General features: G+C 34.2%; 4 protein-coding genes and 2 non-coding genes across 7 annotated transcripts; 2 read left to right on the top strand and 4 right to left on the bottom strand.

Annotated features, from left to right (window-relative positions):
• Positions 1 to 16375: 16375 nt before the first annotated feature.
• Positions 16376 to 16446, top strand: Trnag-gcc. Its single transcript has one exon. It is a non-coding gene; the product is annotated as a tRNA-Gly (tRNA).
• A 1937-nt stretch (positions 16447 to 18383) lies between these two features.
• LOC113504637 lies at positions 18384 to 19711 on the bottom strand. The gene is made up of 2 exons (XM_026887047.1): positions 19336 to 19711; positions 18384 to 18845 (listed from the first exon to the last, which is right to left on the bottom strand). The coding sequence occupies exons 1-2, from the start codon at positions 19460 to 19462 to the stop codon at positions 18439 to 18441; spliced, it is 534 nt and encodes a 177-aa protein (XP_026742848.1). The 5' UTR covers positions 19463 to 19711; the 3' UTR covers positions 18384 to 18438.
• Positions 19712 to 20350: 639 nt separating this feature from the next.
• Trnag-gcc lies at positions 20351 to 20421 on the bottom strand. The gene has a single exon. It is a non-coding gene; the product is annotated as a tRNA-Gly (tRNA).
• A 376-nt stretch (positions 20422 to 20797) lies between these two features.
• On the bottom strand, positions 20798 to 35458 carry LOC113504585 (23 kDa integral membrane protein-like). 2 transcript variants are annotated; one of them, XM_026886959.1, is made up of 7 exons: positions 35304 to 35458; positions 27658 to 27726; positions 26227 to 26363; positions 25605 to 25790; positions 23613 to 23786; positions 21803 to 22060; positions 20798 to 21507 (listed from the first exon to the last, which is right to left on the bottom strand). In XM_026886959.1, exons 2-7 carry the CDS (start codon positions 27671 to 27673, stop codon positions 21436 to 21438), a joined length of 843 nt encoding a protein of 280 aa, XP_026742760.1. In that variant the 5' UTR covers positions 27674 to 27726; positions 35304 to 35458; the 3' UTR covers positions 20798 to 21435. The 2 variants fall into 2 exon arrangements, with proteins under 2 accessions (XP_026742760.1, XP_026742761.1); XM_026886960.1 differs by lacking the exon at positions 35304 to 35458 and adding an exon at positions 29069 to 29490.
• On the bottom strand, positions 34202 to 35137 carry LOC113504672. Its single transcript, XM_026887089.1, has one exon. It carries the CDS (start codon positions 35135 to 35137, stop codon positions 34202 to 34204), a length of 936 nt encoding a protein of 311 aa, XP_026742890.1.
• Positions 35459 to 40782: 5324 nt separating the features above from the next.
• Positions 40783 to 60628, top strand: LOC113504630 (23 kDa integral membrane protein-like). The gene is made up of 5 exons (XM_026887038.1): positions 40783 to 41266; positions 56354 to 56539; positions 58125 to 58307; positions 58703 to 58939; positions 60433 to 60628. Exons 1-5 carry the CDS (start codon positions 41204 to 41206, stop codon positions 60505 to 60507), a joined length of 744 nt encoding a protein of 247 aa, XP_026742839.1. The 5' UTR covers positions 40783 to 41203; the 3' UTR covers positions 60508 to 60628.
• The last annotated feature ends 8599 nt before the right edge of the window (positions 60629 to 69227 follow it).

Below are 69227 nucleotides of genomic sequence, written 5' to 3' on the forward strand. Positions count from 1 at the left end.
ATCATGTCAGCGCTAAATTGAGACAATATTTTCTTAAGTTATTTATGGCTTGCGTATTTCCAGGGTTCCGTACTTAAAGGGTCAAACGGAATCCTATTACTGAGGCTCCTTTGTCCGTTTGTCCGTCAACAGACTGCATCTCATGAAGCGTGATTACGAGACATGATTTTTTTGTAGATGACGAATTCCTGCTGAAAAAAAAATCGAGAGAGCTAGTGTTGTTACCGTCGCTAATTTCTCACCCAACCAATTTGTTTGTCAAAAGCCTATTTGTACGGCACCCTCAGTATGGCGAGGCCAACACGCACTTGACCGGTTTTTTGGTGTGACCTCTTAAGATGGTTGTACACTTGTCACACTTGCTTTTATTGTATCAACTAGCTGTTGCCCGCGACTTCGTCTGCGTGGTTAGAAGATATAAGTTATGACTTTTTCTTCGCTCCTATTGGTCGCAGCGTGATGATATATAGCTTAAAACCTCTCTCGATGAATGGTCTATTCAACACAAAAATATTTTTTCAATTTGAACCAGTAGTTCCGGAGATTAGCGCGTTCAAACAAACAAACAAACAAACTCTTCAGCTTTATATATTAGTATAAGTATATTAGTATATAGATGCCAACGATATCTTCGCTACGTTTCATCGATTTTTAATTTCTCGCGCGGAGATTTTAATATTACGATAACTCATTACCTATTCACTTTTTTGGTGTAGTGTAAAAGGCAATTTTGTTCTATATTACATGTATAATATATCTAACTTATTTATTTGGATAAGGATTAATACTGTATTGTTAAAAATAGGTTCGTAAATAACCCATAATTTTACTGTATTAAGAAAACACATAAAAATGGTTATTGTGGGTTATCCTTGGAAGATAGACATATACCACCGCGGACTTTTTTGTAGATTTATTAAAGAGGTACAAACCCGCCATACATAGTTTTGTTGTAACTCAAAAGGTTTTGGCAGCGTTCTCGAGGAAAGCTCTCGAATGGCTTAATTTTTTCCGACATGTTTAACTAATATCGTTGTAATATTGTCAGTTTACACAAAACCTAAACTTATTATACACTAAAACCTTCCTCAAGAATTGCTCTATCTATTGTTGAAAACCGCATCAAAATCCGTTGCGTAGTTTTAAAGATTTAAGCGTTCATAGGGACATACAACATGACACATGACAGAAAAAGCGACTTTGTTTTATACTATGTAGTGATGAGATTCGGCAAGCTGGTATTAAGTGATTTATGAACTTCTATATACACGAAAAAGTCTCAGTGAAAATTCTAGTCATAGTTTAATGACCCCATATGAAACGTCTTTCTAGATTTTTATGAAAAGAAAACTGTAAACATTACGTTCAAAAATAAATCTTTGCTCTTTTTCTGTCTAACCTTTTTGCAAATAATTCTGCATGGAGGAGCTGCCTATCTGTTTAAAAAAAACGACTTCCCCAGTAAGGATATTAAACCTTGCGTCGCGGGGTATTTTAAACACATACAAATCACATGCGCTATGATTCGTAGATCACACAAATGCTTGTCCTACTCTCGAACCCGCGACAGGTCGCGCACAGTGGGTTTGCTATGGTGACCTCAACCACTCGGCTATCCGTGCAGTCCAAAACAAGTCATGACATTGACACAGCGCAATACCACTTTGACATGGAATTCGACACAAACACATCAAGAACAGTAAGTCAAATAAGCACAACATAATTTGACGAGTTCTTCAAATTCCTCAAACGTTTTGTCCGTCAGAAGCGGTTGAAGGCTGTGTGGGAAAATTGTATGGAAATATTTGCGAGTCCCTGGAGATAACAAGGGTATGATCTCGCAGATGAGATAAGGAAGCATCATTTGTAACAGTCCTTAGGGGTTAAGACCGTATTTACTCTCATTGTTGTTCTTTGTGGATGGTAAATCTCAGTTTCAAATTTTATGACTGAGTATAGGGTACCTATAATCTCGTCTTCAAGTAAGGGTATGGGAATAGCTTGAACTCCAAAAAGGGCATTAGCCACATTTTTCCTCAGTTCCCAATAACTATCGAGAAAAGAAGTCAAAAGCTGACCTTAAATAAATTGCCCCCTCATTCATACCATTCTTCGGACGCCAGAAACCAAAAGTGAATTACTAAGCTTAGACTCCAAGCGACTATCACTCATATTCAAAAAAACTAAGAATATTTCTTTAGACTCAAATCACCAGGTACCAAAGACCTCGTCGAAAAAGCCTAAAAATCATCAACAGAGACCAATTTATTCGTCACCCAAGCAAAAACGTTACTTAGTTCACATCGACCAGCTAACAAACGTATCTGATATATCGATAGGCTGACCAGGTATCTATTAGCATACGGCAGGTGGTTCTTACACAGGAAACTTTAATTAGGCACTACAATTACCGAGACCAGCCCCTGTACCACGACATCTCAAGGTACTGAAAGTGAAACTGTTATCGTTGTAGAAGCGAGAGGGCAAATTAAACCACGTAGAGATATCTCGCTTGCTCATAAGTAACAGAATGACTTTAAGTGTTAATAGTTCGGGTGATCCATTCGCTATAGGATATATCCTGAACCAAATTGTCTGGTTAAATGAATAGCTGTAATATATATTTTAATTTATGTTTTATAGCTTTTTGTAATTGATTTATTGATGAGAACGTGTCTTGTATGAGAGAATGAAAATCTATTTGAAACGCTTGTCGTGTCGGTTTTTGAGCTATGGTTATTAAACTTTTAGATTTTAGTGTTGCAATAATGTAATGCCTTCTTGTACGTTTATACTTACTAATATTATTAAAAGTTACGTTTGTATGTTTGTGTGGTTGTAGAAGGTAAACTCGGGTTTTAAAGTATTTTGAAAATACTTTTCTAATAAAAAGCCACGATATTTTTAGTGTCATAGACTATACATGTCTGTACCTATTAGCCTGAAAAATTACGATCAAGTTCTGAAGTACAAAAATACAGTGTCTTTCCATCGAGATTAATCTCTAAATTACTTTGAAATAAACTAATAAATAATCACTACGATAAAGAACTAATGATGATAGACCCATCCTTTTTTGTGAAGACACCACACTTAAACAAAGAAAAAAAGGTCTAGAAAAACCAGACGTAATAATTGTAATGACTTTATCGAGCTAGCATATAAATTCATTTGTTCCATATGAGGAGCCCTGGCAATACAGAATGATTTTATTATCAGCACTTCTGCCTATCATTTCATTAGAGCTGTTTTATTAGACCCGGTTTCAAGTAGTCCGATCATTCGGATAACATCTGAATAAGGTGGATATGGGCAGTTCTGTTACAATGTTGTGCAGGTACAATACTGGATGTCCTTATTCTATTAAGTTGTAAAGTCGCAATATAAAAGCATCCCGTATTATCCCGCATACATAGTTTTTAAAGGGCTTAAGTGATGATGTTTTTAAGCTGGTCTTCTGTTTCTTCTTCTTTAGTTTAAAGATAGGTCTTTTTTTCGTGATATTTCAAACAGACAGACATTATTAAGGTCTTTAAACTTTAATAATTTCGCATTTCATCCTACAAAAGTCCATTGGTTTGGTTTTCTTTCTGCCAGAGAATTCCACAAGTTACCCGACAAAACATTGTATTATTTCTTCTTGAAATAACTAGACAGCAAAGTAGCAAACCAATTACTAATAGAAATAAGGAAAGAGGAAGAAAACGCAAGTGGTCGACCTCAACCGTGTACCACGTGGCTATGGGTACAATCGACCACACAACAACAAAATTTTAATCTTAACATAACCTCTACGATAAAGGAAATAAGGTTGGTTATTGCTCGTTTAGCATGGTTTACTTCTCGGTTCTCTGTATCACGAGATAAAGCCTGCCTTATCGGTCAATTCCTGATTGACGTTGCTACACGGCGACCTCATAAATTATTTATGGAAGCTGAGACGTGGGCAAAGTTCCTAATGTGGAAGTATTGTGATGGTTATAGTTGCAGCTTTGTATAACTTCTTTGAATGTCACATTCGTCTAGAAAATAGGAGGTATGTAGGTAAGCTGTTGTGTTTGGAATCCTGAAAGGTGATCGGAATTGTGAGGTACCTACTTGAAGCATTTTCTTTGCTCATATTTTTTATTTCTTGCTCCTTCCTTTAATAAGGAGGAGGTTCTGAATTCGTCTGTATCTCTTTATTTGTTACCGATTGTTTCTTTTTTCGTTTAAAGTGAGATACATGTCATTTGGACCCATACAAATTTCCTTAAGTTTTGCTCAGCAGTTTTTATTTGAAATCGATGGTTCAGTATAAAGTGATGTGTAAAGATTTTAAGAGAGAGGTAGATAAAGTTTCTAAGATATTCTTAAGTGGACACTGCTTTTGGTATAATAACACTTCAGTAGAATACAGCAACGTTTACTAATAAAGCCTCTATTTCCCACCACTTAAGAATTAATAGCACTCATCAATAATTCCCTTTTGGAAGCAGCAAAGCGATGGCCGATGTTACCATAAAAATATTCGCTTAACTAGTTGCTAAGCCAAACCCAACACAGAATTTGGTTTAAAGCAAATTCATCCAAAATTAGTCAACCTACGTGCCGGTCCACCAAGCACAGCAGAATGCCTAATCATGGTCCAATACTGATTAAAATTGAAACTTACGTCATGTTAATTGTTACACTGTATCCATTTTATGTACAACTAGCTGTTGCCCGCGACTTCGTCCCCGTGGGTAGAAGATATAAGTTATGATTTATACCTGCGCTGTTTTTTTCACATTTTCCATTGTATCTTTGCTCCTATTAGTCGCAGCGTGATGGTTTATAGCCTAAAGCCTTCCTCGATGAATGGTCTATTGAACACAAAAAGATTTTTTCAATTTGGACCAGTAGTGCCTGAGATTAGCGCGTTCAAACAAACAAACTCTTCAGCTTTATATGTTGGTATATAGAGTATAGATTGTTTTAATTCACTTAGGAGTATAACCTTGAACGGTTGTCTGCAAATTACATACAAAGTGCCTATTTCTGGCTTTTGAATAAAAGGATTGTCGAACAATTTTGGAGATGTATTGGTGTTCGGGACTGCCTTTGATTCAATTCCAGGCTTATTTTGCTCCTTTGTTTGATCAAATCCTGAATCCTTGTCGTAAGAATTTGTATTTCTCTCTGTGTATTTCCAATATAAGTAATCGAATTGAATTCTGTCTAGCTGAGCTCAGTTATTTGAATATTTATTTCGATTATTTATGTAACTATGTGTTCGGGAAAAATTGGCGAAATCGAATCGAATTTCTATAGTTGACCTCCCATCGGATGATTTAACGATGTCATGGCATGCATAGTCTGGTTTTTGTAATTGAAACTGACAAGAAAAGTAATCCATTGGAACACACAATAGCCATCAGAATCTACGGTGGGAAAGAATCTATAGGGCAGTTTTGTAAACGCAGAAAACATGTGATTGGAGTCTATTGCAAGCAGTGCCACGGTGTCAACAACCTAATAAACTGTAGGCTCTACAGTATCAGCAAAACACATAGATTATGCAAACAATAATGAGAAAACAAAGAGTGCATCGACCCCTCTTTGTCAGTCTTTTCAAATCTCTCGTCTATTATTTACCAGAAAACATAAATTACACTTCATATCTGTATTCTTCAGTGGTTGACGGAAACGCGTTGCTATGGGGTTTGTCGGCATTGGCCTGGCAACCTGTCATTATGCCATACATTATAGGTCTTTAACCCATGTTGCATGAGTACCAGTTATTGTACGTTATGACGATGCATGTAGCTTTAAATGACGCGCGATTGAAGGGGAATTATTGAAAGCTAAAGATCATGGACTATCATCACGATCTTTGTGAAGATTCACTTAGTTTTGCGAGATTTATCGTGAGGTTTGTCTGCGGTTTCATCAAGCGTGGGTTTCGTGTAATGATGGAGTAATTTTGAGTATACCTAGCTGAAGATATTGGATATCTGAAGCCTGAACATAACCAAGAATTCTATAGTTCAATCGCAGTGAATTTGATATGGATTTTAACCTGTTTAGTCATCTAGACATGTGCAAACATATTATGTGCAAACATATTTGAGAGATTCTCATCTTGAAGGCTTGTCCACTGTAGCTGATCTTTGTAACTAAATTGGTATTCAAATGAAAACAAATACAAGACATTGAATTTGATTAACAATGTAGTTAAATTTACAATGTATTTGCTAAAGTTATTAACAAAAGGTTTGTCTAAATGCCATGCGAAATGACATCACCTTTGAGTTGAATCGAAAACAAATTTTAATGAGCATATTGTAATAGGCTTTGACCATAACGATGACATAATGTTTAAACAGTTAATATAACATTAATTCTGGGGGGCCCTGGTGTTAGTAATAAATCGATGTTTTTATCTATTTGAAACGTCTGTTTGAATGAATGCCGGTAAAACTCCTTTAATTGTGGCATTAGTTTTGATTCTTATTTGTATGTAAATTAATGTATTTTTATATACATATATTGCACTATTAGAATTGAAATAGAAATATAAATATCAAACAAAATAATAACGAAGTGTTACATCTCAATCTGCAACCCTTAACTGTAATGTGATCACACACAGACGTCTCCGACACTTATTCTCACACATACATATACAAATTCTTTCTCGATAATAGTTCTGCCAATAGTAATTCTCAATCACTCCAAGCGAAGGGCTGTAAACGAACCATTTATTAAATTGTATGAGCAAATGCAATTTGTGTAAAGAGAATATCCATGCCTTACCCTAGGGCATGAGCAGCAATCATGGCACACAACTAAAAAGGCCACGATCCACTCGCCTCCAGCCAGATATATTAATAAAGATAAACACGATTTTAAATCTCTTTAATATAAATTCAACAGTTTTCTTGAATAATAATTTAAGAACTCCCTCTTATAATACTTTAATAAAGTGCGAATACGCGGTACTGCAGTCGTAAAACAGATATTAAAAAAGTATTTGCATGTAAAAGGTTTTATGTCGCTTTATTAAAAAAAAAACTGCTACCTTTTTTAATACACCGGCGAATATCTGTGCATCCAATGTATATTTATTATAATTATCTGCAATTTATTTTTATCTTGTGATTTACGGACGCACGACCATGGAACACCATTTATTTTGCTGTAGCTCATAAACAAATGAGACACGTTGCATATAACACATGGGTGAGTTCAAGTTGGGAGTACTTCGCAGGCAAGGGCTTGGAGGGTGGCCACCCACCGTGGAACTATAAGCTGTGAGCATTACAAATATAGAGGGCCAATTTCCAATTAAAATCTCAGCAGGTGGTCCCGCTAGAGGGCAGCACTAGAAAAATAGATTGCGCCGGTCTTTGGGACCGCTGCCCGCAGTGTCGGGTTGACAAAATAAAAGAATAAAGTTAATAACGTTGTCAAATTAAAAATATTCGTGTAATTAGATGTTTTTTTGTCGTTTTTTGGGTTCGGGTTTGTAAGCGGTAAAAAATGTTTGATAGATTATTATTATGGTCATTCATCTCATGTTGGTAATTTATGAATATTTTATGTTTAAATGAACTTTGCTCATACATCTACAGAAATATTAAACCTCATTAGTGAACCTTATACCGCTGAGGAAAATGAGAATAAGCGGTAAAGAGTGAGCGAATCTGAGTGCTGTCTAATGTAATTTGACATTCGGATAGTGCTATTTAGTAGCGTTATTTGAATAACTGACTTTTTTGTAAATAATTGAACAGATGACTGATGTTATTAAATACTCTTTTAACCATTAAAATGCGTTCTCGAGGTGACGAAGGCATTCGCTTTATGCAAAATATTGTCGTTAGTATTTAACTCGATTCGGGTAGAAAGGAAGCTAACCTCAAAATAGCTTGGGAAAGGTAACATAAAAAAATAGACAATATAATTTTACCCGCTCAATAATAGTCTAAGCATCCTTCAATGAGAAGATTCCTGACATCCTTATGAGAAAGACATAAGGTTGACAATCCCGAAGCAAAACAAATGACGCGATCACGTACATTAGTATTGACAGTTCACGCCATCGCTGGCGCCGTGTTTACAATCTAGAGTAGTTTGATAACAGCTGATAACAGACAGGTCTGATCTTCACATGTTGTGACCCACATACCTGCCTACCAATAGAAATTATTTGAAGTATGATTAGATAAGCAAATATCGCACTGGGTACTGTCGGTCACAAAAGTTTTATACTGCACCAAGAGACAAATGATCGGTATCCTACTAGCTTGTTGGTTTACTTGCTACCCTATACCTATATACGAGGTCGTGGGTTCGATTCCCAACCAAATGTTTGGGTAATGAGCACAAGCTTTGCTTACTTTGAGACTTTGTGTTTATAGTCGTGGAGTTTTATATTATGATTTGAGTCCAGAAATGCCTGTTTATAGAGTTTTTTTTTTGTAAATATGTGTTGAATATTTTTGAGACCCTTTCGACATAGGGAAAATCCTTTCATACGAGAAATATTACACAAAAATATGTTAACTAAAGTTATCAGATTAACAAAACGCTGCATTCGAGATAAGGTTATTTATTTTTTTATCTATTTAATTTTATTGTTCCAGTATTTTTTATTAGTTGTGTTGATTAGCTTTTGCTGCTAACTGTACTATTTAGCTAGTGTGCGAATTTGATGACGTGTTAGAAAAATATTTTGGCGTATTTTTGTATTAGATATTATATCCGTTTGAAGATATTTTCAATAGAGGATAAAAGTGCTGAGATAATAATTCGTCTCGCACACAAAAAAAGTTTAAAAGAACGTTAAATTACAGATCTACTGAATCCAGTTGCACGGTTCTAAAATGAAGATCATTCCTATGGAGAGAAAACGGCAAAAAACTCTATAAGTTAAATGTTTACAAATAAAAATTAGTTAAACAAGTTATTGATAATACCACATAAAAACATAACGTAACTCAAAACTTGTCTAATAAAAGACTCAAGGCCAAGAATTAACGTAATACTTTTAAATGCTTACCAAAATCCATAGACACCGACATTCTACAAACCCACTTTGTAACAATAGGTCACAAATCAATACCATAAATAATAGAGCTATCAGTTTGTCGTTGGGGTATCTAGAATGTATGTTCTAATTGAGACGATATGCGGGTAACCGATTTATTACAAAACTTAAAGATATGTTCACAGTGCATTCTAAGCTATGTTTTATACATTTCGGTTTGTTTAAGCTATCTACTCTGGCTTAGTGTGGCTACAGTTTATGCCGTGTACAGAGGTATAAGACATACACAAATATACATACGTACTGAACACATACTTGCACATCCCTATCCCTACTAATATTATAAATGCGAAAGTAACTCTGTCTGTCTGTCTGTTACGCTTTCACGTCTAAACCACTGAACGGATTTTAATGAAATTTGGTACAGAGATAGAGTTGACCATGAGAAAGAACATAGGATAGTTTTTATCATCGACTTTTGAAAAGTTCTCTTGGAAACGCGATATAACCGACCTCGACGCGGGGGAAGCCGCGGGCGAAAAGCTGGTTCACTATATTAATGTGTAAGTTTGATTTTTTCATTTATTTATAGTTACATACTGTTGGTAGTTTTGCTTGTGGCGGAGTAAGTGTACTGTTACCAAAAAAAAAATATATTAAAAAACGGAAATCTCTTTAAACGTTGAGTTTCTGAAAATAGCTTTGAATTTTATTGTCACTTTTCAGATGCCAGCTTGTAAGTCTATATCTCGCTTAACTTTGACTGGATCACAAAAGAAGATGTACTATGCTCTCCGCGGTTAACGATAATAAGCTATGATATCACAACATTAAACTTTCTCCATGCTTTAATATTTATATAACGACTTTATTGGGTATAAACGAACACCAATCAAGGAACCAGAGTTAGGAAACTCGTAAACTGATGACTTTATGAGCTTAATACTAAAATGTCGAAGTTTTGACAACGTAACCGTCATATCAGCGCAGTGGCTTTATTAACAGTATGTCGGAGTATAATTGACTATGTTAAACTATTAAAAAAGGAAAGGAATAGCAAACTTACCCTTTTTAAAACTCTTTAGTTAGTGACCAGTATTGTGACTTTGTTTTGACAGTTAAATACCTTAAAACGATTCAATTAGCACTTGGAGAAATGTAGCATGTAGACAAGGAATTAGATAAGTCATAATAGCATTTGTGTGATCCACAAATGCTTGTCCTGAGTCTGGTTTCCTGTGCATGTGAATGTTTGTGAAACCCTCACGAAACAAGGATTAATTTAATTAGTGCAGTAGAGCCTTATAAAATACTAGCAGTTGCCCGCGACTTCGTCCGCGTGGTAACCCGTCATTTTGTTCTATTGTCTATAGTATTAGCAGCGTACGCAGAAATAAGTTTCCGATTTGACACCTTTGGTTACATTATCACAATTTTCTTACGGAACCCTAATATTTTTCAAAATAAATTATAGCCTATGTTCGGCGGGGATAATGTAGCTTCTCAACAGTGAAAGAATTTTTCAAATCGGTCCAGTAGTTTCGAAGCCTATTCGTGTCAAACAAACAATCAAATATTTCCTCTTTATAATATTAGTATAGATTTGGTTAATGCCCGTTCGAATTAAGAATTACACTTTCCTAACTGATCGTTTGTTTTCAAAAGTGTGTCAATAGATGTCGCTTACCTTTACTTTGTATACCAACCTTTCATTGTTAACGGCCTGTCCTGTTCGGTAAAAATAAATATTTTCAAAGCGGAACGCGTGTTGTCATCCAAATATTTGTATGGCAGCTCTGATATGACAGCGTTTTAATGTTGAAGCGGCTGGACAGGATAACACAGGCTGGTTTCATGAATGTTGTCATCAGTCATTTGAGCGTTATGTAAACAAAATCGAAAAAGAAAAATGTAAGCTGTTATTATTATGTGGAAAAAATAATGTTACGCCACGGACAAATAAATATCACGATCGGAGGCATTGGGGAGGATCATCAGCATCATCATCAGCCTTTAGTAGTCCACTTCTGGACATAGGACTCCCCCAATTTGCGCCATAGCGCCCTGTCTTCGGCTAGCCGCATCCAGCATGCTTGCAGTCTTGGCTAGGATACAATCTAAAAAAAAATGTAAATAGATTTGTTTTTTGGTTGGGTTTGGCGGTTCCGGATTCTACGTAATATTTCCAGGTTCTATCCAGGTTTCCTAACTATGTTTTTCTTCACTGCCTTAGAATAAATATGAAATAACATAATATAGAAAAAGACGCATTGGTACATGCCTGCTTTGGGTTTGAACCTGCACTTAGACCATACACAGCCAAAATAGTAGATACGGCCGCCATGATGAATTTAATTCATTGAAAATGTTAAAAGTTACATAATACTTATGCGACACTTTATCCAATACATTTTAGCATAAAATAAATCTACTTTTAATCTGAGATCGCAAGACTTAAACGCTCCTTTCAACGCGTCGGCAAAGATCAAAGCTAATAAATTATAGATGCAACTAACAACTGATTTATAGGAGACTACCATAATTATCTAACTATTAAGATAGACATTCTTAATAGTTAGATAATTATGGAAGTTCTATCATAATCAAAATCATAATTATGGAAGAAAAAATTGTCTGTGTTGCAGGTTTCAATTAATCAATTTGCTTAAACTAAAATTATGTTATTAGTCAGTTATTAGTATGAATTTTGAGCCGATTCAGCAATGTATTGTTAAGCGTATAAAATTCATCGCCTCGTCCAAATGAGAAGAATAGCTTTAATATTATTAATGCGAATGTGTGTGAGTGTGCTTGTATGTGTGGAGGTAGTTAACGCCGTTGATTAAAACATAGTGTACTTTTATCCGACTGGGTCTAAGGCTGGTAATGATTTTGCAGCTTTAATCAATCCATGCGAGCAAAGCAGCGAGAAATAGCTACTCATTCAAAAATTTGAAAAAACTCAAGACCGCAGAGATCAACGCACAAAAACAAATGAAGACTCACAAAAACAATAATGACTTGCTCCCGTTTAATTAAATGACTTCCTTAATACAGAAGTAATTAAGTTGTTTTATTAGCGTGTGTTAATTAAAAAACAACATATTTAGGGAGCGGCCTTAATTGAAACATGAAAGTCATTGTATAGATATTATTCAACTCAACATATATGGAAATTAGTGAAATTAACTCGAACCTATGGATGTAGTTCAAGCAATTGTCACGATAGTAATCAATTGTGGATGACAAAACTTAATTGTGATCGCATAGTTTATTTAAATGAACAGCTAATTTGTTTTGGTATTTAGTGTCTTAATATTAACAAGTCACTGCACAAATCTTTTCCTTGGTCTATCCTGACCATATTAAGAACGATTTGTTCATTGTCAATAAATGACATGTGGACATGTCATGTTACATTTCTTCGAAGACTAGCTCTGTATGAAATGATCATGACATGTTTTGAATTGCCAAATCAAAATCACATCACTTGTCGAAGCAATGTTATTTTCATACACCTAATGTTTTTAATGCGTTGTAGTTACATTTCTCCGAAGACTAGCTCTGTATGAAATGATCATGACATTCAATAACATTTCGAACTTAATTCCAATCTACTCTTTTACAAGTTAGTTCCCAACACATGCATGTTAATATCATGTATTAAATATTTAAATATCATATTCCCTTTGGATATGCTGACACGTCACTACCAGTACAATGGGCACGTCATACGCATTTCATACACGTTGACACGCGAGAAAACATGCTGTATAAAATCTGAATGATGATGTGAAGGCGTCAGTTAATGGAAAATACATTACTGTCAAAATTACAACTAGTAATTTGTTATAATTAAACTGGTTTCGATTTTCTTTGATTAACTTTCGTTTTATAATTATCAGAATATTAGATATTTTTCATTTGTTTTAAATGATTTAGTCAACAAAACAGAGTCCTCAATTATGAGCTGTTATCAACCGAACGTCGTCCAACTGTTTCTTAATTTTATAAAGGTATATAAACATACACATTGAGAGGAATATATTTCATAGAAATATATTGCCATATTAACATAAAAATGTGCAAGTAAATTAATTGTTTTTGGAATACAATGGACCTAATAGTGTGCCCTTAAGAACGCTTGCTATTTTCCACGGCAAAAATAAACAAAAGCGCATGAAATAAGAGATATTTTAATCTTTTCACTCGTTTTCTTTAAGCTTTAACAAAATTTCATTTGCAATTTCTTTTACTTTCACCCTACTCTTACTTCGTTTGTTGCAGCTAACAGTCTCAAACGTTTGTGATAAAATCAGCATTTTAATTTTAAAAGATGAATGATGAGACAGTCATGAATACAGTATACTATCTGAATACCCATATATGTAAGACCAGAAATCTTGGAGAGCTACATTCAACAGCATTTTAACGGGTTCTGTTCTCGTTAAATACATATTTTCTTCGACATCATTAAATGATAATTCATTATCATTATTTAAAGTATTCGCTGATCTTATTCTCTTTTCGTCGGTTGCATATGTAATTCGATACGTACCTAATTTGCTTGTATGACTTGCATTAATGTTTTTTGCTTGTCGAACCCGATACTTGCACATTAGCTGAGTCAGAGGAATCTGCACTCAGTAAAGTGAACTTGTGTGGTATTGTTTGCACACATCTGCTGTTTCAGCATGGATTTGTGTGATGTAGAAACACCTACATACATTCCACAAGAAAAAATTGGTTGGTTAAAAGATAGGAGGGACTTTTTTTTAAGCTTCTTTTTAAGTATCTTAGAATAGAACTTGGCTAATTTACGAAAAAAGTGCATCCAGAATATTTGCTTAGTTAAGTACATTAAAATAGGCAATTATTTTGTCCCCTTTTACTTGAATTTTCCTTCTTGCAGCTATTCTTTCATACAACAGGAACATCTCATTTTAATATTAAGTATTATTTGAATGCCTTCTTCTTTTTTTAGAACCTCTCTAACTCTTAACATCGCTGCATGACATTTAGAACTCATATTAGCGGTACATTTTTAAATACCGTCATTAATTTTTGAAAACATAGATTTACTGTAATAAATATTTATTAGCATTGTATGTAACGAATAACAAAAACTTGTATTGCCGTCGTTTTGATGTAACACAAAACCACAATAAGCCGTTAGATATTATTCAATAACCATACGTCCTCGTAATACTTATGTCATATGGATTCACATCTATATTAAGTTATATATTCTCAATATCCTACTAATATTGTAAATGCGAAAGTTTGTTTGTATGCTTATTCCTTTTTAATCCAAAAACCACTGAACGATTTAAGTAAGACGTAATTTGCTGCACAGGTTATATAACCAGAATTAACACATAGGATAGTTTTTATCCCGATTTCAGTTCCCGGGGGATCATTTTCGATTAGTAGTGGGCGGGTTCGCGGGCAAAATCTAGTTCGTTTTGTAACCTGATAGTTATTTTTCATAATGTTTCTGCCGTTTAATGGCTTTATCAGCTTCGCTAGATGCTTCTATATTATGAAGTCTTCTGATATGAATTATCGATGTTATTTCATGGCAGATTGTTATGTTAAGATTAGCTTCAAGTCTAGACCATTATTTTGATTGATTGGTATCAGAAATGACGACAATTTACACTTCTCCAGATGATAGAAACAAATAGGCTTAATAATAGGTACGTCATGTTCATTCTTATTCGGATTTATACGGTAAGCTTAAGAATCTCACTAGTTTATTACAGTTTCAAGGTATACCGTGGTAACTACTGATTTAATTAAATTATTTTATAGATTCAATAATTATTTTATTGAATTAATGTTATTATCACCTCTATCAAACCTATTTAACGGGTTCTTGAAACTCGACTTTGATATTCTCCTCTTATCTAAACAAGTGTAGATATGCGTAGGTAAGTATCTGTTAATTATTTGCTATTACTTCATCTATATAAACTGTCAACAGTCTCACATGTAATACTCATAAGAAACATCTGTCGACGTGCCAAACTAGTCCAAATTTAGCTGCAAAAAATCAAGAGAATTAGACGCTTTCATTCCTAGCTATCGTACATAGTTTAGTCTATATGAATGTATTTAAAATGTCAACCTTTACCGTCATACAGTCATGAAAATAACCCATCCTATGCCTTTCGCTACAATATTTTTCTTCTTTTGTCTCTACCGTTTATGCCTCTAAGACTCACCTTTTAGGTTTCCACCGCTTCATAAATACTCCGAACATTGTCTTATCCTCGACACAAATCAAAACAAAACAACAACAATCACTTCACACAGAAGCTACTGATAACAAGTCAACAACTTCCGTACAACAATCACACGCAAATAATTGCACCTTACGATAAGATAAACATTGGATCTAAGTACCGAAATCGTCTGACCTAGACACACTGACTGAGAACTGGCCTATATCGAGAGCATGTTAAATCGATACCTACAGCTATAGCTGCTCTACACATATTATTCCGTTACGCAATAGTACTTAGGAGCTCACATCATTTGTTTTTTCCGTGAATGAAACATCGATATCGTTGGTTGTACGTGCGGTTTTTAATTCCGCAGTACGCGCGTCGTCCGCGGCGCTAAGTCTTGGCGCAACTGAGTCATTCGTTTGTGCTCGCTGGCTGTCGCGGTTCGGCCGGTGCGCGTCAGGTGTGGTCGATCAGCTGCTCGGTCACCGCCATCTTGTTTAGCATGTTGGCGCCATCTCGCGGTGACCTTTCAACTTCCGAACGCGAATTTGTGACGTTTATTTGTAAACAAATAGCTTTCTGTGAATGGATTCGCATTCAAATTATGATTATTATTACATTGATATGGACATTACATTCGGACAATATTACCTAGTTCTGTTACCTAGCATTTCCTTACTAAAATCTGATTGGAACAAACACTTAAACGAAAGCGAAACTAATTATTAAATGATCATTTCTTTACTCAAACAATTAAGAAAATATAGTTTTGTATCTACATAATTTTAATAGCAACTCACACCTCTGAACATACAAATTATTGATTTCAAAAACTAGTCACAGGTAAATGTGCCTTCATCAGTCAATAAATACGTCATTGTTAAGTATTTGAATTAACTTGCATACTCCCTATAAAATCCAAAATTACAGTTTATGTGTAGGTATAGCTGGTCGGTGAAATGGTGAATATTTCTGATATTGACACTCTAAATACCGAAAGCCACCTGTACAAACTGTGGTAGGAATTCTTTACGTGTGACGCAATTATATGGATTTATATGATAACTTGTAGTCATTACTCAATTTTTTTTTATTGTTTAGTTTGCCTATTTCAACACTTTGCACATGAGCATCGGTGGTTCAGTGGTAGAATGCTCGCCTGCCACGCGGGCGGCCCGGGTTCGATTCCCGGCCGATGCATCTTCTTTTTGAAAACAGATATGGTATTTTTTAGTGTATCCTTACTTTTTAAGTATGGGAGAATTGAGAGTTTTCTGCTTTTTGAAGTCGTTTGATAAAGAAAGGAAAAAAATCTGACCAAAATATGTTTTAGTACCTACCTAAGTATAATTCCAATATGACTCTTGATTAAAAACTCCCTTCGTTTGCGAGAGTCACCGTTAATAAATGCACCCCTGAAAACGGGGGTTATTTTTGGTCCCCTTTTAAAGGGCTGTGTGACCTTGAACTTCGTTCCGCCTTCATAGCAGGGGTGGTGTGACCTTCATATTATAATACTGGTATTCTATCGGTTGCTAAAGAAAAATACTTAGACGTAAATATCAAACTACATGAAGCTACGTATAAGCTGGATTGGGGACTAATGACAATTGCAAGATTAAATTTCTGTTTGTTTATTTAAAAATAATATAGGTAATTATGTTTTCAAAATTGTTATTGATTAAAACAGCTATGTTCTGATGGGTCCGTTCATCTAGTTTTTATTAATGGAACATTAAAGATAAGGTATTAAAATAATACTTTTTAAAAAACTTAGAGCCAAACTTGATGATTTTTTAGGGGGTCAAATGACAACAATTTCACGTTAAATGAAAAGTTTCGTTTCTTTCAAGTTTTCATCCAATCCTAAATTCTGAATTAACAAACTAAAAAAAAAACAAAATATGGAGGAATTTAGAACTTAATAGAATAAACAAGAATGTTTTTTATTGCGGCGCACTCTAGGGCCCCGATTCTTATTTACAATGGCCGATGAATGACTGGCAACTGGATTAAAGTTGAAATTATTCATATTCTCTTAAGCGTTATGCCAACACAATAATTGGAAATGAATTGTATTGACCTTGAGTGCTTAAATAATGCTTAAATAATATGAAAATTGTAGTTTTAAGCCCATTTCCTTTCATTAAATTGGTCAATAGCAAAACCGGAGCCCAGAGAACGAACTCGATTCGAACGAATTTGATTGAAATGAAACTCGTACAATTTTTAAGCCATTATAAAATAGGTGAGCACTTATTTAAAGTTAAAAAAAGAATTTCCAGATCATCGTTATAACTGCCATTTATATCAACTAGCAAAGTGATAATCAAAAGGAATAAACATGTCGACTTGTGGACCATTATCACGTCAATTACCAAGTTGAATCGATTGAAATCTCGATTTTATCTGTATTCGATCATTTATCGATATCGGCCATTGCTATTGAGCAAAGGGGATTGACTTACTAGAGCAAGAGAAGTTATATAATGGCTGCATTGTTATAAATTGAAGGGCTCGTTATATGCTTATCGTGAAGGTTAAGTTACTAGCGTCCATGTCTTCAACTGGAGTGGAAAGCTATTTTGTTCTAGTCGTTCTTTTGAAGGCTGATTGGCAGAAAATCAGTTGTGAGTCTTGTCATCCAATCTTAGTCAAGATCTGACAGCTGATAAAATTGGTCAACCTTGCCTTAGACTTGCCTTAGTACGTAATGGTAGACATGAAACAATATAGTAAAGTTCGGGGTGATAGTACGAATTAGAGATTAAGGTTACTTGGATAGATAAATCACAAGTTTCGAAGTATTGATGTTTTTGAATTCATGGATGGGTTGAAGTTTAATATAAGGTGCTAACGTCAGGAATATTATGTAAATAATTTTGGACTCTGTTATCGCCCCTCCAGTATCAATTTAAAGCCCAATAAGTAGTAAAAACTATTATTTTTTAATATGTTAGCAATAAAAAGCATATTACATTGATTCTGATGACGTTAGGATGTTACAGGTGCAACTGAAACTTATCCAGATACAGGTTATGAAATAAGTTTCACTAAATTATTTTTATTTGATAACACAATAATAAATGTCACTAACGAATTTATATTGATCTGGGGGCTTAGCGCAACAACTTAAGGTTATATTTCAGTAGAGGAAGAATGTGTTTCCTCAAGAACTACAAAAATATTACTTTAAGTATTGACAACTTCCTCGAAATCAAGATTAGTGGTCGTTTCTGCAGTGGTTTCCACTTCAGGAGAATCAGTCTCTGTTTGTGCTTCTGTTTCAGCTTCCGTTTCTGTCAGCGGTTCTGATTCTCGTGTCGCCGTTGTTGGTAGATCAGTGGTGATTTCCTCCTCAATGACGTGTAATATCTCGTTAAACGTTTCTAGGGCTTCTTGGCTTAAATTATTTAGTTCTTTTTCTAGTTCAAGTTGCTGATGTGTCTCGCACGTGACGTCACATTGGTATTTTGTCTCGAATTTATTTCTGGTTTCGCATCCTCCCCAACCTGCCTCTATGCATTTTCCCGACACGTGAGTGAAGACTGTTACTGTTTCATTTCTACATTGACCAGTGTTCATAGGTACTTGGCATTCTAAAACATGAAAACCATCAAAAGTCAAAGAGGTGTCCAGAGTGTCAATTTAAGTAAGCCGCTCTTGGTATTCATTCTATTTTATTTGGGACTCGATAATTTTGTAACAAATAGCTTGAAATTCTAACTAATAAGCAGTGATTTATTTCAAAGTAGACTTTAGTAGACATATCAATAGACTTCCAAATAAAAACCCTAAAACTGGCTGAGACTTGTACTAAATATGGATGATTCGTCTCCATTTCAGATAAGAAATACGTGTACTAAAGCAATTGTGTTGCGAAATACTATAACCAAGTTATTTTTACATGGATGTGACCCTGGTTCAGTCAGCGAGACAAGTAGTTCAACAGAACAAGACCTATATATTCCTGGAAATTTGAAGACATCGATTCTGGCTTTAGTTTTCGTCAACTTTGCTAGATACCGAAAATCAAGTCTTAAAAATCTAAGGTTTATAGCCCTTTTTTTGAAGTTAAAGCTGACTTACCAGGCGGTTCCGGAGTGGTTTTGAGTGTGGTTATTTCTGGCGTTGGTGGAACCATCCTAAATATACAATTCAAGGTGCAAAGAAATTCATTTTGGAATTTGTTCTGCGTGGGGCATCCCCTCCACATGCTGACCTCGCATCGGGAGCCAGGCTTGTAGTACGAGAACACTGGAGTAGGCTTGAGCTTGCAGTCGCTTGCGTTGAAATTCGCCAAGCAGTATTCTGGAGGCACTGTGGTTAAGAGGTTAAGAAAAATGCAGGTACAGGGAGCTGGTAAAGAGATTTTTTGGAAAGTCCAGTGTAGGGGATATTTGCTTGTGCAAAAAAATAATAACCAGTAGTTTCTTATGACCCAATGATGAGGCAGTAAATTCACTGTATTAATTGTATCACACTAATTATATAAATATGAGTGTCTATATGTTGGTGTGGACGTAAAGGTTTAACGGCTCAGTCCCAAGTGCCTCGACCGATTTGGATGAGATTTGATATAGTGGTAGCTATCACCTTAGATAAACACTAAGGCTACTTTTATCAGACTAATTAAAAGGAGTACGTAATGTATCAAGTCATGTGTTTGCAAAGAAAACAAAAAAAAAATGTCTTTTAGAATCTAAATTTTTTTTTTATAAATGTCTTATTTTAGTTTTGTTCAATTCTTTATCAAAATCATTCATCATTACCTATTGCCCTTTAAACCTTCAGTTGGATATAAGTCACTGGAATAATCTTTTACTTGCAAAAAATGCATACGGCTACCAAATTAAATGTTACATAAAAGAAAAGATCTTACCTGTAAGAACTGCACTAAAGTAATACACAATTAAGAAATATAATAATGTATGGGAGTAATATAAGCTCATTGCGAACGTATCTTACGGGCTAAGGCGCAATCCGTGGAGTAATTCCATATTAATCTCGTAATAGTAAATTAACTGCATGATTTATAGCTTAATTAAAATACCATGTATTTTTAATTGCGCCGATAAAAGGTTGCGTAACGCAAAAAGAACGATGCATCGGCCGGGAATCGAACCCGGGCCGCCCGCGTGGCAGGCGAGCATTCTACCACTGAACCACCGATGCTTATAGAAAATAGGTAAAAATTACACGTTATATTTAATTGATCAAAGAAGTGTAAAGATAACCAAAATAAATACATTATTATTATCAAAGCTGAATTCACAATACAGGTAAGTGAATTTTTTTTCAAAATAATTATTAAACATTTTATTTACTCTGTCGTTGAACTGGTTTTTAGATTTTTTTATCTATTCTATCAACAATCATGAATAATAAATAGCCTTCAGTAAATAAACTGAAAAGTGAAGCAATAAAAAACAAGGCCTTTTTCCTGCCATCTAGTATGCATTTCTGATACTAAAGTTTTACGCCATCTAATCCAGTGAGTTGTCATCAGTCGTCGTTAACAGATGGCGGTCATTTCAAAATAAAACTCTCATTACCATGGTGTTCTCGTCGTTTATTATTAAATAATTTCTTTAAAATGTAAACTATAAACAACAATTCAATTATAGCTATAATTGAAAACAGGCCAGTAAAAATTACATTCACTCTCGAAATTACAAGAATATAATAAAATTACTTATAAACTATATAATTAGTCGCATAATTTATATAAATTTGTTATTTATTATTATTTACATATCAATATATTAATAAGAGCGATCAAAAATTATAGGAGTCGCGTGTAACGCCATCTAGTAACTAGTTTATTCAACTTCTCAGTTAGTGCTAGTTGAGATCGCTCTGGTGTATACTTGATTTCGATGCATTGTTCTCTCTCACCGCTAGATGTCACTATTACTCATATCACATTTTGAAGGATGTATTTTTAGTTCTTTTATTTCTTATCCATATAAAACACATTTTCGAGCGGTTTTAGTTTGTTATTTTGGCAGTTTTGTTGCAGCTGACTTATCAGACTTGACAGCAAATGTACAATGCGATTTAATAGTTGCTCTGTTCCCCGTTCAGCCTCAATTTCATAAAAAAAACTATCTAAATTATAAAGAGTATTTAACAAGCTGCTTCTTGCTGGCAAGTGTGATTAGCCTTACTGTAAGGAGGTTGTTCCTATCACTTCGATGGTTCGACTTTGTGTATCCATTGTTTGCTGCATAAGATCGCACCGACTATCATCAAGATAATCTGAAAAAAAAACAAGATTTGTTTTAGCAAGGTATACGTGTCAATGTTCATAATTAAATAATTAAGCAATGATAAAAAAGGGATTTTTTAAGGTTTTTTACCAAAAAAAATTGGCCGTTATCACTCGCAGTGAATTAATAATTATGCCATATGGCGTTAAAAAAAAAATCGATGCTTTTGTTTAATAAAGAAACTCATCAAGAACACAGAAATTCCACTCAATCAGTGCATTCTTCGAACTCACAAGAAACCTATGGACACATATGAAGAGCTAACCAAACATCTTCTCACTCACCTCCACAACCATCAATATGATATCGACAGTGAGCACCATCGAGGAAGTCTCCTTAAACACTAGCAGCACCAGATCCTTGCACCCTCCATTATAATACGTCTTCTTGACCTTGCAGAGCTCCCGGTCTCGCTCCTGGACGAGGTCAGACCTGGAGGGGTCATAGGAGGGGCAGCACGCGATGGGCACGTCCGGCGGGAAGTAGTAGGGGAGCTTCGAGCTTCTGTAGTCTTCAGGACCGTACACCCCGCAGCAGTCCAGCTGATGGCAAAAAATAGCAGTGTGGAAAGTACGGTCAAGAATTTAGATCGAAGTGAGATTGCGTTTGAAAATGGGATCGTATGTTCTTAGTTCTTGTTTTTTCGTTCGTTCGAATGGCTTTGTTTATCATAGCTCTTGGTTTAACTAAATTTTATCAAAGGATTTGGAAAAACAACGTCACCTGGCCAGGCAAATAATATTATATATTATGTCAATCATTATAAAGGAAAATCCCCTTAGCGTATTTTCGCCTTGCTCGGCCCCCTCTAAAACTGTCACGTGCTCAAAAACTTGTGAATTGAACAAAAATGATCCTAATAAATAAAACTTGTGGTTATACTTGGTACTACATACCTACACATTAATGAAAATATATTTTGATAAAATCTTATCAAAAGGTATTCCGAGCTTGTTACTTTATCCCTTTTCCTATGCTAATGTTCCAATTCGTGATTAAAAAAACCTCTTTCGTTTCGTCTCATTAATTAATTTAATTCTCATTGATTCATGTAATTAACTTTAGTTTGATTGCTTTACTGTTTTAATCGTCAAGTGCGAATAGTGAACAACACCAGCAAATCCCGAGCTAAGCCCAAGAAGTCACGGAATTAATCTGTTTGTTAGTCCTAAAGTGTGGTAGTTTCTAGGACCATGCTTCGGAGTAGGTTAAGCACTTTCAACAACCACTTCTTCCGTTGCAAATATTTCTCATTGAGTGTTTTCTATAAAAAATAGCGTTTATACAAATTTGTCTTGGCTAGAGGTACTAATCTTTGTCCGTTTGTGGTTTTAATGGACACGAAACATAGTGACACAGGACTATGTTGGTGAAGTAAGGAGTAAAAGAAAGCAAAAAGAGATGTTTAATCGAAAATGTTCAATGAATCTACCTTTTGGGCTCTAGAAATAGTAGTCTGCCATCGAAAAAAAGAAGTTTTTGAAATCGTCGTTAGGTAATAATAGACGTGCTATACACACGTCAAAGTTTAGGTATTCGTGTAATCCAATACGGAAAATATCGATTACTAAATTGAATCACAGTTTTGCTTTGCGTGAGAACGGATGGAGAGACAAAAAATTAAGTAACTTAATATCTAATAATAAATAGCTGAACAGTAGTTCAGATTATAAAGTTTAACTGAATTAAAAAGAAACAAGATACAACTCATTATAATTTTCTTGTTTTAAAAAGAAGCAGAAAAATCTTCACCAGAGATTACAGACTTTACTTTAATGTAAGCATGCCCAATGCAAGTTGTTAATGAAATGAGAAAACAAATAAAATGTTTTGCAGGATCTGGGATTTTCCGTCCTATATGAGAATAAGATCTTTTTTTGCTGTGTGTGGGTTCGATTCCCACCCAAGAAAAATGTTTGTGTGACGAGCAGTCATCATCATTTGTTTTGTGTCTGGATGTAATTTATTTATAATACCTATGTATTTGAGAGAACTGTATAAGTATGTTTATGCCTAGTACTCATAATGCAAGTTTTGCTTAGTGTCAGGCAAGATGGCGTTGTGTGAAAGTTGGGCAATATTATATTAACTTACATCAGACTGCGTCATGGACCACATCTTGGAGTGGCGCGGATTCCCGTCCTTCGCCAGCTTGAAGGATTCCGCGAGAGACTTCTGCAGCTTGGCCTCGTCAGACGGCTCTACGTTCACTGATATACCAGCTATCAAGGCTTGGACGATGATTAGGATGGCCAGGACTACTGCTGCCTGGAAATCAATGTTTTTGTTTTCATCATCATCATCAGCCCATATTCGTCAACTGCTGGACATAGGCCTCCCCACTTGCACGCCATCGAAATCTATCTTCGTTACTAGTGGTATGGAGGAAGTTTCTGGGGCCTTACTTATTTGAAAGACACTGACTGACATCTAACCTATAACTAGAAGTAAACCTGATACTAAAGCAAAACCTTTAGGAACTTTCTCTGTACCATCCCATGCAAGCACCAATTACCTATAATTAGGGACATAGGAAAATCAGAGAGAAACGGCAATACAATCTTGTTTGTCATGCAAAATGGAAAAATCCCGATGCAGAGAAACATAAGTTTTTAACTTTTGCGTTTCCACGAGTCTTGCTTTCCACATAGATCCTGATCCAGTACATCAAGACAAGCGACAAGAGACAAACTTATTAAGTTCGCGTGATATGCCAGCTTTCCATTGAACTTGAATAAATTAGCTGTTCAAGGTTGCGTGTTAGTTGCCTTGGCGTTATATTATGTATCCTTGGTGGAAAATATAAGGAACAGGGTATAACTGAAACTATGGCTGTAGCTTATTGATATTTTGCACGTGGTGGATGCACCCAGGCGTTGATGTCGTGATAAGCTCGACTACTACAAGAAGGACTGGAAAAGACTTGCTCCTGAGAGGGAAAATGTAAAGGCCTGTGTTCAGCTGTGAGACAACATGGACTGATAATGATAATAAATGAGTTCTCGAAAGGGAATATAAAAGGTGTAATTAGACAAGTCAGTTTGCAGGATAATAAGAATGTCTTGTTTTGATGTTAATTGACAACACGTACAGAAAGACTCTTAATAGAAAGCAGTTAAAAATTATATGGATGGATTTTTTTATTGAGCCCGTTATCGAAAGCCATACGTTTACAGAACGAGAGTTTCAGAATTTAAGACTTAGGCCACAACGGATCTTCGTTCACGTTTGAGAACGCGATGATTTAATTTTATTCTTTTAATACATTTTCCACGAGTAAAGACACCAACATAAACTTAGTTATAAAACATTTTACGACTTATTGTAAGTCTGAACACTCATATTGTTCTTATACCAATACATCAGAGTTAAGTTATAAAAAATACATAAATCTAGTTTTTTATTGCGTGACAATAAAATATGTGTACTTTAATTGATTCTGGATTAGTTTGTTCCGGAACTTAAAGTGATGCAACCACGGCCTGTAGCTAAGTTATATCCTACTTAGATAGCGCTTAGAGAGATTGTATTAAACTACAAATCACATCACTAGTACTTGAGAAATGCCATTCTCATATTCTTGTTTTATGTTTTCTATTGTCGACTACGATACTGTTATGTAGCGATGTCTATGCCTACTTGTCCCCTTTTCTAAATGAATCAATAGTTTTAGGGATGATATGTTTACTAAACTTAGATATCCATCATATTAATAATAATATATGTAGGAAACATAAATTCGTCTGTTTTTTTAATAATTTATATACATAAATTCTGATGATCCGATTTTATTGATTCTTTATCTATTCAACGTAAATAGCTGGCATTTGGTCTCACATAAAAAAGTCACCAAGTTAGGCTCACCAGTTCTTATTTGACAATGTTGTATGTTTTTGTTAGTAAAGAAAAGTTAAAAAATTACCAGTACGCACTCAAGTGATAAAATTTACAATCATAAGCGCCGATCATCTAGTCACGTGACTGACCTCACACTTCAATACCTTCAAACGATTCAATTAGTTTCAGCGTACAAATAATTCTTCCCTACACATTCCCAAGGATAATAAAATAAAGTTAACAACTTACAATATGCACAGGATTCCTCTGTTTCTTGAAGACCGCCACCTCTCCGTATATGACGACGCAGACGGTCGCTGCTGCTGACACCGCCAGCAGTACCATTGACACCATCCGACTGGTCTGCTCTGCATCGTATGCCTTCGTTGCCATGGAGGTTAGCACTGCTAGTACTATTAGTGCCAGTGCGGCTATCTGGAAATAATGGGGTGGGTTCTAATACGTAAGTAGCATAATTACACTGTCGGGTTTGTCAGATTAGTGGTGAATGATTTCAAAGATTTTAAGACCTGAATATTGGCCATTAAATAGCAGAAGGCAGACGAATTTGACCAGCTTATTCAGGTAGGTATAGCTACCTAATGGTAAGAATGAAAGAAATTCAGAATATACAAAATATTTTGAGTACAAGTTGCCTTTACAGAGGGAAAATTCGATGCTCCTGCTTCGATGATTCCTGTGTAGTACATGCAGGGCAAGTCTTGCAGTCTCTTCCGCTCAACTCAAGGGTAAATTCGATCAACAAAAAATCCAAATTCGATACTACCACATGATATAAGATTTTTCCACTTACCTGCATCTAGCAGTGTTTAACAAGCCACATGATAATTTAATACAAAATAAATCTCACCACAGATATAATTCCTAGGACCACGAAGGTTGCTTTTAGACAATGTTTTCCATTTGACAATGTGCTTGATTTCTCCAGAGTTTTCTCGTGGCCTCTGGCTTCAAGTGTGACGTCATCTCTGATATCGGACTCTTTTGCTGAAAGATAACAAATGCATCACTATCGTGCGTAGCGTCACGCGTCACGTTTCCTATTTCATGTGTATTAGCTATGTTATTTTGTATTGTGACGTAATGTCTAGACACGAATTGAATGGTACTTGATACTACTGGACGAGCATCTTCGAGATTGGAAATTCGAATTAATTTTAACTTCTCTAATATGTTGGTGGTGAAAAATAAAAAGGTTCGTATTCTTTGGTTACAATGGAGCTTTTGATGATTATCAAAATATCCTCAGAATATTACTAAGATCCATAATTTTTAATCCATTTAATTATAGCTTCAACTAAATCTAATTTCTAGTTAAAGTCTAAACAATACCCTATGATTATCTACTACATTTATTTGTCTTTAAGATTGTCCAATATATCTTTTATCATCGCTTTCACTTTGCCATTATATTATCATCTGATGAATGTGGAAGGATAAAATTCTCTTATGGTATAGACTGTTACATTCTTATAGTACAATATTTATTTCCACGCACGAAATGTTTTTTTAGAAAGAGTTTTTATTTCATTGTATACAACTATATCTACACGTGCTGCATTTGGAAGTCAATGGTCCATATCTATCACTGCATTCGTAATATCGTCTATCGTTTAATGTCAGTCTGAAGTGAGTTCTTCATCGTTTGGATTTTACACTTCACTTCCAACACTATTGTGTGCAGATTCCGTATAACACACAGCACTATCACTGACGTCACTGATAACACTTGAAATAGCTATGATTCTAGAGACAGAATAGTTAAGTATCCATGTAAAATTTAGAAAAGTTAAGATGCAGTGATTGTAGGCAATGCTATAGTGGAAACCAACTATCGGATAAACGAAAAGTGGTCGGTTTATTTTGGAAATCAATTGATACACAGCTGGTTTTTGCAATTCTTATAGAGTCTTAAATATTAAGTGAAAAGCTACTAATGTCATGAAAGAATCGTTTACCAATATTAAGTCAAAGATTTGAATGCACTAAAATGTTCATCACAAATTTACTTATCATCCTAAACTCTAAATTGATTTGACTAGAAATCTCAGGATTTTTTATTATTTTTTTCTGTTAAAGGTGTTGAATGTCTTAACCTCTAAATTTATGCAGAACTCCATATCACTGTTAACTTCTATCATTATTATTAGTTGTGTTCTTGCTTTCTTATCATGCTATATCAATTACAAATGATCACCATCATTAGGCATTATCGCAATCATCAGCCAAGGCACTCAATTATAAACTTTCTTAATTCTAATTAATGTTCAATTTGGCTTACCCTCAACAGTGGCCATGTCGTCCCAATCTGTGGGGATCTCGTCGAAAATGAGCCGCACATCCGTTGGACCTGCATTTATACAATAATAACAATACGATCGGCTCCAATGGTTGAATGCTCGGTTTCTAACATATAATAGAGGTTGGTTTCATTCACCATGATTTATGTTCCGAAGTGGAATTACGTCTTTCAAAGTTAGTACAGCGTTTGTGTTTTGTTTCGACTTCTGGTATATCTTTGTTAAGTCTGTTTGATAGGTCTAATCTACTAATGGTTAACACTCCTCTTTTTTGTGTATTTTAAACATGGGTTTTCTCGTTTTGTTTTTATATATCATTGATTTTTGTCTAGTAGCTTATAGCGAGAGTGCCAGTCTATACATCACATTTAAATTGAACAGGTTTCAGGTAGTAAAATCAATAATGGATAATATATTAGGGAAAAGTTACCCCAAACCTACACAGTATTTGCTATGTAGGTTTGGGGTATTTTTTGATGACGTTTAAGATTTAATGCAGAAGTATAATTTGAGAAAGAGATGCTAAATCTAGAGATGAAGATGCTATTTTACTTTATTATAACTTTACTAAGTACCTCAAAGACTCAAGAAATCTATGAAATAAAAGAAAATACTTATGATCAATTGAGTCAAACCTATGTCGGAAGTGAAGTGAAAAAAATACAAGAGAAACGACGAAAACAACTCAGTTTTTGAAAATTAAACCATTCAAGTGCTAGTCAGACTCCCAAACCTGAGGTTAGACTCCCAACAATTTTGATTTTGATTTGGTTTCTTACAAATGGGCTAAAGAAAACTAATTGGTTGGATGACAATTTTTTATTTAAAGTGGCTACCGCAATATGTGGCTAGCTAACACTGTTTATGAGAAACATCTTGGAAATAGGCGGAAAGACTGCGGAGTCTTAATAATGAATCCTTTTTAATATAATTCCGATGCAAAATAATAAAATGTGGTCATATTATTAGAAATGGTGACGTAATTTAATATCATTTACGATAACGATGAAAGTTTTACTATCACTCGTACTATTATATATCCTGTGATATTACATATAAACCATTTTGTTATGTTCTGTCGTAATGATACTAAACTCCTGTTGCCGACTGCTATATGCTTTTTAAACATTAGGTATGTGCTGGTTATGTATCAAACAAAGCGGAAAAACAGAACTACTAGGACATACGGTAAGACACCCTCTTTCAAATGAGATATGAATCCAAATCGGTTCACTCGTTCAGGTGTTATGGTGCCACAGACGGATACAGTAAGCGATCAAATGTAAAGTATTTGCAAATAAAAATTTTGAACTTAAAAATAATAAAATGTTTATTCTGAAGCCTATGAAAGGCCCTCACTAGTAAAAAAAGTGTTAAAATATGAAAACAAACCTGAATTACGATCTATCTAATCATGGATCACATTTTCAAATCAAAATGGCACTGACAGTAAACCGAACTCAGTCAACTCACAAAACGTCCAGCACTAAAAATTATTCCTCAAAAAAAAATACAAAATATTATGTTTTTTTTTCTGTTCTTCGGCAGAGGTATGTCTTAATACGGTGTTAACAGTCGAAATAAGATTTCTGAATGGCCCCTTCCTTCCCTCTATTAGCGCTTACGTTGTCATGCAGTGCTAAATGTTTAGTTCACGTCGTGATTTCGAAACTGTAGTATTTTTTATATATGTATGTAGGTTGTAGGAGGATTCCTTGTTTACATGTGGAACTTGTGTTGCATGTGACTCTGTCTGTGACAATCGTGTTCTGTGAAAATGTTTTGACAATTATAGAGACAAATTTGAAAAATAACTACCTATTTGAAAACTGTGAGTACAGCACAGTTGTAGTATTACACTAATGTGGTATTAGGTAGTTTATTCATTATTGTCTACCCTATTTTGTTTCAAAGTGTCGCTTACAAAAATCGCATATTTGGCTTCGTATAATCGGCTTCCATACCCAAACGGAACCCACCGGGCTGACTCGTGAACTGTAATAGCTATACAGTTGAAAGTCTCACAGAGAGACAGAAAATGAGCAGGGCTTACCGGTAGCCGCGACGTGTGTACCAAAAATACAGTTAAAGACTGTTCTAATCTAATGATCACCATCCCACTTAGCTAAGTGTCAACTGCTAGAATTGAGCTATTTTTGAGTTAACAAATTGTCACAATTGGAATTTACAGACCAAGTAATTGACGGCGCGTTTTTGGGATGCCTACAGAATTAACTGTAACATAGAGTTTCATGACCGTGGAATTATGGAGATTTTATGTGCACGTTTGTAGTTGGCAGTGGTGTAGACGGAACTGCTTTCAAGAACACTGAAGTTCTTTGCAGTGTAGGAGGGGTGGGGTCCAGCTGTTCGTATGAAACCTATTAGAATCTCCCGTCACTCCCGTCTCGGAGGTGGGCGCTAATGGCTGCAACACATTATTTTCAAACTAACGTAGCTATTAACGTATACAAAATTATATCTAAATCAATTTTGCTTCAATCACATCTAGTTTTTTAGGCAACCATGCATCAAGAACAGTTGCAGAATTTTAGAATATATTGGTTCTCAAAAATACCTTGAAATTTAGTTCTCTCAATAAAATAATATTCCGGTTATGTTACATTTGCCACTTTCCACATTCCAATATTATCGATATAAAACTCCTTTTTTTATTATTATTTTTAGTTATTTGCAATCACTAGCCTAGCCAATCATTTCCCTAAGAACTTGAATTTTATTTTTTTTAAACAAGGAATGAATCTTATCGCAAAACATTCAAGTTACAATTGATCTGATTCTCTGTTATATAATATAATAATTTAATTTATAATAATTTATTTATTGGAACAAGAGACACATACAAATATAATCAAATTGAAACGTTGATAACAGCAGTAGTATAAAACTGTGTCGCGGTTATCAGCGCCCCTCTCCAGAGGTAGTTTGTTCCAGTACAATACCAGAAATCGTGATTTATGTATTATTAGTTAAATTAGACAATATAAAAGTAGTCTACGGTGAGGAAAGTAAAATATATTTGTATGTATATGTATGTAAATTTGTGCATGTTGTATGTATGAACGTGTATGTAGGTTGTGTGTGTGTGTGTGTGTGTGTGTGTGTGTGTGTGTGTGTGTGTGTGTGTGTGCGTGTGCGTGTGTAAAGGATTATGTGAGTTTCACTTCTACAAGTTCTTCTGTATCATCATAACTTAATTGTTTTAACCAGATATTTAATTTAATTTTAAGTTTATTCTTAGTTAACGAGTAGATACTTATTTTTTTATTTATTTTATTGTACAATTTGGAACTAATGTGTTTAAAGTGGCGACTTGCCGCATCAGTTCTGCGAACTTCTATGGCACATATCCTATCAGACCGGCGTTTTGAACTGCAAATACTCGGGTCGTAGACAAGTTGGCAATGTTTACGGAGTACGGTTTGAAATACAAATAACTGTCTCACAGTGAGAACCTCGCACAGAGAATACAGCGTCTTTGTTGGATATCGTATCGGTTTCTTCGCTAGAACTTTAAGCAAAGCACGCTGTCCACGCTCAACTTGTAGCATAGTCGTTTTATGCGCTCCTCCCCATACAACTAGGCAATAACCTAACACTGATTGAGCAAGCGAGAAGTATACAGTAATTAAACTTTCAAAATCAACAACAAATCTAAGTTTCTTGAAGACATAAATAAGCTTTCTCAGTCTTGAAACTGTGGCATCAGCCTGCTCTTTCCATTTAAGGTGAGTATCCACTAAGATCCCCAGGTATTTAACAGTCTGAGAATTGGTAATTTTGGGACAGTTGCAGGTGGGTTTAGGTGTAGGATTAGCACATGTATGAGCACGTATCACAAGCGGGATTGCAGGCTGACCAGACTTATTTGTAGAAAAAGCTATGAAATTAGTCTTACTAATATTAAGGGTCAATAGATTTGTGGTTAGCCATGTCATGACGGAATTGAGGGCCAGTTCTGAGCTTTTTTGAACCTCACACCAATCCCTACCGTGAATTATTAGAGCTGTGTCGTCAGCATAGGTGATAATTTTGCAGTTGGGTAAATGTAACTGACACAGCTCATTCACATATATGAGAAATAGGGTCGGTCCCAATACACTGCCCTGTGGAACCCCAAAAGTAAGAGATTCTTCTCTACTTATATAGTTTCCTATCTTAAGGGACTGTTTACGGCCTGTCAGGTAGCTACTAAACAGGTCATAAGCTATACCACGAATGCCTATATCATTCAGCTTTGAGAGTAGGATGGGAACAGAAACAGTATCAAAAGCCTTTGAGAGGTCCAAAAAGATACCAACCACTTTATGCTTCTTTTCGAAATTTTCAACAATTGTGTCGGAAAGTTCCAAAACCGCATCATCTGTGGACTTACCGCTTCTAAAACCGAACTGATTTGGTGCTAAAATATGGTGTTTGTTTAGATATTTAGTTAATCTGATATTTATAACTTTTTCGAAAATTTTAGAAACAGTAGAAAGTACCGAGATTGGTCTATAGTTTGTGACACTATTTCTGTCCCCAGATTTATAGATTGGGTGAACAATCGCAGTTTTAAAAACTTCAGGAAAGGTACCTTTTGAGAGACACAAATTAAAAATATGGACAAGGGCTGGTATGATTGCATGTCTCGTAGCTTTCACAATGGTAGAAGTAATACCATCAATGCCAGCAGAACTTTTGTCTTTGAGACCCAGAATAATGTTTTCAAGCTCAGAACCATCCACATTCAGCAACGTCATTGAGTGTAGAGGAGGAGATTGAGAAGAACTGCGATACTTACTGGAAGCAAGGTTTTTGTGGAAGTAAGATTGTTTAATTTCATTTGCCAATTGTCGGCCTATGTTCGAAAAGTAGTCATTTGCGTTATCCACTGACTGTGAGGGACTTGCACAGCAATTTAAGAGTTCCGAGGCTGTCGTTTTGTTTTGATTAAGATTTGCGATCTGTTTAATAAGCCGCCACGTATCTTTAGGACTGTTTTTGGCCTTCTGAAACTCAGCACGTTCATATTCGAGTCTAACTTTATGTAAAATATTATTACAAAAATTGCGATAACGGCGGAAAACCAACTTGTGTGACTCGTCATCCGGATGTTTTTTAAACGCGCGATATAATTTGTCACGGTGCCGTATACACCTTAGAAGGCCAGGAGTAATCCACGGTTTAATAATACGCTTCTTACTGGGAATAATTGAGGTACAGGTGTGAGATTTAATGACAGTGGACATAGTTGACACAAAGTATTCCATAGCTGAATTCGGATCTTCAGATTCAAAAATAGATGAAAAATTGGCATATTTAATACATTCGACAACCGCGGCGACATCTATTTTATTTATTGACTGCTTATGAGCATTTGTTTTAATATTTAGGTTACAGTAAGTAACAGTGGGTGAGTGGTCGGTAATGAGAGAGTCGAGCACAAGAGTTGTGGCAATGGTATGGGAGCGCAGTATCACATGGTCCAGGCAATTCAAAAGTCTCGTTGGAAAATTATGAGCAGGAAGCATCGCGTGCGAAGCCAAAAGAGTCAAATATTCAGCAGCGTAGGAGTCAGTGCAATTTGGCATAATGTTTATATTAAGATCGCCAATTATGGCAACAGTCTTATATTGTGACAAGTCTGATAACAAACGGTCAAGACTATTTAAAAACAGAGTCAAATCTCTATTTGATGGAGAACGATAAACGGAAATAAAGGCTGATATACCATTCAACTTTATGACTAAACAGTTTGCATCGTGTAGCATGGGTTGTTCCACAATAACATTTAAACAGTTATTTATGTAGGCAACCACACCATCATTCTGACTTCTAAACAATGAGGAGTAAGAGGTGAAGCCTTGTATAGAGGGAATAGTTTGACATTTACTCAACCAGCACTCACTTAAAATAATCATGTCAGGTACGTATGTTAGTCTACTCAGATATACCAATAGATAATTAAAATTACAGTTAAGACTACGAATGTTAGTATGAAAAATTTTAAAATCGTGCAATGCTGTGTTAAGGAATTGTCCACTGTTTTCCGGAGAGCTCAAGAAGCTGTTAGAAACAGAAACGCCTTCAACTTCGCTCGTTAAAGTACTAAAGTCATCCATTGAACATCAAAAGGTCTGCAGAGGAACCAAAAATGGGACGTGTATTACATATTTTACAAAAGAAAACACTAATCGGCAATCTAGAAAAATTTTTGTGATATCGCTTTCTACGCGTTATCAAATACATGAAAGAGTTAATTGACTGTTTAGTTCCAAAAAAATTGTGGATAGTATGGGTACGGGTACGTAGAAGTGAAATATGTGTGAATTGGCTGAAGGAAAGTGAGTGAGGCTTGGATGAGAGATGTATTTGTAGAGAGAGTGTGATGTGTGTGAAGACAAAAAATAATTTGAATGTGTTTTTACAATATAACAAAATACTAAGACAATGCAAGAGATGAAAGGAACATAGCATAAGAACTACAAATGCAGCGATTTGTTTTGCTTTCACAGTGAATAGTCACGCAGCTTTCACAATACTTGCTAAATCTGACTCATTCTTCACCTGAAGGTGAGGACTGCCAGGCCTTTCTCGAACATAGATCCTCCCGTGTGAGACCCAACAGAATTCAAACTGGTTGGTTTTTGCTGCATCTCTTGCCAGAAAGAAGAGTCTTTTATTCTTGGCTGACAAATTTTCCGATATGTAAATACGTTTTGCAGGACCACTTATTTTAAGATGTTCCGTAGTTATCTTGTAACTGTTTTTAATGTGGTTACGAAATTTACGCAGAAAATCATCCTTAAGAAGTACCGAGGTAAAATCGACTATTATTGGCTTGACAGCTGGGTCCTTTGTTTTTATGCGAAACACATCTTTGACGTCCCTCAGTTGGATTGCGACGTTCAGCAATTTACCAGTTTCAATAACAGTATTCAGTAGAGAGGGTTTCGTTTCAGATTTACAACAGGGAATATTCCTTATCTCAATACAGGTAGACCGTGCGCTTTGCTCCATGTTCTCAATCTTCCCTTCAAGATCATTTATATGTTTCAAGTTTCCTTCACGCTCAGATTCTAGCACCTTTACTTGAAGTTTTAGATCTTCGTGTTGTGTAGTTAGGAAGTCCAAGGAATCGCGTATCCCATTTACAACGGAAAACAACTTGTCATATTTCTCGTCCTGCTGTAGTTTAAATTCCTGAAGCATTTCTCTCATTTCAGACATAAAATCGGCTAAAGTGTTCACGTCGGTGCCACTAGATAGTTTACGCTTAGTGTTTCTGAATGTAATATTTGGCGAAATCACAGTAACAGCAGTGTCAGTGCCCAAATTCAGATTAGGTTCGGATAAACTAAGCGGTGTGTAAAGCGCCTGCACGTTTGGCACAGGCAATGTCGCAGTAGATATCTGGGGTACTGCCGACTGTGGCGGCGGAGAACGGTTGATCGGCATACTCGGTGTTCGCAAAGTACCAGGCTACCAGTAGATTTAAGAGGCAAATTAAGACTTAATGTGTCAGGGGTCAACTTATTCTGGTGGTAATCGATAGAATCGTACAAAACTGGTTTCCGTCTAATATAAATTGACCTCCCGTAAGATAAGGGAATTCTTTACTCACAGTAATTGTTTGTTTTTATCCTTTGCAGCACACTTATAAAGCTTGCGTGAGTAGTAGGCTAGCGCGATAGCTTCTGTGATGAATGCGCTCCTAGTATTTGCACGAAATTTAGTCGTTTAAATTTTTGTGTTTTTATAAATAAAGATAAAACGTGGATAACTTAAAACGCGTCTGAACTTCTCAGAGGTCCGGAGGGAAGGGAATATGGCTTATGGTTAAGAAAGTAAACGTAATTTATGTGAGGGATTATAGCTGTTTGAACGTTTATGGTGCTATTCTAATTTATGGATCCAGTGGTGTGGGGAACAAGCGAAAGTATTGTTCTTTTTTGAGGGTACAGTCGTTAACAGAGTTGTTGATATTTGGTTTCATAAACATAGTGCTTATATAAATGGTGTAGCTAAGTAAGTTGGTAAATTGGTTTATCACTTGTGTTTACTATGAAATGCTAAGAAGGTCAATATTGTTATATATATGCAAGGTAATTTTGACTTCAATAATATAGCAATAGCTGATTTAAAAAGAAACGACTCCCGCACTAAGTAATTTCACAAATGTACGACTAACATTTAAATTAAATTACCCAGACTCAGGGACCGAACCCGCGACACATCACACTCAATGGATTGTGATGACCTCAACCACTCGGCTATCCATGCAGTCAACAAAATCAAATCAACATTATTTGGAATTATGTATTAACAAATTAATACAACAGCTACATCACTTTCGACAGCGCCAGTCCGGCCATAGGTCATAGCTATCAAGCATGGCACAGGTTGCCACTCATTGCGCGGTTGCCATGGCAACCGGACCACAACACCACGCACAATGGCAGTGACCACCCCTTCTCACCACTCACCACTTTAAACCAAGGTCGACAGGAATTCGCGATTGTTCCAAAGAGTATTTATTCAATTGAAAGTAACTACTATTAGGCTGTTCGTTTCATGACCTTTGCCTGTCTAGTTTTTTATTCTTTTTTCTATTCTTTACTCTATTTAATTGTTATTATAAATAGTCTGGAGGTTTCATTATGTATTACAAAGTTAAAAATAATATGATTAATGGAGTCTTGTATTTATAAGTTAGAATTGAAATAAAAATAGCGAAATGCATGTAAATAAGTATTTAATAGCATGTCAGCTTTATATAGCACAAATTCAAGGTTAGGTTAGTTTTAATTGTCCTTGCATAGAGATGAATGAGAAAACCTTATTCTTGACCGTTTTCAAAGAGGAGGAAGCTTCAATTTGACAGCTTTAGTTAAAGTAAATAAAACAAAGGGACTTTAAGCAAAACAAACGAAACAAAGCACTTTATATCCCATACAACACCCATGACAGTTGATTAATGACACCAAATCGTGTCCACGGAAGCAAGTAAACAAATAGTAAGGTAAATGGAATGCATCATTACAATACCATGTACCACGCTCAAAATAAATCACACGACAATCTTAATAACATAAAAAAACATTAACCATTGCGTGCCAAACACGCAGAGACACTCCTTCAATACTATGCCAGCGCGCAATGGTTAAGGCATAATTGTCAGTGTATTTGACAGTTTTGTTTTCTTCGTTTTTTGGTGTAGGTTTAGTCGAATTATCGATGGGCAATAACGATTAGAATACGGTACTCAAAATAAACATAGACGCCCACAAAACACGTAATTTACGGAAAAGTTAATAATTACTATGTAAATAGAGGTCACCGTTGGAACGGATTAGCGTACTAAGTGATAACTGCGTTTAGCGTATCTTTACTCCTCCTTACGCTAAAAAGCATTTTGAATAAATTGTCTTGATTTAAGTCTAGCTTTATGTAGTTTTTAAAAGGGGTATTTGATAGGGGGGAAAATGTTCCTATGTATAATAAAAAAAATGTACCAGAGATTTTCAAAAAATGCTATAATTATTGACTTTTATTAATAAAAATAGTTTGTTTTTAATAATTATCTAGGTACAAACTCTATAAATATAGTTTGACTAGTGTCAAACTATACTATAGGTACTGTACCCATCCGTACTGTTTCCATAAGACTTAAAATTTTCGTAGATAATTGATGGATCCTACTTAGGTACTACTCAGGTATAGTAAAAGTCAGCTAAGTAGTAAAGAAAATGGATATTTCTATATCTCAAAATGAACCCACACAATGGTTTAAAAGTAATTAGTTAATTATTGTATATGCAGTGCTATGTTAATTAAAAAAAAATGCAGTGTAAGTAAATAGTACCTATTTACGCAATAAGCAAAAAATAAAGCGACCATCGACCCCAAATTCAGAAAATTACGCCATAAATTCTAGACGCTATAACTTATTACCTAGGTTATAAATACTATTCGTGTCAGGTTCAAAGCTAGGTATTAACTTAGGTAACTATTGTGAGAGTAAAGACCTAGGGCCGATAAACTTGACATTATTCTATACGTGAGGCTAAACAGTTAATTTATCACCGGATACTGAAGTAAAAGTACCTTACTTTAACTTTTAATTGTGGTTAAGTGTTATTTAAGTAGTGGGTTCAGTATATATACTTAATATTCTACAACTTTCACACAGCGCCATCTAGTGTCATGTCTAGTCACACTAAACAAAACTTATGGGTACTAGATAACTGATAAACATAGTAATATATTTCCAAATAAACTACATAATATAGATATATTACACTCTGAGACAAAACAAATAATGGCGATCATCGCACAGACATTTGAACTGGGTGGGAATCGAACCCACGACCTCCGGTATATCAGTCCTCGTACATTTCATTATAAAATTATTACGTTCCTTGTAATCTGTTGTATTTACATTGCCTTTAGACTGTTTTATCAATATCTTCATTATCATTTAAATGACAGTGATAATCTTGTTGTATCACCGTTAGACTCTAAGGTCGCAGGTTCGAATCAAAGGTCTTTTTGAATTCATGAGTCTATGACTAAGTAATTATCACTTAGTAACCAGGTGAAAAAAAAATGTAAGGTAACCAGGGCACCTGAGAATTTTTAAACAGTGTGTTTAAATCACGTCAGAGGCATAAGTGTGGCTTAAAATTTGAACCAACCATATGAAAAGGAAAATCAAAATAATGTCCACACCGAATTTCGGCTGCGGTGGCTAGTATCGCAAGGCATCAACCAGCTGCGTGGGACATATTATTGTGCGCCAACACAGGTGCACTTTCTGTTCTTGCACTATCATAGAACGATAGGACGGCCATCCGAAACGACCGGAGAGAGATCAAAAGCACAGGACACACATTTTACGTGCCTTTTGAAACTCGGAAACTGTAAGTAATAAATTACTCTAAAAACGCACACAACATTTGACACTCGCGACCTATGACCTAAGACCGCAGAACCTAGCAGTTCTGCGGTCTTACCACTAATCTATCACAGCTTAAGGCTACGAACTTCTATAGCTACTCAACCAAAAGTTCCTGCTACCCATCAATTTAATGAAGGAAGAGGGTTATGACATTCGACTATTGAACCCCATATAAGGTAGTAACAAATACATTGACCCTATCGCTACGAACGTGTTAAGTTGCGGCAAAAGATTTAGCCGGGGTTAAAGCACCGAGTGGTTCAGTGTTGGTTGCCATGGCAACGCTGTATCGTGTTTTATATGACCAAATGTTGCTAAATACTTATGATGAGTATTTTAAAAGCTTTTGTTTTATAGGAATCGATTTTTGCTTTTTGCTGGAGGTTGAAGAGTCTTGGGCTAGTTTTGTGATTTGATTTTCGTTAATAACACAAGCACAAGTACTGCAGATACAAATCTGGGGTGTCACAGATTATTCGTCCGATTCCTGCAAGCGACAAACCATATCAAACGTTAATGTATAAATCCAAATACTTTTTCGTTATAAGTCTAAGATTAAAAACGAAATAAAAAAAGAACAATCTTTAAGGCATAATTTTTTAAATAATATTTAGAGTACTTAATATACTGCCTTTAAGTGAAAACCCGTCAGAGTATTCACTACTTATCAAATTATCAGGCGTCACAATCAAATAAAAATAACACCTCCGACAACATCTTGTGTCACATCAATATGCAAATGACAAAAAGCTGTTGATTAAGTCACGTCATTCAGAGATTTAACACATACATTCGAAACATAAATATGGTATCATCGTTTCGATCAAAACGATTTCGATTGTCGAATTCATCGGAATCCAATGTCCAATTTGTTAATCGACTTGTGCAATCATCGATAAAAAATAAGCTTTTATACCGTATTGTTTGACTTTTTAATGAGTACCGATGATTTTTTTCTGCTTCATTCAGAATCTTGGGCCTACTGCCATCCAGTGCCGGATTAAGACAGCGCGGGCTCTGTAGAAAATTCGGCCGAAGGGGCTCTTTGATTTTGCTTAGGTTCTCAATGGTCGTGTTTTTTTTACTTTGTTGGTGTGCTACCAACTTCTGAGTAGTGCAGCGCAAGTAGTACAAACAATAAATTATACAGCCAGCGCTCGATTTCAAAAATGTTTTCAATCTGTTTATGACGGTTATCACCCTATTCGCGGGGCCCATAGCGTTTGCTACTCTTAGAACCTGGATAAAACAGGACCGCTGCCACCTCTTAAATGACTATGTTAAATTAATTCAGTCGTGTAAGAGAGTAGCCGCTATAAGTCACGTAGAATGCCATCTTGCTCCCACAACTGTCACAGACTAACTTAAAGATCTGGCGGTAGGCTCCCTGTATTCCGAAACCTTTCTTTTCAATTTATTTATGAACTTAATCATGAATCAGTTTGCCATTGTATCAAATGCGATTGGACCCATCTATAGTGTAGATATAAATGTACCTAATAACTTCCATGTATGTATACTGGAATCCATGATTACAAATTTTGTTCATACATTATTGTTCTTCCGAGAGTAAGATGGTTCGATGACATAATAAAGGTCTCAGGTCGAGTCTGGATGAGGCTAGCACAGGACCGTATGATGATGATGATTATTGTTCTGGCAAAAAATATCGATAGTTGAAAAATGCGTACAAAATTTCTCATTGACGTAAAGATGTTGTTATTTCCTGTCCAAAATTGTGTGTCTAGCTTGTTAAGCAAAATAAAGCTTACCAAACTACTAATATTTGTTTATCTTATCAATGCATTTCACACTGTCATAATTTAGTCATAAATTTAAAAAACCTCGCAAAACAATAAAAGTACTCGCAACTATCAATAAAAAGATTTATTAAATTGTCTGTTTTATGCAGAGTGTTCTTGGATGACACAAGTTTTTGCGGTTATAGTCTGTGGAATAATGCCATACAATATGTGATGTTATCCTATTTACATCAATTACGTAAAAACAAAATAATATCTTTAATTAAGTGTCATGATTCATTCTTGAAGGTATTAGAATCTTATGCTGTTAATAACTTTTAACTAACACGGAGTCAAGTTTTTATTTTACAGCCAATGCGTATAAATTTATATTAAGAACAATAAAAATCAGTCGCCTGTAAAAATACGAAGGTTTTCGGAGGTAACTAACCGCTTTACTACATTTCTTAGGACCAATAACCGATCGCCTCAGAACTGATTAACATTGATCTCTATCAGTGCTTTACGACGTCAAATTTGAGGGTCGAAGTAAACTGGGGGTGGTGTTGGTGCGTGACTCCAACCCTCACGCGACTTCGCACCACCCAAGTCTTGGGCTACTAAAATACAAAACGGCCCGAGCATCGCCGCATTCAGCCAGAGACGCCGACGCGAGCGAACGACTGTGTCGCTAATAAAAAAGTTGAATTTGAAATTTCGAACGACCGCTCTTTTGTTGTCAGTTTTCGGGTTTGAATTAAAGATTTTTGGATTAATTCCGTGGTCGTCTGTGTTATTAATTAAAAAAAAAAGAAAAACAAGATGGAGGGTTGCGGAATGAATTGTATAAAGTACCTTCTCGTGGTCTTCAATGCAATATTTATGGTAAGTAGAACCATAATTATTCTACAGTTAAGTAATTTTACTCTATAGTTTCTCATTTGTTATTCAATCTGTTGTATTTACATCGAGTTTTGTCTTATACAGATGTTTCACACTTCTATTTTAACGAATGGTTATTTCTGTCACTGTTGAATGTTTCGCGCCGTTGCTGCTAATAAAAACATCATAGTAAAAGACTATCAACTCAATTAACTAACTTAGAAAACTTTGAATCACTACCCAATATTTACACACATAGTAATTCCATGACTTTACGTAAATCAAATACAGATTTTTAAAGATTCGTTGCGGGAATTTAAAATCTCGGTCAAGTTATTTTTAAACGTCAACAAACGAAGTATTTTCGGCTGTAAATGAAAGCACTAAAACGATTTTCAAGGGAAATTCTGTACATAAATGTAATGTTCAATGTTAGCTATGTGACTCAAAGGTACAATTATTTCGCTTGTTATTTAAATATATGTGTTAAACGAGGTCGACCATTATTTTCAATACATACCGCTTATGTCCATAAAAATGAATAAAATTCGTTAAATGAACTGTAAATTTTTCAAAAAGCCATTGTGCTATCTATGAAAATAATTTCTATGTCAAAAAAGTAAAAAAGAATCCCTATTACTCTCAATGCACTACAAAATAGACATTTTTAAAAACACTTTGTATTTACAGCACAAGTCACAAAGAACTTACTCTAACATTTGTCGAATGATTATAGAATAAACATAATGTTAATAGATTATCCTGTTTTGGCGCTTAAATCATTATTTTTAATTTAACTAGCAACGTGGGAGACTTTATATTATTATAGGTGATCGATCTCATTTTATTGATTTGGTCCATGTGTTTGAGTATTAAACAAAAATAGATAAATTGGTAATCTGCCAGTACTTGTTTTTTTTTTGCCAATCTTATGTCGTATAATATTTACGCAATTAGGTTAAAACTTCATAGCTTTAACCATACAACTGATAATGCATTGGCTTTAAGTTGTAATAATATGTTAATAAGTTAATTAATAAAGAGATATACTTTGATTACTCTATAAAATATTTTATAACTACTACTAATCATTTGCTTATAAATCTAATTCATTACGTAATTCAACATTCATCCATTTAATAAAACCAATCCATTAATGAGACGAAATAGGAATAAATCTGATCTTCAAGTTTTTAAAAGCCTCATTTAGACGATACGATTGATAACGTACGAGTTGCATACATTGCTTAGTCGCGCAGCTTTAATATCAAAAGTGTTATATCATTGCCGGCAATGTATAGCAACTCGCACAATAATTCATGCATCGTTTAAACGAGGCTTAAATATGGCAGTGTTTCATTGAAGTTTTCTCAATAAAACTATTACATAAAGAGACAACACGCCTCTTTTAGGAATACAAGGTTTAATATTAACGTAAATGGACTGGCAACACCAAACAAGTACTTGGAGAGATCTGTACAGTTTTTCATTTTGTATAATGATGCTGTATTTGTTAAACCGCTTAAAAGTGGTTTTCTAGATTATTAAATGTATTATTTGCTGTAAATTATGTATTAAGTGTATAATATTTTATAAATAATGTTTAGTACAAACAAGATATTTATTAATCTAATCCGAGGGTAAATGATCGTGAATTTGATTTGTTTAAATTATTCTATTGCTATATTATATTTTTCTTTCCTTTACAATCAATGCGACACAAAATTATAAAAGTACAGATTATGTTTGTTTTGCTCACAAAAGATATGCTGAGCAATGAGCATAACAAGAGGGACTTTTTCGAATAAAACGCAGATAATCATTCACATTGACTCAGATATAGTTTTATGAATCAACAATATTAAAACATTCAAAACAGGCGCCTAGTAAGTCGTAAACTATAATTTATTTCCATCAAATTTAATATTACCTATTAAGGCATTATAATACATCGCTTTTGCTTGACTGGTTTCTTAATATTATTGCAACGAATTAACTTTTGAAAAAAAAAAACATATTTTCGATTTAAAATTTAACGACTGTAAAAATCAACTTACCCATTCTATTAAATACTATAAATTTCACTATTATTACTGCAAAAAATGCAGTTAAAGTTTTTATAAACACAAACACCGGTTTTTAAATACATTTTTAATATAAAATACGGTTGACAGCACTATATTTCTTTAGTATAGTTCACTTGTAACTGAGCATCAACATTGAACGAATTTTCCTTTTCAAGTAACTTATGTTTCCCTTTAAGCGAGAGAATCTGAAATTAATTAAAACAAGGTATTTCCATGGCAACAAATGTGTCTTCGGGTTATCCTGACAGATGACATGTTTAAACGTCACTATGACGTTTCGAAAAGTATCTGGGTACGTCACTAGAACGTCAAAATGGTTTCCTTATATGGGTCTAGCAAAAAGTAGTATAATAATATAGGTATATATAGGTATATATTAGGATATTTCTTGCCTATTGTAAGATTTCATGAGAATATAGTTTCAAAGTTTTATTAAACAGTTAAATAAGGTCCTTGCCGTGTAAGTTTTCGTCTCTTATTAACTAACTCTTACTAATATATAAAGCTGAAGAGTTTGTTTGTTTGAACGCGCTAATCTAAGGAACTACTGGTTCGAATTGAAAAATTCGTTTTGTATTGAATAGACCATTCATCGAGGAAGGTTTTAATACGAGCGAAGATACAATGGAAAATGTCGAAAAAACAGCGCAGGTATAAATCATAACTTATAATATCTTTGTACCATGCGGACGAAGTCACGGGCAACACCTAGTTTAATATATAAATTCAAAATGATGTACTGAAACGAATACTTTTCGTAAGTTTGTCACTATCTTAATTCTTGGGCATGCTTAAAGTCTTTTATATTAGTTCCGGAACTACAGATATTATCTTTCTTTACAATTTTCTTTATTATATCATACATAACATGTTAACTGGTTATGTTTAGCTAAATACCTAAAGGTCTAGTATTACTCAGCACTCCTGATGATCATATTCTGAGTCATCACGTCACTGGCAATACACTACTGTTTTATTATGATTTTGTATGTTTACAACACTAATTACGTCCTTTACGCTGTGATGTGTTGTATTTTTTCTGCTAACTTTATGGTATAACGCGTGAGTATCAATTTTGCAACGGTAGGTAAGTATAGGAGAAGGTTCAAGAAAAAGAAAAATCTTGACTACAAAACATGTGTAATTGTGTATTTTTCTTGTTTGAGAAAACTGCTGAATATAGCAGTTGCAAAGTTCTACTATGTATTCCATTTGGGTAACACTAGATCTATTGTAGATATGTGGACTTCGCGCATGGCACTATATCCGAAGTACCAAATCAGATCAACAAAAACAGCTCAATCTTTCACCAAGCCTTTTCCAACGCTGTGTTGTTCACCAGGTTACCGGATCCTCTCGAATCTTATAAGCTCTTGATAATATTTACCTTCTTGAGATACCACAAGAAAGATCGATGATTCGACAAATCAAATTAAATCCAGTCCAAATCAACGACTTCGTGACCGTGGCCCATGGGGTCTTTTCGACATCTACGCACCAAAATCACTCGACCGAGTAGACATTTGATTCACTCAAGCGTATAGGCCGCTTGAGGTACCAGAAGGAAATATAAATAACCTTCACAAGCATTAAGAAGTGGCTTTAATTGTTGACCATAAAATATACTTTCTTTTAATAAATAATCGTCTTTATAAAACCTTTTAACTTTTAACTGATTTAACATACGCTAGGAGATACTAAAAGCATGTCTTCAATGAATAGACTCGGTCTCACTTTTAATGTGTCTCACACACACTTTGTTCGTTCATTCATGACGTTCTAAATTGTACACAAGACACTACGTAGTACGTCGACTTAAATCGGCTTGACATTGAAAGAAAACAGATGTTTCTATATGTTACGATTCATACAATGTTTTATTGACGGTCCAGTTACGAAAGTATCAAAAACTTTTAATCTATCAATCATCTTTGTCAAATACGGACTTAAAGCAATAAAACAACTGGTATTTAACAACTTCCTTTCCTCCATTTTGTAATAAACCTGAGACATATGCATACATAATTGACATAAAGTCCTCTCTTAAATGAAAACAACTTTGAATATTTAATTAATAATTAAGAGCAAGGTGTAACTGAGGAAAGAACGTCTATTTGCAACAAATTTTTGGTTTTCTTGTCCTTAAAAGCTGGTACTGTTAATTCAGATAACAGTCAGAGTTTGCTTTTTTTATTTATTTCCCCGTATGTTACCAGTAGGATAAGGACTTTTAGAACTTATATTTGGATGAGAGAGTCGTCGCTATTCTCCGCTTAATTTACCGTCTCGCTTACAACTACTACAGCCTGAAGAGGTGATATCACACCCCAGGAATTAAAAAGACTCCACTTCCGAGTTGGTGTCGACATTTCTTCTCAGGGTTATAAAATAGGAAATGCAGTCTTCGGCAAGGTAATAGACACGCAAAGGATAATAACTACTATTTAGAGAACGATTTAATTAGAATCACGGGTTGTAGGAAACAGCGGTTACTTCATGCAAATTAAACTGAGTATTTGAAGGTTATTTAGAAGATTTGTTCCTTAAGTCAGGCTTGATTTAATTGATTATACCAGTACAAATATTGATCTATCTAAATTAGGTTGATTAGGTATAGGTTCTTTCACATAAAAGGCAATTTAAAAGCATGTCTAGTTACAGTCACTCAGCCCTGTGATACAAACCAATCGATGGACGTGTGACTTGTGGAGTCACGCGATTACCTAATTATATGTACATACTAGCTGTTGCTCGCGGGCCCGCCCGCTAATAGTGGAAAATGCTTCCAAGGGACCGTAACATAATGGGATAAAAACTATCCTATGAGTGAATCCTGGTATTAAACTATCCGTGTTGAGTCTATCCGTTCAGTGGTTTTTGCGTGAAAGAGGAACAAACATCCATACATACAAACTTTCGCGTTTATATTAGTAGGATATTCTATTCTAACGACTAGTTGATATGTACATACTCGGATTTCTTTAGAAATTTGGTAGGTGATTATTTTTAAGTGCTTTTCCAGTAGCTTTATATTTTCAATCATTACTAACACACTGAGTCACTGATTCTCCACTAACTATTATGCGAAGGACGGTTTTTGTTAGGACAGACAAAAGCTACGCGTAGTAGGGTTGGCAGGCACTTTTGTATCTATATAAAAGAAGGTAATGGTAAGTAATAATAAAACATTAAATTTATATTTTTTATTTATTTCTTGTTATCTCTGCATTCCCATTCTCATAATCTTTTCCTCCACAATTTGTCAGTTGTGTCTTACAAAATAAAGAAAATACATACACACTTTCCCTGCATTTAGATCGAACTTGCACAAACCATATCTAGTACCTACTGCAAGGCCACTGGATAAATAAAACATTACCATATGTTTTCCCAGACTGAACGTATGCCTCTAGCTCTGATGCTCACTCTACCTAAATAAAAAATACTTTTAAGTGAACAAATTCGCGGTAAAAACTATTGATTTTCAAACACAGTATCGCCTACTTAAAAATAACATTATAACTTTACTAGACCAACAGATGTTTAGTAAGTATAGAAAAGCATGTGGGTTGATGTCCCACGCAGATTACAATCTTTTGAGGTAAATAGCTATTGGTATTGTAATTAGCTTTCTATTGATGAGGCTTTGTCTGTTAATAGTCTTACACAGATATCCAATAGGCATATGGTTATGGCCATAAAATGATCTTAAGGCACAGTGCCACTGTTAAAGTAATCTTCAGAGACTGCACTGGTTTGAGATGGTGGTATTTCTTGTGTTTAATATCACATTACTTTGAAATTAAGTAGCAACTTATTCATACCCAGGACAAATGTTTGTATGATGAGCACGATCATTTGTTCTGTGTGTGGGTGTATACTTATTATATAAAGCTGAAGAGTTTGTTTGTTTGAACGGGCTAATCTCAGGAACCACTGGTCTAAATTGAAAAATTATTTTCGTGTTGAATAGAATATTCATCGAGGAAGGCTTTAGGCTATAAACCATCACGCTGCGACTAATAGGAGCGAAGATACAATGGAAAATGTGAAAAAAGTCAGGTCAGGTATAAATCATAACTTATATCATCTACCCACGAGGACGAAGTCGCGGGCAACAGCTAGTTTATTATATTATTATACTTAATTCAAATAATTGAATTATAGTTTAAAAGTTTTAAATAATTGAAGCACATTATAATATAAATAAATTGTGTAAACACTATTTTAGAGTGGATTCACTGGGAATCAATATCAAATTATTTTATCCATGTTCCATTATTTCCAAATGACTTGTCAAATAAAAAAAACACTTTCAAACAACTATTTACGCTTTCCCTTAGAGACCAATTGTCGACCGTACTTAAGTAATTGTGTAGTTGGTATTATTAATAAGAAATATGGTCTAAAAAGCTTTTTCACTTGGTAACAACTTTTATACGTTATAGATAGCAATATTTTGAAGTTCTAATCTAACTCATAATATTTGTGACCAAAAATTGTCTTGCATGAATTCTTTCTAGCAATATTTTGCAACGTATCTTATACAATACGTAAATTAAGTGTTGGTAATTATATTCTTGCCTATTAATATACCTACTTCTCAGTTATCTAGGCAGTAAATAATAACTTCGTGAGATAAACTACTCATTAACAATGTAAAAACAATTTGCAATTGCAATTAAATTATACAGTTGAACGCGAAGAGTTTTCTGTAAATTATATATTATATGTGATGCCCCGTGTACGAAGAGCCTCAATCAATAAATAAATTAGGCAATACTTATGTACAGTCAAAAACCTATTATCATTATTAAATTAAACCATTTTTAATATTATATAATTAAGCCTATTAAATTCATAATACTCGTATGTATGACGAAATCCTCATCTTTAAAAATTAAAGATGACAAATCAAACAAAAATGTTAACACTTTGAATAAAATTAATTCAAATAATAAAAAATATTTTGACATCCTTGACCGCCGCGGGCGTTGGATGGACCACCGCGAACATTGCGTGCGTAGAACATAGAAATATTAATGGAAGCGGCACTACACTACTGTCAATGTTATACTGTAATCAGTGTCGCCAAACATACTTATTCGGTTCCTGATTCTGGCTATCATATACTTAAAATAACCAAAATGCTGTTTAGTTGTTCAGTTCTGTCAAGCATAAATATTTGTAGTTAATTTTAAAATTGAATTTGAAAATGTATTAAAGTTTTACACGGTCACGTTGATCGTCATGTCTTAATAGTGACACACGACGCATAGCCCAATTGCCACTTCCTTTAACTTCTGTACTCTGTGGTCGCGTTTAGCCTTATTAATTCATAGGCTTACATGAGGCGCCTCCTCGCATCCATGTGACTTATTAAGACGACGCTACCAGAATAAGTAGTTTATTGATTTCATTACACGTGTACGCATTTGAAATCCTAATGAATAAAAATAGTAATTTAAAGTTACAAAACTTAAATACCAATGTCTTATTAGTAGGTTATGTGTCATAACGCTCTTAGCTGTGGGGTATTTAAACCCATACCGCAAAAATTATGAGTGACTGAAGGTTTTATGAGATTAACTTATTTTTCATAAGAAAATTTGACGAAAAACATGAAAAATATATTCCATCTTTAACTATAGATGCTTACTAAGTACTGAGATTAAAGTTTATTAACGTTGTCTATAATATATATGTATTTGAAACATTAGAATATTAATTTATAAATAGCGATTTAAATGTATATTTTCATTACATTTTCAAGCGATTTTACTTTGGCAGGGATGAGGATATCTTTTTTGACGCTTTGTAAATAATGCATATTTTTCTTTTTATATTGATATAGCTTTCAAAATGTAAATATTAGTTTAGTGTAGTTCCTAGATACTCCTAATTTTAGATGATGAAGATTAACTTTATTTTAAAATAATATAAGACATTTTGATCAAAAGGTTGGTGAGGAGTGTGATGATCTTGTCAGATCTGTGATGCCAAATTTTTGCCCATCAGTGGGATTACATAGACCTTTATAAATGTAAAGCCTCTATTTAATAAAGCCTTTCAAGTCTTTTCAAGCGAAAGTTTAAACTACTTAACACAAATTGTAACGTCAGAAATACAAGATCAATAAAAACTAAAGTTTCCTTACCTTTGAAGTAATCTGTTGACAGCATTGGACAGTCTAACAAGTACAACACACAACGTTAGAAAATCTTGTCCTCATACAATTACAGCAATAAGAGTGTTTATTGTTTTGTACATAAATACTACAAAATATTACTTTATTATGCCAAGGGAACCAGTTACTTAACACACAAACCTGCGTGATTCGATGTTTATTTGTCAATAGACAACATGGTTCAGTCGCTACACGTCGGGGATTTGGTGTTGTTGATTCAAGTTCAACTAAACATTGTTGGGAATTTTAATGTAAAGAAAACGTGTTGGACTATTTTACAATGAATTGTTCTTGAAAAGGGTTAAATTTAGGATTGATGATAGGATTTTTGATGGCCAATCTGCGTGTACCGTAAAACGGGGTGAATAAAGTTTCAAGGAGTGAATAGAAAATAGTGTTTTGAATATTTTCTTACATAAAAATGCACACAATTACTTTGAAATGCTTGAGTATGTTCGTATAATCTTTATATTTTGTCTTGTTAGACATCCAAATTTTATTAAAAACTCTGTTTCTATCCACCCCAAAAAACCTCTATTCACCCCGTTTTATCGTTATCCTATAATAATATAAGATATTTTATGTATTTTTGAATGATATTCTATGGTTAGATTTTCGATATTTGTACCTATTTTATAAGTAGAATTTAATGAACCCAAAACAAGCAATTAAAATTAAACTAAAGTTCAAGAAACTTCTAGAAACCAATTAAATTGATGGAAATATCAACAAAAACAACTAGACCAAAATACTCAGAAACATTCACTTATTATTTTAAGTTTCCATTAATTATTAAAAATCACAGTCCAAGTTACAACGAAAGCAATTTACATGAAAGCAATGTAGAGCAACGTCCGGACTGGATTTCAAACGAAATGTCAGCTATCAATCAATACAACCTATACTTAGGAGTATTTGTTAAGGATATATATGTGTTAGTTCGAACTTTCTAATGTCCTTATAATGACTTGATGACGTCACTGACCAGGGCCCCGATTCTGCTATTCACAACGGCCTGTGAATGAAAGGCAGTTGGATTAAATTTGAAACTATTACCATCCTTTTAAGCATTTTTCCAACATAATAATTGTAAATTAATTTTATTGATCATGAGTGTTCCGCTCCGTACTGAATTTTCAATAATTGTGCTGAAAAATGCTTCTATTAATACGAATAATGCGAATTTAATGCAATTGCCAGTCATTCATCGACCATTGTAAATAGCAGAATCGGGGCCTAGGACTACCACACTTTCTTGTAAAACACGTAGGGACGTCTCTTTTCTACAAAGGCAGCCGATATTTTTTTTAAAGGTGATTTTCCATCATATTACTTGAAATCCTCCTTGTTTACGGTCGATAGACCGAAGTGTCTATCATTATAAATTATGTAGGTCCGAAGACAATCAATAGTTGTTAATGCATTTCTATTGGAAGTTTGGCTCTTTATTATTAATGGTATTGAGTTACTAAGTTCGGTACTTACATGTATTACGTATAATACGGTATTTATTTACTATTAATAAAGTTTTATTTGCTATTAACCATTAATAAAGGCAGATCCCCTTAATATTTACTTTCTCTAATGATCATTGTAAGAGGACATGAGAAATTTAGTGAGATTCCAACAGGATCAGCATTCCCGAATTGTATTGACATTCCAATACAAGTCAATGCTTATTCTACAGGCATGTGATTGAATAATCTTAAAAACAAAAGTAACTTTAACATCCTCTTCCAATTACCTAGTCCATTTCAAGGAACGTGCTATGTTTTTTTTTAAGTTAAACAATATATTGACAATCTTTAAGTAAGTAAAAACCTACTAGCTTAGGAATCTCAAGGCTCCCAATATTGTTCAGGAAAATTACGCAGAAGCGTGATTTTCAAACTCGCTGGGTCTACGTGATCAACCAAAAAAGTAGAAATTATTAGTACCCTAAGAAAAACAGTTATCTTACCAATATCAGCCTTAAAAATCAGTAATTGACCCTAAAACATACCTTACCATAAATTAGACAACAAATAATATTTTATGAATTTTCCAAACTTGACAAGTGTAGATATGTAGAGTCATAGTATTATATTTATTTACGGAAAACTACTTTCCAAAATAAGTTTTGATATAAATACTTATGGTTACTATAACAGTTATATTTTTAAATGGACACCTATCGGGGTCATGGAATTAGGTCGCGTCCGAGTAAATATGACATCGATCGACACCACACTATTTCATGGGAAAGTTACAGAAATATGTTTTGTAAAGGTAATCATTTTACTTCTAATTTGGAGTTAACTAGATGCTCTTCCATGATGCAGTTTTGAAAGCGCTTTTAAATTGTGTAATTTATCTAAGAAAATAGGTGCTCCTGTAAATATAGACAATGAGACTCTTATCGCAGTCAGCAGTTGTCAAATCATGAAAAATTCTACGAACTTTATTAAATGATTTAACGAGTCGACCTCGACTCGCTAACCCGCCGCGTCTGCTCATGATTAAGGACTCCGGTTGGGTCCGAAACTAGTCGGGCTACCCCGACAAATAAAAAATTCTACGAAATAATTGTGTTCTTGCGTTTCTACGAGTATGTATAGATTTGTGTGTATTAGTTGAAGGTTCCATCGCAACGTGACTTGTTCAAAGTTTTCAATACTTAGTTTCCTTAATAAGTCTAAAACACCATTCTGAAAACAGTGAAGGAAAATATCGTGAGGAAATCTGGTTTTCAAATATTGGAATCTATAACAGAGCTCTTCCTCTCTCCTACCATAATGCTGTGCCCTACGGGGTCCATAATTGATCATTGAACCTAAAATTACCACCTATGGCACCTATTACACATAATGTATTATGGAAGCAATAAAGTATTGAGTATCGTCAACCCGTAATGTTTCTACTATTTCTATGTCATGTAAAGTAGTTTTCGGGTATCTTAAGAAACATTGTTATCTAATAAAACAAACACTGAAATATCTGAATAATTTGTAACTGGTTATTCAATGTAAATTTCTTAAGATTTTTAATTCAGTCAAGTCTTCATAACTTTGCTTCCAAGCACTTTGAAATAAATACATCAACAGAAACAAATAACAAAATAGATCTCATGGTTTCCTATACACAATATTCAACAAATAGAATACACAAACCATAGTGTGTGTGATGTCACGCGATGTTATCAACCTTCTGATTGTAACAATTACCAGCGCCAGTCCACTCATATAATTTCAACGGCAGATGTTTACAGATTTGCAAGCACTTATTATTTCAAGGTTCATTGTCTAAGATAAAATAGTTCATGACCGGGACGCTTCTGTCAGATGAATCAAAATTCGTATTTATTTGTGTGTACGTATGAGGTGAGGTAAAGAGAAGGTTTTAAAATTTAATAAATTTAACTTCGGAACAATTTCTTTATACTGTGGATCTCTAATCTCAAGAGAAATGTTTGTTAAAATCTTATGCTGTATTGGGGTAAGTTTTAAAATTATTTTTTAGGAACTGAGAGTCTTAAAATTCTTAAAGTAATATTTTTTGTGATTGTGGAAAACAGACGCTCTACATGTTGTAGTCTCTGTCACTGTCTACGTCTCTGTCACTCTCCCACAAGTGCAATAAAGTTACTTCATCACATTATTACTTTGTAACAAAAATACATTAAGAAGCAAAAAATCAATAATAACTCTATCACATATTAGATACTTTGTTACTGTATGACAAAAATACATTACTTAAGATAGGAAAAAATCAACAAAGACCAATTTCTTTTTCGGTTTCATAAATATTGTATAAACTCTCACTCACTCTCTCTTTGTTTATTACTCATTGTCAATCAAGGTTTTTTGGGCTGTTGTTCATTATCATTGTATGCATGTATGATGTCTGCAATGACTCTCAAGACAGATTGCTGACTTTTCAAACAGTTTTTTTACGTAAGTATTTACACTGTTTTGTTCTTTGCTACATTATGTTTAATATTTGCATGGTTATATAAAATAACATCGAATAAACGGAACAGATGCTCAAGGATAACATAAATGCATGACAAGTCATAAAATGTGATGCATTCTTACGGCACAGAAATAGAATAGAATATTCTATATTGTAAAGCATAGAATGACATCCCTAAAATTAGTAACAGTGTAAGGAACATATTTAATTAATCGAAAAATCATTTAGCGAATCCAACAACATGGTTAGAATTAAGCAATTCATTTCACAGTCAACTATGAACGATGTCAAAGCAAATAGCAAGTTACGCATACATACGTAGGACGCGCCCGTTGACATTGAACAAATGACCATAGTTATACAATACCTTGCCATGGGAATCACATGACGTCACCACTAGTTTCTATTGACTATTTGCATCTGGTAACACTTGTTTATAGAGGTTATGGCGGTCTCGCAAGATGTGCAGCTGTTGAATGTGATCAGTTGCTTACAAGCTAGTTTAAAACAAAAAATATATATCAGAACTGGTTGATGCCTACGGGACCACCTACTACAAATCAAAAATAATATTTGAATGGCATACAATCAGGATCATATTCTAATCCTGATTATAAACTATTTGTGTACCAAGTTTTGGCTACATAAATGCGTTTTTTTTTGCGTGAAAGAGGAACAAACATCCATACATACATCCTTTTGTACTAATAATATTAGCATGATGGTCAATATTGGCAATGTTTCCATTGCGTATAATTGACCAAAACTAGGGTTAAATATTGTTTGTTACTGAGAACTTATTAAGCTTTTGATACACTTAGTGTTAGACCTCAAGATAACACTTAAATTATTTCGACCTACTTAACCTGAATCTACTTTGAATACGATAATTCTAACACATTACAAAATACATGAGTACTTATTTAAAATGCATAAAAACCATGACGGACAGGAAATGCGATCAGCAGAGGTCGTAATGAACTTGTGGACAACAACAGTGATGATCACAATGATTGTCTAGGTATATAGTGTGCTAAACATACATAGGTTTATACGTATGTTGGTATTACATACAGCAATTTAGTTTCAATGAAGTCATGTGATATAAACGTGTAAAGACTCATTCTTGGTAATTGACTGACGTTTCACGAAAAGATTTTATCAGCTATATTGTATTTTTGTTTGCATTCAATTTGTTATATCATCTCCAAGCAACGTCGGGCTATGGCGAGACCTTGCTTATTCCATTGACGGATGAATTAAAAAAAAAAGGCCTATTGAAATCCTAGAATGTCGATTAGATATATTGTCCTGAAATTATAGCAATATATATGCTGCATCATAATTCTTAGATCCCAAAGGAAGTCTGTTTATTATGCTTTCACGTGAAATCACTTCACCATAATCATGTAACTTTGCACGTAATATGTACGTGCAAAGTTACATTAGAAGTAACTTGGAGATATTAGAAGTAACATAGGTTACTTTTTCTTGACTTAAAAGAAAATAGGATTAAACTTGAGCGCGATAACAGACAGTTAAATTTTTGTTCTTCAAACGTAGGACTTGCAAAAACACGTCTATACATAATTATTTATTTGAAAAACTGTTTACTCACGTTATATCACGGGATTGTTTCTGAATTTCCATACTGCCAATACTCTATAGAGTTACCAAGCGTCAATTTCGTCATTTTTGCCACGAAACAGTCTGTTTTATGTGTTGTTTATGGCCCATTTCCTTAGCCATACACAACAGGCGGCATAGGGCTGGCCGACCTATTTTTATGGTTACTATATCATACTGACACGGACTGTATTCGTGCTGCCATCACTGGGATTTATGAAGGATGGATGGAAACATGTTTTGGTTGGTCTCAAAAACTTGACGTGTAGAATAATTATTAGGAATCATAGAATACTTACTGGATAATTTCTGAAAAAAATCAAGGCAAACTCTAAGGAATTAAATTCTGAAAATTTGTGTTTTAAATGACTTCTTTAACATCTACTAAATCCAAAACTTAAGGCAGACGTAATGAGTTCCTTGGTTAAATATGGGGCTATTAAATGACTTTCTGTCAAATGGATTATTTTTGATGACCAGTAATTATCACAGACATAATTCTGTCACTACGTACTATTTCATTTGTTTTTCATTTTAAACGATTTCAAAGCTTTTCAATTCGTATGTTTGTTATCTGAGAACTTTGGGCTGAACCGATTTTTTTTTGGCATAAAATAGCCTACATTATTTGGTTCCATACTTACCATTTTCGTTAAAATAATATTATTATTTACACAAATCACCAACACCGAGTACTTGACAGAAATAAAATCAGTAGGTTCTCACCTCACAATCATCTTATATCACTTTTACGTAAACATTGAAGCTCTTGTGAAGGTGCGTGGGTGTCGTCAAACAGTAATCAGATATTCCCACTTGATGGCTGCCCACCGGCACTGAGACCGTAATTTTAAATTTATCGTCTTACAAATTTGGCTTCATTTAATTTTCTTGTTGTAGCCGGTGTAATTGGATTGATATTAATTAGTGTGTCAGTGCTGCAGGCTGAGTTTGATCATTATTTTAAACTGTACATATATCTATATGTATAGTTGATTATGAAAAATGTTAAAATAAATTGATTTTGGTACTGATATGATTGAACCGAGAGTAAAAACACAAAGTACTTGAGCGAGAGAAACTAACAATCTAAAAACTAGTTCATTCTGGAGTGATTAAATCAATTTTGATCCTGATTCTTATAAATCTAAGAGCTTTTTGAAACTGATAACATCTTGGTTTTCAGCTCTGCCCTTATCATCAGAGAAAACATTTTTATGACGATGTCTTTGTCTCCAGATCTTCGGCATCGTGATCATAGCTGCAGCATGCGTGGACATGAGCATGATCCGAGGGTTCGCGGGGATGGAGCCGACCGGCCACGAGACTGATGCCATCCTCATTGCTATCGGAGTGCTCATCATTATCATCGCTGCCTTCGGCTGCTTTGGAGCCTGGAAGGAGAGTCCCAAGCTGTTGTATATTGTAAGTTCCTAGTGTATAGTTGAACAGCATTTTCAATCTTTCAAGATGTTTATGGTAACAACTTGTTACTGAGTTTCATGGAATTTGGTTGCGTCCTTTTTTTTTCATCTAGCCAAATGTGCCCCACTGCCGGGCAAAAAGGCCTCTTCCCAATTATGCAACGTCCTTTTATACGTATTATTTACGCATTCTTAACTTAAAGAGCAAGGAGCTTACGATATTGCAAAAATAGTCAGAAGTACCTATGAAAAGAACCCTCTTAGATAACTTTTGTTTAAACAGCGTTTATGTTGAATCAGTAACAGCATTGCCATTTCCTGCATAGTTTTTAATGCATGACTAACTTTAAAGATATTTTTAAAGTCACCTACAGTTTATATTACATCTTACAATTAGTTAGACCATGACTCCTGCCTGATGACGGCAGATGTGAGTATACTACGTTGATCATCGCTAGATATAAAATAGTTGACGCTATCTACTCTATAACCATCTAGCCTTGATTCGCAAACTACCAAATCTACAATAAATGAATTAATTGACCAATATAACGTGAAGCTGTACATTGTAATCAGTTACGTTGGCTTTAACAAGTGTAGAGTATTTTAATTTAAAACGATGAAACTACTGTCTGTTGGTCTTTTATGGAGTGCAAGAACCCATATCCTTGGGAAATAAATTGGGGAAATTGGTCCAATCACATATAATAATTGATAATTCTCCTTAGCCAGGTTCAATGATCTACTTCTAAATAAGTTAACATTCGGTTTTTCATTGGCGTTGTGACTGCTGCAACGGAGATCGTGGGTTCGATTCTCACCCAAGACAAATCTTTGTGAGATGGGTACAATCATTCGTTCTGTATCTGGGTGTAATTTGTCTATATTATGTATGTATTTAGTTTGAGACTAGATGGCGTTGTGTGAGTTTTGCGTAATATTATACATATTATGTTAAATGGTCAAAATCAAAAAAATAACCTAGTAGACATGTCCTTAACACATTATTTATTCCCATATAATATAAAGTTATAGTGACATCGTTCAGTTTTCCTGACCTACCGCTCTTCACTCACGCCCACTGTCAATCGTGACTTTTGCCTATATTTCACTATTGACCCAAAAACATAATTGGGCCTCGCTTTCGTAATTATGTAGGTAGCTCGATTGTGTCGTGTCAACGGCTCATGTCACACTGTTTTACAAGTTAACATAGAACTTTATATCACGGATGTAGATTATGTTACTCGAAATACCGAAAAGGTTAAAACGGAACCCTATTACTGAGGCTCCGCTGCCTGTCCTTCTGTCACCAAGCTATATCTCGTAAACTGTGACAGTTAGACAGTTGAAATCCGCACAGAAGATGTATTTCTGTTCGTCCTTAGTGTAGCGAATCCGACTCGTTCTTGGTCAGTTTTTATGGCTTCTATTTTGACTATTACAAAGGTCACTCTATAAAATATTGGTAGTTACTTAATCATGGCCTACTCTAGGTCTGTATGCCAGGCACATGGTCTAAAGCCCTATCTTAGAACGACACAATTTTTTTCCACCATCATTAATTGCTCGCCTTTATTCTCCAGTTCGTCGGCTGCCTCATCATCATTATTCTCTTAGAGCTGTCAGTGGGGATTGCTGCAGCCTCTCTCCGTCCTCAGCTGGAAGGGACCCTGAAGACCCAGCTCCGGGCCTCGTTCATCAAGAATAAGTCCACCAAGGAGGAAGACTCCACTTACAGGGAGTTCTGGGACCGCATCCAGACTAGCGTAAGTTTTTCTTCTGTTACTGCCTGCAATCACGTATGATAAAATTTGCGAAGTGTTCCCCAAATTATATTTCCTTTTACACCTTTCATATAGAGTAAACAAAGTACCCTGTATATTAAAGATGTTTTAACCTTATTGTCTTAACATCTTCTGCGTTAAGCAAAACAATAATTCAGACCGAGAAGTTGAAAGAAATTTTCAATTCTAAACGTTTAGATGTCGAAAATTTATTACCAAATTTTTTGCCAAACAGATATTTATTTTAATAAAAGTTCCTCTTTCCTACTTTAGCCTCCTACTCTACCTCACAAGGTCCACATTTTTTACTAAACTTACATAACGGCTGTGGCGTACAAATACCTGAAATCTTAACCCCCTACCCCGTAAACCTCCAGTTGGAATGCTGCGGCATCACTGGCCCGGACAACTACGCGGCCACCGAGCCCCGCATCAACCCGTCCTTCAGCTGCTGCCCCTACGACGGCAGCGACCGCTCCGCAGAGATCAAGCGCTCCGACTGCCTCTCCTCCGAGAAGTACTTCAAGGAAGGATGTGAGGACAAGGTCTTGGGGACTGTGCATAGCGCTGGAATGACTGTCATCGTGTGTGGGATTCTTTTCTGTTTCTTGGAGGTTTGTCATTTTGAAGCTCGTTTTTTTGGCCGATAAAGTCAAAGTTTGTTTTATTTTGTTATCTGAGTAGAGTCAGAAGTGTTATTTTAGTTAGTTAAGTAGTTAAGGCGAAAATCTCTTGATGGACAATAATGTGATACTGAATTGTAGTCTGTTTCGTTTGTTACTCATAGCTAACTTGGCTCTTAATTAGGCACAAACCATTCTCCGATATAAAGTTAATTAATCTCAAAGAGTGCTTGATTTAATGTTTTTGGGCTTGGCAGAACGTTACAGCAATAGCTAATGACCTAATACAGTTACAGACTATTAAGTTTGCTACCACCCGGACTACAGTTAGCGTGACTATTTTAATGACAAACATACATAAATTCGGTATTACTTATTATAATTACTAATAAACCCACATTTTGCCACTCATGAAAATTCGCCCGAATTCTATTTTTCCTAGTATTAATAAAGAAACTGTTTCGTCATGTCACACGTTGATTCGTAAAATTTTTGGCATACCTACATGTTTATGTGCTACTAGTGACATGTATGATAATATGAGTTTTGTTTTCATTACAAGCTGATTTTTTTTAACTTGTATTTGCGAAGTTACTGATGGTTTTCATTCTTTTGTCACTTCAAACTACACCTTCCGCTTTGGGTTGAGAGGAGGGGAATATCAGAATTTTACTGACACTTAATCAAAACAAAAGTAATATACACACTCAACTATGTTTATAATACAGCCAACAAAAGCTGTGATGTTGTACCAACTGTTCTGCTTCTTTTTTCTTTCTAATTTTCCCTTAACTTGTCCTTCAACAAATAGGTTGGCAATAAATAAATACCTACAATAAAAAAACTCTTTAATTCACCAAGGCTGTCTCTAACACTTCCTGTCCACAATTCACACACATACAAGTAGATACGAAATCGACTTATAAATGAGTTTGCAAACCTTAGTAGACTCTCACTGGTACCACAATGACGTCACAAGGGTCACGCTATACCAGAATTTAATGCGGCACAATCTCCAATCTCTGACCTAGGCGGGAACTTTATTGAGCGCTCAGCTAATCTAGATGGCCTCCTTCGGCCTAGGTATAAAGGAAGTGGGGTAAGATGGGGGTAACTGATACGCATTTTTATGGGGTAAAAGAAAATGAAAGCTGCGGGTAGTTTTTTTAGCATACCTACTTTATAATTACTTGGAGGTTACATTTTGTATCCATTATTAAGCGTTAAAGAACGCTTTTAGAATCGATTTTGGATAATGTTCTAAGTATTTTGTAACTCGCTTGTTTCATTTTTTTTTCTTTTGATACTTTTTGATGTAATGTTGCTTTACCCTTGCTGGGTTTGATATTCTAACTTGTTCTCGTTTATCAAACCTAAAAAAAACATAAAACAATTAAGAACGTCCAATTGTAAAGCAATGTTTTACTTTGATTTCAGTTATTTACTTTACGTACTTATTGCTAAATTCTTATTTTCTTTTTCAGGTTGCAGGCATCGTTCTTGCCCTATGGCTAGCACACTCCATAAAATCTGAAGGGAAGAGCAGGGAAACGGCCTAATTTGAACCTGAAGCACATCACCACAGAGTCTAATTTCATATGCGATGCACTTTGTCTTAAGGTACAATAAGTTACATAATTTATTTCATTAGAATTTAGAATATTTCATAGAATTTTTAGATTAAAAAAAGTCCTCTCTTTAAAACTAGTATTAAAAAAAATTGTTTTATGAATTATTTTGTTGTTATGTATGAGATTAAAAAAGTATGTTTTAAAAAAGTTTGTCGTGATACGTCATTGTTCTGTTGGACGCTAGAGAGGCGATGCAGCATGTCACGTAATGGCGGGAAATCAGGCTAGAATTTAGATTATTACATTATTTTTATTACAATGTTATGAATGTTTTTGTTTATGAGTGAAAGCCGTGACCGACGGTTGACCGATGATAAAGATCAAGACACACATGCTGAGGTCACAATATGCATGGTTTAAAAAAAAATCATTGACCTTTGACAGTTTATCAAATCACAAAATTTCTGTCAGCCAATTTGGCTATGGAATACTTTATTACCCATGGGGCTAAGATAAACAGTAGCTCTATTTAGTATTTAATTTATAATATTTTTTTTCAGTAAATCACTTTGATACAACATAGCTTACCTATTTAAAGACAAGGACTATAAATATCTTACTGCCATGTTTATTTTTGTGTTACCTACCTACTCAACATGTTGTTCTTATAATAAAACTCATTTGTTACCATTATCATAGAAAAAATGCATAAAATTATCGTAATTCATTTGTTATTATTGTTGAGAAAGTGTAATAATATTTTATCACGCAACGCCGACTGACCCGCCATTATGTAAATTTAGATATTAGATTTTATTAAACCAAAGCTAGTGAACGTAAATAATAAAATAAGAATAAAAATAATTCAATGCAATATTAAGCCTTCGAAATATTTTTATATTCAGAACGTAATTTGAATTTAAATTCTGATGACTTCGGTAACCTTTGAATAACCGACGGAGCCGACTCAAGCCGAGTAGACACGAGCACTTATTTAGAATTAATAATATTTATATCAATCGTAAAAAATAAAACATAATATTTTATTATAAAATAAAGTAAAAAAGAATAATTGGTAATATTTCAACGAATTGATTACAAAAATGTTGGTTAATTTAAGTAAAAAAAAATACTAAATTTTAAAGAAACAATTACATAAAATTAAAATGTGTCTTAAGTATGATTAAAATTAGGATCGTACATAAAAAATAAAGCATTTTATTCTCGTTAGGCTCACTACCAGTTAAAGTATGGATAATGCTTTACTAGTCATTAATTTATTAGCATAATATGTTAAGGTACAGTTTATACATTTCCCACCACACATACTCGTAACTAATGAATTCATTCCTTGATATAAATTGTATAGATTTTAAGAGTTATTTGTAAGCGTTTCATAGAATTAAGCTACTGAATACAAGTAAATAAAAAAATACTTAGCATTTATTTTACATGACATTATTATTTAAAATTATTTAAAAGCTCTCTATTTTTTTGTTACCTAGTTATTGTTGATTTTTTTTTAATTAAAAAAAAAAGAAATGTCAGAGTAAAAGTCAAGTAAAATAAACAAAGTGTTTGAATTAAGAACGTTTTAAAATAAAGAATATTAATTCAGTAGCTTAATCAACAAAATGGCAATATTATTACTTATTATAAAGTTTAATAGAGTTTAGTATCGAATTGTTACAGTACAATAGATTTTCTTAAATAAATTATCTGTGTTCCATAAAAGTTTTTTTTATTGTTATTAAATTTGATCATATGTGTGCCAGAGTCTGATTTACACCGAATTCAGAAAAGAGGTTGTCAAGTATGTTTTACGGTACATATTTCATTAAACCTTTTCCAGTTTCTTAGGTTTACGCGAATGTTAGACATTGAAATGAAACTACTTTTACGGATTTTAACGCGGTTTGATTTTCGATTTTAGTTCAAGACGTTTCGAGACCTTTGCAGGTATCATGGTCACGGGCAGACTACTTTTCAGTTGTTTAGATACTTGTAAAACTCAGATAACTTCTTGTAAAGATTAGAAATGTAAGCATTACCTACAAATTTGATGACTGAATACTAACAAGTACCTAACGTTCTAAATATTCCACACTACGCAAAATGAAACCACATATTTCGTGACAACATTTTATTAACGACACTTAATAATAAACACACATTAAATTCCTTAAATCAAAAATAAAAAACATATGAAATTTTGCACACAAGATCAGACCAAGGAGGTTAGACACATCACAGAATCACATTGAGTGGCTTACAATACGTGCTTAACTAAACAACTACATTTGTGCCTATTGAAAATACACTAACAGTTAATACTGAAACGGTACTTATATGCAAGAAGGTCTTAAATATATAACTATAAAACTAATTTTAAAACTAGAGATCTACCATCATATTGTTGTTGTGAAAGTGAGATGGCACTCTATATCGTGTATTGTGCTTTCTCGCTCCAACAAACTGTGTATGTGAGACAGCTCTATGTCTCATGTAGAGCCCCGTCTCCCTTCCACACCTGAAATTGATTAGCTTTAAGAGGTGATAGGATTCCAGACTCGGTATGACTATTTTGCACATTGACGGCCAATAGGGATGTTGGTATATTTTGAAACGTGGACAGCCAATCGTGCCAATAGCGGAGTCCATGTTTTTTTTATTTGTATTACTTGTTTTTTAATATCAAGAAAGATTCTATTAATGATTAAACAGATTGAATAGCTATAGGATTAAAACAAGACCGTCCAATAATTCCGTGAAATCTACCTGAAAGGCTTGAAAAACTCAACATCCCCATTTCATTTTACTATTAAATACATTATTAAGACCCAGTGAAAAACTATCTACTGGTAATGTGTATTGTAAATTTAATTAAAACTACTTAATTTAACCTATAAATAGTTCTATTTGAGACCCATACATTTTCCGACAGACGGTTTAACAATATTCACAGACACGTCTTGTAACAACTAACTATTAAAAGTTTATGTACCAATGTATATATTTAACAATTGTATGACTAGGAAATCTCTAACTCATTGTATACAGAATGAAAATTTTGTTGAGGACTGCTTTTAATTAAAAAGGATGCACATACATGCTTACACAATTTTCCAAAATGTTAGTGTAAGTTATACACTACTACTTACTAATAGGGATAAAAAGAAAAAAACTCATTAGTCCCTCAGTTAGATAATTGAAAAGTATTAGACACGTATTTTTTCCTTTTTCAGAAAAACTAGATTTGACAAAGATTAACTGCTTTAAAGTATAGGAGAGGGGGCTTGTGACGTAACGATAGAGTAAAATTTTTACTCAATCGTGACGTCACGCGTAAGTTTCATTCACTGTAATTTGGTCAATTTATGTTTGCGGGACAAATTAAAAAAATACGTTTCCATTATTATACAAAAAACTAGAAGACGGACACTGCAAAAAAAAAATTGTCATCATCCCTATTTAAAGAGTGACTGAAAATCTTTCCTAATTTGAGAAGAGGCCTGTGCCCAGCAGTGAGATTGCTAAAGGCAGGTTCTTTTTAAACGCCAAGTCAGTTGCTATGTTTCAAATCTTTCGATTAGGTATTGTATATCTTTAATAATCTTTATGTTATTTTAAACGATTGCAATAAAAGTCCTCATAAAAAATTCCACGCTGTAGATACAACCTTAATTATTAACGTGCATTATTGACTTAAATATAAAAAAACTATACATATACTATAAGGTCCCTAAGAAATAGCGCTTGTACATACCTGTACTTATACACAGATACGTAAAAAATGAAAAAATACTTAAAACTGACTCGAAATTATAATCTACTCTTAAATCTATCCGCTATCTTATATTTACCACGCTCTGCCCCTCCGAGAGCTATTATTACCGTACAGCAAAGAAATAGGCGTGAACAAATATTAAAGAGACGCGAATACCTTAAAAGTATGAGTTACAAATAAGAATTATTATAATCACACAAACGGACTCCCTTCTCTTTCTTGTAACCTGGTAACCTGTAGTTGTCTTTATTTCCTCGAACTTCTTACTGTGGTTTACGAGGGACGAGGCAACGTATAATAGTTCATTTATTTTCAACCGACTTCAAAGGTTCTCAATTCCTCGATATTTTTGAACTTCGGAATGGAGGACCCAATTTCGTTGATTCCTTTTTTTTACATGAAGTAACTGATTCTATGCCATGTGCTGATGTCATTTGCAAATTTTATCAAGTGTGGGTCAGTAGTTTTCATTAAGACGGTCGTACATTTTTGTTATTTAAAAAATATTTTTAACAGTTTTAGTCACAAAACTTAAAATGATTTCTGATTCTGATGTCTAAAACTTACGTTGGCTCGTTTACAAAGACCTTAGGTCCAAAAAATAACTTGAAGACATCATATTGTTAAGTGTTAATTTTAGACTTTTTAACATGCTTGCAGATCTCTTACATACATTCCTTTACAAATTATACCTATTTTATTCAAAGTGCACAAAAACTACTTTTAAAAATAAACTCTAATATAAGGTATGTACAGTCAGCGCCAAAAGTCGATGAACAGAATCAACTTTACAAAACAGCTGTTCACACTAAAATGCCATAAGTTATAGTCGCAACTAGGAAACAAAATAGAATGTACACCAGAAATTTACAAAAGTCGTTAAACACGAGTATTTCAAAAGTATCTGTGCAGTGCACTAGTATTCCTAATGTCGCTGAACATCATTCTATCAAAAGTCACTAAACAGCAGAAAAAACAAAATTAGGCTAACAAAGTATATTTTTAATGTTGCCGTGACTGTGTTAATGTACCTACTTTTGACGCTTATGTTGTTGAGCTACTTTTGGGACAGTGCTTGCTGTATCTATATCAATACAATTTATAACTATAAAAATGCTGGACCGATTTTGATACAATTTGAATGGAGTGACATTTAAAAACATGGATATTTAGAATTTTTAATCCATTATTTTTTTGTAAAATATTAAAATAATATAAAAAAATATATTTTAAATAAAATTTATTATTTCACATATTTCATTTATTACTTTAAGTAATAATTCAAATGAAAATATTTTAGATATTGTTAACGAAACCTTCTTCTCAAAGTGAAACCTCCTTCAAGATCCTTAGTGAAACCTTTTTAATAAAAGAACATTGGAAAAAATCTACTGCTTTGCAATAGGAAAATGAATTGGTTTGGTTACTTTTTAAATTTATGTCTGATTTCTATAATAACTATTTAAAAATGCGTCCCGTATAAATACTGCATCTATATCATCCCCGCACTCGTCCAAATGCACAAGGTCACTAGCGAGAATACAAGCCTTAATTGCGGTCCCAGTTGACGGAAGCCTCTTCGCGGAGTACTAAGATTAAGAAACACCCTAATTTCAATAGAGAAGATGGCTGGAAGATATCACCTACTTGGGACCCAATAATAAATAAACTCAAGGCCAAACACAAGAGCAGCGCTGCAAGACATCAAGACACAGTGTCGGACAACAAATAATTAATTAAAATATGAAGGTAGAAACAAGACAAGAAAGACAAACACCATCTCAGTCTGCCCGTGACCATGATACCTGCGAAGGTGTCGAAACGTCGGGAACTAATATCTAAAATTAAACTGCGGTAAAATCCGTAAATGTAGTTTCATTTCAATGGATTAAAAAATTCTAAATGTTCATGTTTTTAAATGTCACTCCATTCAAATTGTATCAAAATCGGTCCAGCATTTTTAAAGTTATAAATTGTATTGATATAGATACAGCAAGCACTGTCCCAAAAGTAGCTCAACAACATAAGTGTCAAAAGTAGGTACATTAACACAGTCACGGCAACATTAAAAATATACTTTGTTAGCCTAATTTTGTTTTTTCTGCTGTTTAGTGACTTTTGATAGAATGATGTTCAGCGACATTAGGAATACTAGTGCACAGATACTTTTGAAATACTCGTGTTTAGCGACTTTTGTAAATTTTCTGGTGTACATTCTATTTTGTTTCCCAGTGGCGACTATAACTTATGGCATTTTATTGTGAACAGCTGTTTTGTAAAGTTGATTCTGTTCATCGACTTTTGGCGCTGACTGTACTTAAGACTCAACTTGACTAGATATTCATTTAATATCTACATAAGTGCACTTTATTCTTGCACTTAAACAAAAGTACGTATTTACTCGAAATTTCTAAATAAAATATATACATCCTGTATTGACCGATAGTTATCTAACCCCATTTCATGAAATTCAGCAATATATTGCAGCAGTTTAAAAGCTATTGCTGTTATTACAAGGTTCTTAATATAGTTTCGGGGGTTATTTCTATTAAAATAATTCAGATGATTCTAAACTACCAATATCTCAGTCGGCAGATAAGCAGCTGATAGTTTTTGATACATTGCATTGTACAGTCATAGACAAAGTCTATGATCACTATTAGGATCACAAGATACTCAATGGTAGAAGACATTGTTGAAAATGCCTCTGAGCCTTTCTGATAGTTTATCAATTTAATTTTGTTTATCCACTTTTGTATATGACTGTACATGAGATAACATACATAACGTGTTATAGTTAATTATTAATTACTAATTTAGAATACTGCACTTATTGCTTTTAGCAATCCCTTATTTAGTGGTACTTAAAATATACATAAGCGTGAAAACACGCGAAGCTAAGTGCTGAAAAAACCTTCAAAACTAGATTCTATCTTATTCTAGATGCTTAAGTAATAATCTTAATACAACTTGGGTTTAACCCTTAACTTACTTGTTACCTTAATTATGAAGTAAAAATAAGGCTTAACAGCTAAGTGTTAAAAAGCAAATATACGAAACTATCCAATTAATTCGATATTATTAATGCGTGGAATAAAAAATAAATAAGCCAAGTAAATTTTAAAGTTAAAAAAGAATATAATTTTGGTTATTTCTGTTTAACAATTTCGTGACCTAATGCGTCTTAGTTCCCAAACCTAAACTAACTTAACGTAAACAATTCCCATTTAACAAAATATATGAAAAAGATGGAAATAATTTAAGGTTGTACTTTTTTACTTCACATACTATGGAAAAATAATTTTGATTTCCTCCAAAGTTGACAGATGACATTGACAATTTGAAGTGCTTTTAAAATTGTCATTTCTAAAAGCGCTGATCGAGTAATTCAAATGTATTCTATGAAAGTGACAAATCAACGTCATGTCACTTTTCAATAAAGGTATTTTCATGGGCATAAGTCCTTTTATCATAAACAACGCTTTTAGAAATTATACCAAAAAAATGTTAATTAAATATAATTATTGTTACAAAATATAGACGCATTATCTCAAAGTTAAATTTTATTGCGAAATTATTGTAATTGTCTACAAGCATAATTATTTCATCCTTGTATTAAAAGGGAATTCGAAATGAAGGCTCTAATATTTTATTGTACATACATCATTTTGCTTTAACTTAGTCTAATTTAATATATCTAGTGTGGGAATACCACTAATGATAATTAATTACTTGAGATTTAAAAACAAAACTTCTTCAATGTATAATCAATTTAAATAAGGTGATTAACACACGGCAACGCGCACAGCTGGTGGTAGGTACTAACCATGATTTCGACTATTCTAAAAGAAGAAAAAGTGAGAAAGAAATCGATGCTAATTTGTTTCAGAAAGGAACAACCAGTTTAAAATGATTTTTAATTGTAAATTGAATCTTATTTACGTGCTATCTTTGGTCTATTTTATCAGTTATCAAAAGGTCCTTCTTACAATGGACAAGATTATAGGTAGTAACGGATTGCTACAGATTCTTTTCTCGCTGTGCCCGATGTGGTGTGCTAATCGCCTTGGACATCGAACTAAAATACATATTTGTTAGACAGAGCTTTGTAACTATTACTCAATAAGTCGTTTAGGCTTTTCTCGACTGCTATTCATTTACAGATTTTAAATTTATAGATTAAGACTTATTGAAGCTGGTACAAAAGTTAATAGTGCTATAAGATAAATAATTAGATAAGTTATAATTAGATAAACCGTAGGAAAGTGACATTTCTATAACGTAATTGATGATAGACATAATATATAAGCGCTTTTTTATCGTCGCGAAAAAAATGTGGGGCAAGGTTTACAGGGTCACATGACAGCACTTTAAACCACGATGTTTAATAATGCTGTTTTATTGTTAACGAAACTGGAAGTTAAAGTTTTGGCTTAATGATCTGTTATTATTTTGTCACGACAGAAAGAAAGGCGTCTATACGAATGTAGGATCTTAGTATCATCATCATTCTAGCCTTTTACCAACTATATTGGGGTCGGCTTCCAGTCTAACCGGTGTCATCTAAGTACCAGAGTTTTACAACGAGCGACTGTCTAACTTACCTCCTCAACCCAGTTACCTGGGCAACACGATACCCTTAAGTTAGACTGGTTGTCAGACTTTCTACTTTGCTTCTGACTACTCGTAATGACTGTCAAAGCAAGCAAATTAACGCTAAGCACGTTAGAATCTTTGTATAGAAATGACCAATCAGAGATAAGTGACACAGGCTTGTCATAGGTTTAAGCATTAACATTAAGCATTAACTTTTATAGAAATGTAACTTGTCTACGGTCAATTTATAATTAAGTGTACCTTTAATACCTACTTATATGTATAGTTCTATTTGTTGGTCCACTGAACACCCCGTTTACAATAC

The sequence above is a fragment of the Trichoplusia ni genome, chromosome 22, assembly GCF_003590095.1.
Source record: "Trichoplusia ni isolate ovarian cell line Hi5 chromosome 22, tn1, whole genome shotgun sequence".
NCBI classification, from domain to species: Eukaryota; Metazoa; Arthropoda; class Insecta; order Lepidoptera; family Noctuidae; genus Trichoplusia; species Trichoplusia ni.

What these genes read in the sequence shown, in the direction of transcription:
- LOC113504637 (XM_026887047.1), bottom strand. Translation starts at nt 19,462, where the DNA reads ATGTGGAGGGGATGCCCCACGCAGAACAAATTCCAAAATGAATTTCTT. An exon ending in AACCACTCCGGAACCGCCTG is followed by an intron (nt 18,846 to 19,335) that starts GTAAGTCAGCTT and finishes TTCATGTTTTAG; the next exon opens with AATGCCAAGTACCTATGAAC.
- LOC113504585 (XM_026886959.1), bottom strand. An exon ending in TCCTAGGAATTATATCTGTG is followed by an intron (nt 25,791 to 26,226) that starts GTGAGATTTATT and finishes CATTATTTCCAG; the next exon opens with ATAGCCGCACTGGCACTAAT. An exon ending in AGAGGAATCCTGTGCATATT is followed by an intron (nt 23,787 to 25,604) that starts GTAAGTTGTTAA and finishes ATTGATTTCCAG; the next exon opens with GCAGCAGTAGTCCTGGCCAT.
- LOC113504672 (XM_026887089.1), bottom strand. Translation starts at nt 35,137, where the DNA reads ATGCCGATCAACCGTTCTCCGCCGCCACAGTCGGCAGTACCCCAGATA.
- LOC113504630 (XM_026887038.1), top strand. Translation starts at nt 41,204, where the DNA reads ATGGAGGGTTGCGGAATGAATTGTATAAAGTACCTTCTCGTGGTCTTC. An exon ending in GGGACCGCATCCAGACTAGC is followed by an intron (nt 58,308 to 58,702) that starts GTAAGTTTTTCT and finishes GTAAACCTCCAG; the next exon opens with TTGGAATGCTGCGGCATCAC. An exon ending in TTCTTTTCTGTTTCTTGGAG is followed by an intron (nt 58,940 to 60,432) that starts GTTTGTCATTTT and finishes TTTCTTTTTCAG; the next exon opens with GTTGCAGGCATCGTTCTTGC.